The sequence below is a fragment of the Xiphophorus maculatus genome, chromosome 23, assembly GCF_002775205.1.
Source record: "Xiphophorus maculatus strain JP 163 A chromosome 23, X_maculatus-5.0-male, whole genome shotgun sequence".
NCBI lineage: Eukaryota > Metazoa > Chordata > Actinopteri > Cyprinodontiformes > Poeciliidae > Xiphophorus > Xiphophorus maculatus.
The window spans coordinates 25,301,914-25,362,861 of NC_036465.1; the positions used below are offsets into that span (position 1 = coordinate 25,301,914).

At 40.6% G+C, this 60,948-nt stretch overlaps 7 protein-coding genes and 1 non-coding gene across 11 annotated transcripts; 3 read left to right on the forward strand and 5 right to left on the reverse strand.

The window, feature by feature from the left end:
* Nucleotides 1–450: 450 nt before the first annotated feature.
* On the forward strand, nucleotides 451–3,602 carry LOC102220756 (transcription factor HES-7.1-like). Of its 2 annotated transcripts, XM_005817114.2 has the most exons (3): nucleotides 456–518; nucleotides 612–707; nucleotides 1,658–3,602. In XM_005817114.2, exons 1-3 carry the CDS (start codon nucleotides 468–470, stop codon nucleotides 2,045–2,047), a joined length of 537 nt encoding a protein of 178 aa, XP_005817171.1. In that variant the 5' UTR covers nucleotides 456–467; the 3' UTR covers nucleotides 2,048–3,602. The 2 variants fall into 2 exon arrangements, with proteins under 2 accessions (XP_023184166.1, XP_005817171.1); XM_023328398.1 differs by having other exon boundaries at nucleotides 451–707.
* Nucleotides 3,603–6,872: 3,270 nt separating this feature from the next.
* pfdn6 (prefoldin subunit 6) lies at nucleotides 6,873–8,762 on the reverse strand. Its single transcript, XM_005810928.3, has 4 exons — nucleotides 8,566–8,762; nucleotides 8,338–8,408; nucleotides 8,131–8,255; nucleotides 6,873–7,164 (listed from the first exon to the last, which is right to left on the reverse strand). The coding sequence occupies exons 1-4, from the start codon at nucleotides 8,627–8,629 to the stop codon at nucleotides 7,044–7,046; spliced, it is 381 nt and encodes a 126-aa protein (XP_005810985.1). The 5' UTR covers nucleotides 8,630–8,762; the 3' UTR covers nucleotides 6,873–7,043.
* Nucleotides 8,763–9,084: 322 nt separating this feature from the next.
* On the forward strand, nucleotides 9,085–13,751 carry mmgt1 (membrane magnesium transporter 1). The gene is made up of 4 exons (XM_005810927.3): nucleotides 9,085–9,358; nucleotides 9,651–9,703; nucleotides 9,964–10,067; nucleotides 12,877–13,751. Exons 1-4 carry the CDS (start codon nucleotides 9,280–9,282, stop codon nucleotides 13,019–13,021), a joined length of 381 nt encoding a protein of 126 aa, XP_005810984.1. The 5' UTR covers nucleotides 9,085–9,279; the 3' UTR covers nucleotides 13,022–13,751.
* Nucleotides 13,752–15,981: 2,230 nt separating this feature from the next.
* Nucleotides 15,982–30,637, reverse strand: LOC102226685 (integrator complex subunit 6). Its single transcript, XM_005810926.3, has 18 exons — nucleotides 30,361–30,637; nucleotides 30,166–30,243; nucleotides 26,421–26,570; nucleotides 24,414–24,503; nucleotides 24,097–24,280; nucleotides 23,875–24,003; nucleotides 22,198–22,361; nucleotides 21,875–22,027; nucleotides 21,660–21,792; nucleotides 21,144–21,238; nucleotides 20,950–21,060; nucleotides 19,603–19,818; nucleotides 19,398–19,524; nucleotides 19,160–19,302; nucleotides 18,571–18,790; nucleotides 18,118–18,483; nucleotides 17,945–18,038; nucleotides 15,982–17,097 (listed from the first exon to the last, which is right to left on the reverse strand). Exons 1-18 carry the CDS (start codon nucleotides 30,469–30,471, stop codon nucleotides 16,995–16,997), a joined length of 2,667 nt encoding a protein of 888 aa, XP_005810983.1. The 5' UTR covers nucleotides 30,472–30,637; the 3' UTR covers nucleotides 15,982–16,994.
* Nucleotides 30,638–31,894: 1,257 nt separating this feature from the next.
* Nucleotides 31,895–37,727, forward strand: mospd1 (motile sperm domain containing 1). Of its 2 annotated transcripts, none has more exons than XM_005810925.3 (6): nucleotides 31,895–32,012; nucleotides 34,908–35,197; nucleotides 35,297–35,372; nucleotides 35,460–35,692; nucleotides 36,365–36,526; nucleotides 37,235–37,727. In XM_005810925.3, exons 2-6 carry the CDS (start codon nucleotides 35,056–35,058, stop codon nucleotides 37,264–37,266), a joined length of 645 nt encoding a protein of 214 aa, XP_005810982.1. In that variant the 5' UTR covers nucleotides 31,895–32,012; nucleotides 34,908–35,055; the 3' UTR covers nucleotides 37,267–37,727. The 2 variants fall into 2 exon arrangements, with proteins under 2 accessions (XP_005810982.1, XP_023184424.1); XM_023328656.1 differs by having other exon boundaries at nucleotides 31,901–31,996.
* Nucleotides 37,728–39,031: 1,304 nt separating this feature from the next.
* LOC102226174 (protein FAM122A-like) lies at nucleotides 39,032–45,763 on the reverse strand. 2 transcript variants are annotated; one of them, XM_005810924.2, is made up of 10 exons: nucleotides 44,745–45,763; nucleotides 44,516–44,594; nucleotides 44,382–44,435; nucleotides 44,045–44,088; nucleotides 43,905–43,959; nucleotides 43,335–43,430; nucleotides 43,081–43,166; nucleotides 41,996–42,060; nucleotides 41,614–41,710; nucleotides 39,032–40,533 (listed from the first exon to the last, which is right to left on the reverse strand). In XM_005810924.2, the coding sequence occupies exons 1-10, from the start codon at nucleotides 44,867–44,869 to the stop codon at nucleotides 40,395–40,397; spliced, it is 840 nt and encodes a 279-aa protein (XP_005810981.1). In that variant the 5' UTR covers nucleotides 44,870–45,763; the 3' UTR covers nucleotides 39,032–40,394. The 2 variants fall into 2 exon arrangements, with proteins under 2 accessions (XP_005810981.1, XP_023184423.1); XM_023328655.1 differs by having other exon boundaries at nucleotides 41,614–41,734.
* On the reverse strand, nucleotides 43,532–43,685 carry LOC111607188. The gene has a single exon (XR_002752331.1). It is a non-coding gene; the product is annotated as a small nucleolar RNA U109 (small nucleolar RNA).
* A 2,334-nt stretch (nucleotides 45,764–48,097) lies between the features above and the next one.
* hprt1 (hypoxanthine phosphoribosyltransferase 1) lies at nucleotides 48,098–57,872 on the reverse strand. Its single transcript, XM_005810923.3, has 9 exons — nucleotides 57,654–57,872; nucleotides 54,274–54,380; nucleotides 52,725–52,908; nucleotides 51,771–51,836; nucleotides 51,009–51,026; nucleotides 50,836–50,918; nucleotides 50,704–50,750; nucleotides 49,127–49,203; nucleotides 48,098–49,013 (listed from the first exon to the last, which is right to left on the reverse strand). Exons 1-9 carry the CDS (start codon nucleotides 57,678–57,680, stop codon nucleotides 48,966–48,968), a joined length of 657 nt encoding a protein of 218 aa, XP_005810980.1. The 5' UTR covers nucleotides 57,681–57,872; the 3' UTR covers nucleotides 48,098–48,965.
* Between the last annotated feature and the right edge of the window lie 3,076 nt (nucleotides 57,873–60,948).

Here is a 60,948-nt window from a genome sequence, read left to right on the forward strand (position 1 = left end):
ATGAAAGTAGCCGGTTTGGAAAAGGAAATGTTGTAGCTCATAAATGCAGCGTGGCGTTTTGTTTCTATTTTTAGTCAAAGTTAGCTCCTAAGTCTTAAGAGAGCAATAGATGAGCACTGAACAAAATTCTCCTGTATGGTTATAGCCTAATGCATAAAGAAGACGCGACCAAAACAAACAAAAAAAAAAAGGCGACCCACAGCTAAAATAAATGTAATTATATTTTCACGAAAAGTCTCATTTGTATTCCGTTTCTGATTACCACGTGGATTCAAAAGCAAACGAAAGTCGTCCGTGCGTAAAATGGGCCTAACACGAACCCTGTGCAGTCGCTGAGTGACGTAGAACGGGAGGAGGCGTGGCTAACGGCGGGGATATCAACAGAGAATCGATGAAAGGAACGTGTCGCGTTCGGTTCATTCAGTTTCCACGTTGGCTCGGAAAGGGAAGCGGGGCAAACACGGAGCATGAAGACTGTGCCGTCACCCGAGACTCCGGGACACAAATCCAGGAGGAAGGTGAGGAGAACCGACTGTGTGTTCAACTGCTTTCATTTAAGGACAACAGCCAACACAAATAAAATAAAGTACTTTTCCTTCTCGGTCCTGAAGGCGTCCAAACCCATGATGGAGAAACGCAGACGGGAGCGAATCAACAGCAGCCTGGAAGCCTTACGGCTACTGATGCTGGAAAACACGCGGAACGAGGTACGTGACGCTTTACTGTCGGTAAACCGAGGGGTGTTTTGTACGGGGTTCAGTCATTTGGTAGTTTTGGTCGTTTGGTACCAGCCACGAAACAGAAGTCGTTTTCTACGACAAGTTTCGCGTCGTCTAGGCAACTGATTTGATCTATATATATATATTTGTCCCCTAATTCACCATTAGCGTCACGTCCCATTCAGCCTTCATTTCATTACTTCCCACCTTCAAGAAAACAACTTGCACCCTTAATTAATATGTTGTCGGTCAGTTTATGTATTTTTGGATTTATCCTAAATACGGACATAAAAAGATCAAATTGCACGAGTCAATTTGACTGTAAACGATTTTTTCAAAACCACAAATAGTTGATTTACAGTTAAACATGTATTCTTTTCACACCGGATTATTAAAATAGCGCAAACGTGTAACAGATTCATCAATAAATGAATCCGTTGATGGTAAACTACATAAAAATGACTAAATGTCAGCGGTAATTTTTTTCCAGTAGTGTGGAAAGTGAAAAAAAAAAAATAATAATAATTTTTTAATCTAATTTAAATGCACAGTTCACAATCTGTGCGAAAATGCATGTTTTACATTAATGCCTCAGAGAAATCAAAATGTGTTCACTTGTAAAATATAGTCAGAAAACCATGTCATCAATTTGTAGACTTTGGCTATTTGTGATCTGAGTTTTATACTTTTGGTATATGTTTTAGATATAAGTAAATAGAGCAAATAAATAAATAAATTAAAGCATTCACTTATAAACCAGTTATGGTTTCATAAAGGACTGAAACGTCCTGCTGCTCTCAGGTGTTTGACCTCTATTACACTTTTGCTGTTTTTAAAATAAATTAGCAAAACCAGCTGAATGCCATTTTTAAACACTTTTTTTTTTTTTTTTTAAGTGATTTTTTTTTCTCTTCTCTCTCACGTTTCTCCTGCTGCAGAAGCTGAGGAACCCGAAGGTGGAGAAGGCAGAGATCCTGGAGAGCGTCGTCGACTTCCTGAAGACGGAGAAGGACCACCGGGCCGCGAGGACGGCGTCTCCCGAGGAGCAGGGGCCCGCCGGCGGCCCCCACCGCAGCTACCACGACGGCATGAGGTCCTGCCTGCTGCGGGTCAGCCAGTTCATCGCCTCCAAGAGCCTGGAGCTGGAGGAGGCCAACGCGCTGCAGGCCTCGCTGAAGCTCTCGGGGCCTCTGACGGCGGTGGTCGCCCCCGGTGACGTCCCCGCCGCACTCTCCCCTCAGCGTCTCGTCTTGCAGGGGTCCGAAACCAGGCAGACGCTCTCCTCCGCATCAGTGCCCGACCCGGTCTGGAGACCCTGGCCTAAATGACGGACACGTTGACAGATTTGTACAGCATGGACACTTTTTTTTTTTTTTGCACAGATCTTCTTTAGTTTTCACATATTTCCCCTTTTTTTCCCCTTTTTTTTTTTACATACCTATATAAACCCAGGACGCACCGATCCACTTTTTGTCACTTCCGACACCGAAAACCTGAGGCTTAGTGTCGGCCGATACCGATCCAACGCACAGAAAGCAGAGCTGAATTGACTTTAAACGTTTAAAGTCATAAACTTACCGGATTCCAAAATGCATCTGATGAGTCGGCGCCAGCACACGGCACGCTTCCGTAGCTTCACGGGTTTGGCCAGACGTGTGAAAGCGACAAAACTTTCATTTGTTCAGTACTTTCAATTCGGAGCAGAACAGCCCATTTAAAATGAGTAACAAAGAAACTGACAAAAAAAAAACAAAAGGTCAGCTATTTTGGTCAAACGTGTGGAAAAAATAAAATGGAATCAGGAATTCTAAACATGTTGTGCACGGCATAGAATTAGACTGCGTAGATCTGCCTTGATGGATCGCATTGTCACCAATACCTGATCTACTGTAGATTGTTTTTCCAATATCATGACCAATGCAGATATTAATATCAGTGAATTTCTAATGTGAATTTTTCAAGCTGTTGTTTTATTCTGCATGCGTTATCTTCTTGCTCCTTCCACGTCTCTCCACTCTGCGTAGCTCACCGGGTGGTGGTGTGTTGTCGCTTTGCTCTCGCACACAGACACACACACACACATCGGCAGACACACACACACATCGGCAGGATCGTCCTCCGTTCAGCAGCGCAGTTTCCTGGCCCTTCCTCCAGAGTGGCCTCTTGAAGGTTCCTGCAGCTGCACTTTGGAGAAGCCTCCAGAGGAGCATTAACACATACTCCATCCAGATTGGACAGCAGTTATGACGCCCATTGACATGTAGATGGGAGAGCCGCCGTCTCTACATGGTGTTCGGACGACTTTTTTTCACATGTAGAGTGGGAGAGGATTGCTGTGATTGGCGCGTGTTCAGAGAGCAGACCGCTGCGGCAGCGTCTAATCCACAGCAGGTCGTCTCGCAGTGAAACTCACACTCTCTCTTTCTTTTTTAGTTGTCAAATAAAAATACAACAAATACAAAGTTTGTCCTGTTAATGTCTGTCTAGGAGCACATGACCTGGAATCAGTGCTGGCAAGTAAACTAATACATCATCACATTCCTAAGCTAGCGACTTATGTCACTTTTTGCCAAATTTTTTTTTTTTTCCTAAATAATTTTTTGGCAAAGAAAAGTGACACAGGCCATGATTTGATTTGATTTTTGCCATATCTCACTGAGCTTTTGCTCGACTACAATGTTTAAACTTCTTAAACATTTCAGTCGTGCAACAAAGATTAATATTATGCTTAATTGGAATCTTTCATTATTATTTTGTAACTGGTTTATAGCAATTTTATGTGATTCAAAGCAGCAATGCACAGTTGTGAACTGGAAGGAAAATGATTAAAATATGAAAAGTGTGTGTTTTTTTATAAGGAGGTAGCCAGCCCAGACCAATAAGCAAAAAAAAAAAAAAAAAAAAAAAAAAAAAAGCGATTTTATTTACTTACTTTGCCTATTGTTAATTTGTATTTCTGTATTGAGTTTTACGTACATGTTTTATTTGAATAAATTACTCTGTGTGCCTTTCTGTCACATGATTATCTATTATTGGAATTTTTCCAGAGGGCCCCATGCCCCCCCAGCTCCCCCTTGGCATCGCCTCTGTCAACAGGACAACTATCAGTAATAGTCTCCACAGATCTGTCTTTTCGTAGAAGAGTGACCAGAAGAACCCTATTGGCTCAGTTCGTATTGAACACAGTAAACATGTGGAGGAATGTGCTCTTGTGAAATAACACTAAATGTGAGTTGTTTCAGTCTAAATGCAAATCATGAAGTCTGATGGAAAACTACCAGCAGTTCATGCTGTGAGGATTCCTTTCTTCAGCAAAGAGAGGAGCTAAAGACCGGGCAATCCTTGAGGAAAACAGAAGCTGTGAAAGACCTGAGACTGGGTGGGGGTTCAGCTACCAGCAATCCTAAACACACAGCCAGAGCTGCAGCACAACGGTTCAGATCAAAGCATATTTATGTGTTAGAACGGCCCAGTCAAAGTCCAGACCTGAGATCTACTCAAATGAACGACGGGGAGAGACACCCCTCCGGAAACCCTCCAGCTGTGATGGAAATGAACGTTTGCAAAGCATCCGTGGCTCTGAATGCCAGACGTGGCACACGTTAGAAGTCCATTCACCTAAAAGAAAAATAAAGAAATAAAACTGAATGTTAGAAAATATGTACTTTTATCAGTATCTTCTCTAGGCTGGCCTTTTTACTTTCACTTGAGTCATTTTACTATGAAGTATCACTACTTTGCCTTGAGTAAAATTTCTAGATTCTCTAGAAAAACAAATTTAACCAAAAATTCACCGGAAAAACACCTCCACACACACACCTGCAGTTTTTGTTAAGAGTTTCCAACGTTTTTTTTGTTTTTGTTGTTTTTTTTAACTAAACGGATTTGGAAACATAATCTGTTGCCTGATTTTGTTATGTTTTGCTCGTTATGTGAAATGTTGTCATTTTTGTCCATAAAATACCAACATTTCTACTTAACTGTATTCCGTCTGTTGATGTACGTTTTAAAAATCAGATGATTGATCCTCTGATGAAATACTTGACTGGACCTTCTACCAAATGCTTTTTTACACTCGAGTAATTTCTTCAACGGCTACTTCTCACTTTTACTCCAATAAAAACAAAAATAAAGTAAAAACTAAAAGTTGTGCTAATCTTACTCGAGTCTAGTTTTTGTCCGCTCTGCCCTCCTCTGGTTAAATATAAAGTCTTGGTTTTCAGAATCGTTTGTCTGGATGCAAATCTGTCCTGATGCTGAGCATTTTAAAGAGGAAAACCAGCCGGTGCTTTAGCTGCGACCCCGAGTGTTGGCAATAAAGGGCAAAGTGGGAAACGTCTTACTAAAGTACAAATTTATTTTTGACCGTGCAGGACATGTTTCTGTGTGTTTTGATTTTATTTATTTTATTTTGGCTGTGCTGATGTCAACTGTATGCAATGTGGCCTCGCTGTACTTTGGACAAAATTCCATTTTTATTAAAGTCAATTATCCTCCAAGTCTTTTAAACTAAACAGAGTGTGCATTGTTTTTTTTTTTTTTTTTTTTGTAAAACTGACTCGCATTTGATTTTTATTTCAATTTGTTCCCATTTTCTGGCGTAAACGTTCCTCGGAATTTCAGGTTTTATTGTTTTCCACTAGGTGGAGATATTTTTCCCATACTGCAAATTACTACCGACTCGTGCATGAGGGACAGAATTGACTTTTTAAAGTGTAAAAAAAAAAAAAAAGAAAAAAAAAAGGAAATTCAAAAGTATTTCTTTGTTGTAAGAGATGAATTTACTAATAGAATTTCAATGCTGATATTTAAAATGTATTTCTAAAGAAAAAAAAAAAGTCCAAGAGTGTTGAAAAACAAAAGGTTATTAATCCAAACTGGATTAATAACCAAACTGATCAACATGCTGAAACCATAAAAGCAAGCAAATGTTGGGTAAATGAAATAACACATTTAAGGTAAACATTCCTCAGAAATCCCCAATCATCCTCCAGAGGCTTTATTTTAGCTGGGGGCTTCTTTTTTTTTTTGTTTTTTGTGTGTGTGTGTGTGTGTGTGTGTGTGGGGGGGGGGGGGGGGGGGGGGGGGGGGGGGTAGATGGATGCGTCTAAATCCTGAAAACAATCCGCATCCAAAGAGGCGTTAGTCCCGCTGGGATGACCGCCGGACAGGATGCTCTTTGGTGCGCCTGGCAGCTTTAAGCCGAAAAAGGAAAAGACCACACAGGACTAAAGTGAATCAATTAAAGCTGAAATCAGATTAGGGCTTTCATTAGGTCAGGAATTATCTTAAACGCGGATTAAACCGGCCCAATAGAACCATTTAAACAAAACCAAAAGGTGTTAATACAGCTGAATCTTTAGGAACAGATGTCCAAAGTGTTACACTTGTTCCCAGTTGGTTCCGACAAGTGTTTGGTGGTTCCCACAGCAGACAGAAGGCAATAAAGGAAAAGTAACCGAACGCCTTTTGGCTGCGGCAAAAACCGCCTGAGGCTTTAGGTTCCCACGCTCCATGTCTCCATTTCAACACAGCAACACAAAGTCCTGTCCGCGGAGCAGCTTCACCTGGACGCGATTAAAAATAGCTTTAATTACTCGATATGCTTTCGGGGACTAGTCCGTCACGTATGTAGTGCCATACTGAGATGGCTACCGCCGCTAAATCCAGTGAAAACGGACAAGAACCAACCAGAAGTGACTTCCTGGATTTCTTTTGTTGGAGACGCGCGAGCCAATTTGAGGAAAAAACAACAACAACAACAACAGTGGACACGTGTCGCTCGTCTTTACAGGCCCTCGCTGAACTCGCGCGCGCTACAAATACGCCGCACCTGAAGGTGAGAACTGCTCCGCTGTTCCACGTGCGCCACTGTTAACGGCTCGTGCAGAAAACACGGCAGTGTCGCAGTATTATTTTTAGTCGGGCGTCTGAAAAACTAACATATAAAAGCGGTAGACAAGCTAACAAGACCTTTAGGGGTATTTATTTGAAGAAAGTCTTTTTTTTCCCCCGTCTTTATTACCGTAAACACTCGTTTTAACTGATCTTGTGACCACTAGTTCTGAGGGCTAACATTTTCTCCCTCATTATAATTATAACAGTCGTTTATAATGTTACATCATTTAAACATTTCCAATAAAACACACAGGGAAATGTGAAAAGAAATGTTTATTAGTAACATCAAAACAGTCGCAGTAAGAACGCTGCAAATTAACGACAAAGTACAAGCAGAATTGACTCAGCTCATGAAACAGGTTTACATTGTGTCATCGTCTCTCGGCTGGGTGTTCAGCATGCTCGAAATACACCAGGGTCTCCGCGTCATACTTTTCCAGGAGGGAGGCCTTGGGCTTTCTGCAGGTCCTGCTGTAAACTGGTCAGGACCTCTCGCTGCTGTTCAGATTTCTTCTGATAGTCCTTCAGGAGCGTCTCGTATCTCTGACTGCAATGGGACAGGAAGGAAAGCGGCGCAAGGTAAGAATACACCAAACATGTCTGACCTGGGTTGATGCAGAGAAAAATCTGCCAAAGTCTTGAGACGTAAAGAGACATTTAGAACAAGCTGGTTGTCAATATGCTTTGTTGACTTGCTGTATATAAATATTATTATTGTGGGAAAGTAGGAAGGACCATGAAAAGAGAAAAGATGTTTCGCACAACAAACAACTGAAACCAAGCTGATCTCCTTGTTTAACAGTCAACCATTTCCTGCTATTTTACTTATTTACCAAATGTTTAGTCATTCTCCTCAGTATCGTGGCTAATCTCAAACTTAATCCTGAATAAAGTGCGAGTTGCACTGGCTTTGCGGGATTAAGAATAACAACAGGAGGCCCATTGATTTAAATAGCAAAGAGTAACTTGTTTATAGACACACTGTTGGGAATCATCCCAATGAAAATCTTGTGTATGTAACCTGGTTGTATAATTACACAAAATGTCTTCTTTTTTTTTTGGGGGGGGGGTTATGTGTATTGTTTCTTCCCCTACTGAAACACCTCTAAAAAACCCTGTCACTGTTTTAACCGTGTTACTTTAAGATGGGAAGCCCTTCCTTTTTATTTCTTCTTCTGTGGTATTGCCTTTAAAATGTTTGCGCCCCTTAAGCCCTCGCCTTTTGGCATGTTGTCCTGCGGGAAAGGATGCGGTCACACATATACATCCCCCCCCAATAAAACACAGAAATTCACCCTGGAGGTTTCCACATTTCGTCACATAATACACAGCTGGGAAATACTGGATGACTTTTTCCTTCTAAAGCTGCTGTTGCACTAAATGTTATCTTGAGAGATCTGTGTAAAACATTGCACAGTTATAACATTCAAAAGCCACTGCATGTCATCTCTATATGAAGTGTGTGGACTGTAAAGTAAAGGCACAGATGAACAGACAAGAGTTTTCCCCTTACATTTCTCCATTAATGTACTCCAGTCGTTTTGCTACCGTGGCTTTAGCCTCATCCAAATCTTGTTTCACCAACACAGGGCCGATGAGCTTGAAGACGGTGTTTGAGCTCTCCAGCAGATCCAGCTCCTGGAGAGAGACGCGTTATGGTAATAATCCAAAGAACCCCCCGTGGCGGTGCTTGATTTGTGGTCAACAGAGAAAGACGTACCTCTTTAACAATGTTGTTCTCTGCCATCTGTGTCTCCAGCTTCTGTCGGGCTGAAACGCTCTTACTGACATCTGAAAACAGACAGCGGCACGTCAGCACACCTGGACCGCTACCACGACTAAATAAATGCGTTCATATGATATATTTATACACCGCTAACTGGCCCAATAAGGAATGCTAGCTCGGTGCAGCATGGCAGCCGCCACAACAAGGCTCGTAAGCCCTCACCTTTCTGAGTCTGTGCATACTTTTCAACTTCCGCTTTTAACTTCTTCTGAATGGCTTCTGCCATGTTTGTAAATTTATTTATTTTTTTTGCTTTTAACGGCGTTATAAGTGAGACAAATGTGCCAAAAAAGCTTAACTGTAGAACATGAGAGCTCAGCGCGAGCGGACAGGAAGAAGCGGTGGGCAGACAGGATGTTGTGCGGCGTTCAATGCATATTGAAAACTCGGGATTTCTGCTTTCCTAGCAGGCAAACGCCTCTTGGAAGTTTTTTATTTTTATTTTTTATTATTATTCCAGAAACGTAAACAAGATACATGTTAAGAAATATGTATATTGACAGTTTTGTGTGCAACTAATCAGTAGACTGACAATTGAAGATAAAGGCATGTGGCACAGATAAGAAGAAACACTAAATTACAGTAAAAAAAAATAACAGGGAAATTGGAAATGATTATTTCCGAGGTAACAAGAAAAGCACCATTCCTTAAGGCTGTCTCACTGATCCCCACCTCCCCCAAAACCCTTATGATTTTTTTTCTTTTCACAGAAAACTGGAATCATTAGTTTTATGTGTGTCGGAATGGATTTCTGTCCCATATTTCCATCTGGTATAACGTTTTCAACATTATGACGCAGTGACTATTTACGACTCTTTACGGCGCTGTCTGACGTTTTACGGCAGTGCCCACAGTTCCCCTGCGCCCAGCTTCGAGATGGCTTCGTCGTTCTGGAAAGGTGTTGTCGGTGTGGGGCTTTTTGCCTTAGCCCACGCGGCTTTCTCGGCGGCACAGCGTGAGTTTCTCCGCATAACGGTGGCAGTCCCGCCGGTGTCGGTCGGTTCCGGTCGCTCTGACCGACAGATCGGCACCACGGGCCTGCCTCTCTGGCAGCTTAGCTCCGCTCAGTCAGCTCTGAGGCGGAAAGGCATTAATACTCACCTTTGACACTGACGCATTCATTCCCCGCGGTGACATTTCTGTTCTGTCAAGGCTCCGATCGACGATATTTAAATGTCGTTACGTTTGGCACTGATTGATGCCGTTTGGTGCTTCCTGGTCTCATTAAATCCCGTCTCTCCGTGCAGATCGATCATACATGCGGCTCACAGAGAAGGAGCACGAGACGTTACCAATTGACGTGAGTAACTCCAGGGGTTTTTCTTTCAAAGAAGATATCCTGCAACACAATTACACTGCATGCAGTTTGATCTCATTTCCATGGTTCAGAAGTCATTGAAGTGCCCGTACTTGCAGCTAAAACTTGCCAATAATGCAAAACCCACGTGAAAACTAAGGAATGAAAGAATACACAGAAGGAAAACACACAAATAAATGTCATATTTATAAGTATCACCTACTCGTCTCTTTCATCTTCGCTGCCCCTCCCCCCTGTTTCAGATTGTCCTGCAGACCTTGTTGTCATTTGTGATGACCTGTTACGGGATTGTCCACATTGCTGGAGAGTTCAAGGACATGGACGCTTCCTCGGAGCTGAAAAACAAGTAAGAGCGGCGCACCAATCCCCTCCATGTGGGAACTGTTGGTTCCCATTGTCACAGGCAAGCCTCCGCACTTTCAGATGCATTTATAGGCGCAGCTCTGTTGGGCTTTAACCCAAGACATTAACCGGAGTCCCATAACACGGTTGTTACGTCAAGGCCAGCTGTTATTGTGCAGCCAGATGCATATTGTACCTTCTGCGCCACTCCATCCACTACTAGCAATGAAGCAAGCATTTCAGGAAAATGCAGGGAACCTACAGTCTTGGTCAGCATTTTCATTTAGTCTAGGTTTGCGTGAAAACTCTGGAAAATCAAGAAAGTGTCTCTTAAAAAGGTCTCAACTACGTTATTAGACTACCACTTGTGCAAAGTTTGTCCAGGAAAGGCTTTAGACGGGTATGAGTGTTTCTGCATGCGCTCTGTGGCTGAGGCTGGACAGCTAAGAAGCTACTTATCTCCAAGAAAAACACAAAACTGGCATTCTGGAAGGCGTACCAAAGTCTTAAATACGTGTATATAAAATTAAGACCTTATATTCTGTCTTAAATTTATAAAAATGTAAGGTGGCCTTAAATATGTTAATCACACGTCTTATTTTTTGGTTTTGGTGAGACCATTCAGTCTCACATCCGATGGGAGTTTTTCTTGCAGGAGTTTTCTGTCAGGCAAACATTTGAGTCACACACAGTCATTGTGTTCTGTGATTATAGGTGGGTTGCGGCTACTGCTAACTACCTGCTAATATACCCTTGCTATCAAGCTAGCTTTTTGGATCTGCCATGGGTCAGTTTAAATGTATCAGCAGGTGGCTGAATGACCTTCATGTTCACCACTGATTCACTTCTGTTGTTAACCCATAGGATGTTGCGTTTATTTTCTGGAACCCCTTAGGGCTGAAATGAATAATCGTGATTAACTGATTATTGTAGTAATAGTCAACTAATTTAGTAGTAGATTAATCATTAATTGGAGTACGCAGACTCAAAAAAAGGCAAATTTCTCCACATTCGAAGCAGTAATTAAACCAAAACTGTACTAAATAAGTGTACATTTTGCATTTAACCTAAAATCATGTTTGTCTGTAAATAGGTTTTAGCCAAAACTCAAGTGGCGCAGTTTTAGCTTCATCCAGCTCAAATTCGTGAAATGAATGCTATGTTGTTGCATTTTAGCCAATAAAATGTTTTTCTTATTTCAAAAAGGAATTGAATTGTTTATTTGCATATTTTAACATATTTCTAATATTGTATAATAATACAAAAGGCTCAAGTGGTTCAATTAAAACTCTGTATGTGCCATTTCTTCTATCCAATTAATTGTCAGAATAATTGATGGATTAATCAATTACTAAGATAACTGTTCATTGCAGCCCTAGAACCACTTCTATATAAAATGCAATTTTTCTTGTTACATTCCAGGTCTTAGATTTAAGGCTTGCTAGGACCTTTAAGAGTGTCATATGAATGAAGTTTGACTTGGTGAAACTCTGAGGAGCAGATTATGGTGGACCGTAGGAGAGTTGATCACTAAAGAAGCCACCTTTATTTACCCTGGAACAACGACTCTCCGGAGAAGAAAGTGTGAATCAGACAATTAAGTTACGATGACATGGAAGCATCCTGTTTGCATGTTTGGTGCCTGGTTTCCAAACAACTGATCTCAGTCTTTTTAATGACAAAACATCTTCGTCTAACAGTGCTCAAGTAAAGTAAGGATAGCACTGGCTTACCCAGTGGTTTGTGTCCAGCTGTATTATTTGTAACTAGATCATAGTGGGCAATCCTGGTCCTGGAGGGCCGGTGTCCTGCAACTCTTAGATGTCTTCTTCTTCTTCTTCTTGTTTTATGGCGGTTGGCAAACAACTTACAGGTGCATTACCGCCACCTTCCAGGTTGGAGTATGGATCACACGCTTATACCCTCCCCATAATACCCGTTCTTCTTAGAAATCTAAAAACACTCTCAAATATTATATCTCCTGACGATTTCTGAAATATTTCTTCTAAATCTAATTTACAATTATTCAACTCAGTAACCAACATCTCTCTCTCCCTTACATACTTATTGCATTCTAAAAATACATGCTGTATTGTTTCCATCTCTCCACAATATTCACAACAACCTGTACTGTGTTTATTAATTAACTTAAGAGTACTATTTAACCTTGTATGCCCAAATCTGATTCTAGAAATAATATCTTCTTCCCTTCTATTCCTATTACCTTTTCTATACCCCCCAACTCTTTTTTGAATTTTATAATAAAATCTCCCTTTTTCTCCTCTATCCCACTGCTCTTGCCATTTTTCCTTCATATACTCCTTAACAACACTCTTTATCTCATTTCTACTTATTTTAATATTTAATTCAACAATTTCTTTATTAGAGGCTCTCTTAGCAAAACTATCTGCCAATTCATTTCCTACAACACCGATGTGAGCAGGAATCCAAATTAATTTAATCTGAGATCCTTTCTTCTTAATCCTGAAAATTACCTGAACTATATCCTCTATAATATCTTGCCTAACTTCCGATTTCATTCCTTGTATACTAATTAATGCACTACTAGAATCTGAACAAATTACAAACTTAACTCTTAGACGTCTCCCTGGTCCAACACACTTAAATCCAACAGCTGAATCACCTCCTAAGTGCAGTCAGGTTCTCCAGAGTCCTGCTAATGACCTCATTATTTGACTCAGGTGTGTTGAAGCAGAGGCAGGAGACCGGCCCTCGAGGCCTGGAGTTGCCCACCCCTGGACTAGAACCATGTTTTAATTGATCTTTTTTATTTATTTTTTTTCTCTCCTCAGAACTTTTGACACACTGAGGAATCACCCGTCGTTTTACCTCTTCAACCATCGAGGTCGGGTCCTGTTCCGCACGCCGAAGGAGGAGCCGTCCTCCAACCAGCAGGCTCTGCCCAACCCCATCAGGCTACGCAAGCTGGAGCATTAGCACTGAGCCGGCGCCCCGCCCGCCTCAGACCCTCTCACCGCCCTGATAGGATTTGTTTTTGTTAGCCAGGGTGAGGGGGAGGGCTCTGAGAACTTAACTTCTTCCACTTAAAAAAAGTTTTATTTATTAATAAACTAATATGCTGTCCAAAATTAGCATCTCTGTCCATAAAGTGGTTACCCCCATAAGCGACACTGACTGTGCCAATCCTTCTGTTTTCCATGTAGATTTGTGTGTTTGTATATATATATATATATGTATATATATATATATATGCTATGATGGCTTTAGAGTCTTAAGACACTCAGATGTTTTTTGTTTTTCTTTCCTCTTTTGAGCTAAATCAGAATAGCACTGCTCTTTTTGAACTGATTTTCCACGGTGGTTTAATTTCACCCTCTCGCTTCTCTACCACCGCTGCTCAGGCCAAGGTTTCAGTTTGTAGATGTGAGCTTTATAAACAAAAGATCCCCCGCGTTTCCCCGAACGACGTCCTGCTGCCTCAGCGTGTCCCGTTTGCGAGGGAAGTTGTTTGTTTTCAAGCCAGGGAATCAGGCTGGAGGTGAGAAGTGAAAGCAGGAAACATTACAGTCTTTCTAATGACACTTTGGACCTTAAAATTCAAACAACTCCGTTCATTTCCGCGAGCTTTGTTTTCCATTATTTTTACGTTTTGTTAACATCCTACAGACTGTTTTTAATTTAATAAAATTCATACTGGTTTTACAAAGTGGATGTTTTTTTATTTATATATTTGAATCACTGCTGATGTTTTAACTTTTTGACAAAACTGAAAAATGCTATTTTATGACTACATGGCTGAATAACTGTAGTTTATGTGCTGTGACCACTTCATGTAATGAAAGACAAGTTGTTGATGCTGGGCACTAGGTGGCAGTAGAGTAGCCTCAAACGTTCAAATGTGGGTAGATGAAGAGTACGTTTTCAGACTGATTGAGCAAAATGTAAAAGTTCATAACATAATGAAATACAAATTCTTTACACTGAGAAGACAAAACTGCATTTTTAAGTTTTGAAAAGATGAGGAATGCAAATTATGCCAGTTATACCTGCAGTATTTCTTTAATGTCTTTTTTTTTTATTTTTACGTTTGTTAAAACTGTCCATATGTTGTGACAGTTAACATGAGACAGATAATCTTAAAAAAAAAGCTCCTCTGCTTTTCCCCCCAGTTCTAGCTGCATAAAAAGACAGCTAGGTCAGAAACAACCAATCAGAGTCAGGATGAGGGTCTTAGTGCTGTCAATCATGCTTGTGTACACACGCTACAGTTTTTTCCCCATCAGCAGAGCCTGTCATGAATGCTAAAGCTAGTTTTCGTCACTATTAGCACATTTAGCAGCACGTACATGACAGTTATTGACAGCACTAAGACCCTCCTCCTGGCTCTGACTGGATCTTTCTGACAAGGAGCTTTTATTTCTGCAGATGGAAAGAGTGGCTCAGTGGCTTGACTTTTTTCCTGCCAGTTTAAACAAATATGCAAAAAAAATCAAGTTTTCTTTTTGTTTTTTTACAAAAGTTACATACTGCAGCTTCAAGTGGATTTTAAAATGGCTTAAAGAAAAAAAAAAGCATGTTTTTATGGTTACTGGCTGGTAGGTTCTCTGTATAAAATTATTATTGCTAAATGTGTGGAGGACTAAAATCCTCCTGTAAGATGAAAACACATTAAAACCAAACATTAAACGCCAATCTAGACGGTTCGTTTGAACTTTTATTTAAAAAAAAAAAGATTATCTTAAAACTTTGCGCTTCATATATGTATTTAACAGTTTACAAAAAAATGGCTTTCAAAATATTTCTTTAACTCTGACATAAAGTCACAAAAATAATCTTTATTGCTTATGAACATTAAAAAGTAGTGTACATTTTGTAGAAACAACCAGAAGAACAAAGAAAAGCTGCAGAGAGGAGGAGGGTAAGCGAGTAGAGGCTGTTTAACAGAGGGTCAGCTGAGCCTGGACTCCAGGAGGAAAACTGCTGGGAACGGTGGACTGATGGGATCATCGGAGCGACTCTGACGCTGTGACAGTTGACTGTAGTATGTGGCGGTGCTGGGCGGTGAGAGTTAGCCGCAACTTGTACTGGCTGATGACCAGAAAGCTCATTTTCAGAACCAGTCACCGTCGCCTGCTTTGTGTCAGATACAGCAGCCTCCACAATTCTAGTAAAGATAACGCCTCTAACTGCTGCAGTCTCATCTCACAAAGGAAATCTGAGAAAAATTCAAACTTTTGATCGAATTTTGAATGTCAGTTCTGTAGAAACTGACGTTTTGGGATCACGGATCCTATTTAGAGGCTTTGGAGCGATGCCAGAAAATAAAAAATAAAGCTTTTCTGACTTAGCGTACCTGACGCGGTTTAGCTAGTGTGCTTGATGAGAGGTTTATTGTGAAGTTGAGCTTTTTCACAATATGCGTGAAACAAAGAATGAAAATATGGAAAAGCACATCACACCCACTGCTAAGTAGGGTAGAGGACTTGTAATGCTGTGGGCCAGTTTCTGGTGGAACAAGTCAGTAAAATAAAAACATGTCACCATTGAAGTCCTTCAACAGGACAGTGATGTGAATATACTCCAATTTAAAGATCTGTTTTTCTTCTTCTACATGTTTCCGTGTGAGATAATGCCACAGCAATGAAAGAGGAAATGATTTTACAGTTTTTTAAGGGTGTTGCAGCGTCAAGAACGGTCTTAACTTCTGTATCCCAAAATACTGACGCAAACAGATGCTGGTGCATTTTAAAAGACTTTTTTTTTTTTAAAACCTATAAAATTTACACCATTTTTAAATCTTGACAATATGTCCAAATAGTAAGAAAGGTGATCCAATTTGGATGCTTAAAACCATATATATATATATATATATATATATATATATATATATATATATATATATATATATATATATATATATATATATATATATATATATATATATATGAGAAATTTTTGGACTGGAAAACAAATAGTGACTGAGGTTGAGCAATGTGTCAATACGAGCTAAGAAATATCACAATACAGGCTAACATTTTAAAGTAACGTAAATATTTTTGTTCGTTACAATTATTAGACATTTGAGGGATTTGCTGCCATTGATGAGCAAAGCTTTCCTCTTTCTGTGTGCGAGTCATTTTTTTCAGCACTGCGTACTGTCTCTTTAAATAATAATCACACTTATTTTGTTGCCAAACGATCCAAATTATGAATCTTTTATTTAATTGGAATGTTTATATTAGTTGAATTTCCAGATTTCTTCCTATTTTTATTCTTGTTAAGCTCTGTTCCATATTGCACAACCCCTCATGCCAACACATGTCAGCATCAACTAAAAATAGTCAGATATTAGGTAACGGGATCAACGGAGATAAAAAAAAAAAAAAGAGTAATAAATAAATAAATAAAATAAAATCAGTGCGCTGTTTTTGTTGCAGACGTAATCTGGCTTAACCCGATTCGTCCTGTCAGCCACAACTTTACATGAATGTTTAAGCTTTTCTCTATTTCTTTTTTCTTTTTTTTAGTCGCGTAAAAGAATATTTATAAATGAGAACGACTTTCAGACCAGCTGAAAACGGGTCTGTTTGTAACAGCTGGGGTGATTGGGGGAGGAAACCAGTACATGACCAGTATCTGACACACGTGAGGATCAGGCCAGCTGTGTGGCTTTTCGTCTAAAGGAGTGTGTGAGTCTGCTGGACTTGTCCTCACTGACGAAAGCCGTCCGGGAGTTTACGGTCTCTGTCGACATCAGCGTGTTCGTCGCAAGCGGCTCAGTTCTGAAGGACCCCTCGCCCCCATCCGGTTAAACGACAACAACGCGACGGCGGCGCTTTCCTTCTCTGCATCTCCGAATCCTCCACTTGCGGCGGAGGTGTTTTGGCGGCGGCGAAACCCGGCGGTGATGAAAAACGGGACAGGACGCTGGTGGGTTTCTGCGGGTTTACTACCTGCCGTGATCGTTGGGAAGCGGAGAGCACGGCGCCGTGTCGTCCTCCACTTCGGCCAGGGCGGTCTCCAGCTGCTGGATCAACACGCGCTTCTTGAACCTGGCGAAACGAAACGAAGCTTCATGAGGCGGAGGCAGGAAGTCAGACAGGAAACGGAGCAGCTTGAAGGTTCAGAGGAGAGGAAGAAACCCCGGGGGAAACCCAGCAGCACTTGTTTAGATGAGACCTTTTTTTTTTTTGGTTCAGGCACAATAAGACTGGATGTAGAACATTCATTTCTATTATTTATTTAGACCCAGACTTTGACTAGGCCACTCTTAACACATGAATCTGCTTTAAAGGGGCAGCAATATGTGTTTTCCAGGCACACGTTGCCATTTTATAGCATAATCAAGTAACTATGCCACCTTGAGTTGTTATAAAAATGCTACATGTAACAAATATAACTTAAATGTTACTTTGTATCTTAACACCTTTAAATTGGGCCTCTGTCTCTTTAAGAAACTCCTTCTCTTTCTGAAATGCTGCTTTCAGGAAGTCATCACAGCATGGCTCCTCTGTTAACCCTTTAACAATGTTTCTACCAGCAGTGCACTAAGAAGCTCCTATAACGATCTTTAAGCTGCACAGTTGCACCAGGTGTTTGCTAATTGCTGCTGGCTAGTCTGAAGGAGCTGGGGAAGGGCTGCTTTGTGAAGCGGAAGCTCTGAAGTTCGGAAACTGCAGCTCTGAGGAGGAGATGTGCCAACAGTATGGAGCTTGTCCAAGCAGGCGTTTTGCAAAGCTGAATGGTTGCCATGGATATTAAAGGATTTCAAGGAATCAAAGCGACACTCCAGATGTGTTTTTGATGAGGGAATGACTTTATAACGTGATGTGAAGCTCAAAAAAATCAATTTCACATGATACTGCCCCTTTAAAAAAAGTACAGCTTCTTGTTTCTTACCTCAAAGCTTCTTTGATTGCATGTTGGATGAAGTACTTTCGAATGTTCACCGGTCCTTTCACCTGCTGCAGCAGATTGAGTATGGATTTATAGTCTGGGGACGAACACACACAGATTAAGGTAAGAACTGACGGATTCCCACACTGAGATCCGGCTGCCTGGTTTGTACTCACTCCGTCCAGGTTTGCGGACCTCCTTGATGACTCTGCTCCTCAGCTCGGCTTGGCAGCCGTCCAGCGGGGTTATGTAAATGGTGTCGAGCGCGGCGAAGTCGTCTTCGCTGCCGTCCAGCTCGCTCTGCGGACTCAGGCGGTCGCAGTTGTGCCTCTCCTCCGTCGTCTGCTCCTCCAGGTGATCTTCGTCCTCCACCGCGCTCGCCTCCTCCGCCTGAAACGGCTCCGCCAATCCCGTCTTATCCTCCAGCATCAACGGGGATGGACAGAGCGCCTCTGCGTCCACCTCGCCGGGCCAGATCTCGCCAGAGTCCAGGCCGAGGAATCCGTCGCCGTTGCTCTCGGTGAGCACCATGTTGTTCCCATCTGTTCACAATAAAAATTAAAAAAATTAGTGGGCTTTTTTTATCCCTCTGAACTACATCAGAATCGGGCTTTACTTCTTCATCCTACCTTTGTGTTGTGACGGGGGTTTGAGGAGATTCTGCTGGCCTGGACTCTTCCCCACCGCCACATGGTTGGTGCTGCCCGGCGGGGTCTGCGGTCGCCGCAGTAACGGGGACATGCTCCGTCTTCGCTTCACGGTGCCGCTGGAGTTGGGGTCGCCGGAGTGGCCCCGCTTCTTGTTCTGAGGTCCGGCCACGAACTCGTCCGCCTCGTCGATCATCATGCCCTGGGGAACACGGTGGAGAAGACAACAGAACTGCAGAACCAAGACAACGTGTCCGTATCCGGCCGGGTAGACCTGACACGCTGCACAGGTGTTCATAAGACAGGAGGAAGTAGAAGCAAAACGAGGCGTGGTTTTCAAAATGTTTTAGAAACAAAAAACTAAAAATGTGGCTTAGATGTTTTGGAACAAAATTTGTCAAATGAAACATTTGACGACCGTGTATCATTTTCTGCTCCCTTCCCGTTTACTCAGCGCTCAGAGTTTGTCTGTCACACAATAAAAGCAATTTAGAGTTGCGGTTGTGATTTGACAAGATGTGAAAAAGCTCGAGGGATTACCTGCACGCTGCAGGGGTTGGCAAATGTTTACCTTTTTATCCTGCTTGAAAGGATTCCCAAACGTGTGAAGCCGTTTGGGTTGATCGGGATCAATCTCTCTTAACGGAGACGGCATCATCTTCAAGTACTCCTGGTAGTTGCCCATCTGGGCCACTGGAATGCTGTGCAGGAAGTCTAACAACAACAGACACACTCATATCAACACATTCAGATTCAAAATGGACATCTGCGTCTCCTACAGAAGGAATTTCCAAAGACTTCGGTCGTACCTTCGTCTTGGCCTCGGATCAGCTTCAACGAGGTCCGCAGCAGGTTGGTGCGCATTCTGGTGAGCTGATCCAAGAGGTTTCGCCTCGGGATGTCGTAGGCGTTCCGGTAAGCTTGCGGTTTCACATCCTGGGGAGACATTTTGATGGCGAAACGCTGCGTGAACACCAGACCTCTCTGCAGAGAAAGCGCGCTGTCGTCTCTCACCTTGTTGAGAAGAGCGATCTGGAAGCCGGCGAACTCTTTGAAGTTGATGTCGACCAGGCGGAGAGGCCCCTCTCCGGTGATTCCCTGCAGCAGCTGCTTGAAGTCCCGCCGGTGGGCCAGAGAGAGAGCGCTGGAGTGGTTCTTCACCTTTATGCCCGTTTCTTGAGGAGCTTTTTTCCCCACGGACACAATTAGGCGGTCTGATTCAATTTTTGCCTTCGGTAAAAAAACAAACAGAAAAATAGGAAACAAAAATGTAGCGGGATGAAATTAAGACAGAGTAAACCTTTGAACCAGGTGCGCTTGTTTACGTTTGCCGACAGCAGAACAAAAGCGAAGTAAAATGATTCTTGATTGTAATAGTGGGGATCAGTATGAGTGTCAGAAGAGCTGGGATGTTGGTTGTTTCTGGATTAAAAAACAAAAGATTCAAGAAACTGCATCTATAACTATTGCAGATACCCTTAGTGTATGAGATTTTCTGAAAACAATTCTGCGACCTGGGTTACCAGTGTTGTGGTGTTTTTTATGTGACTGGAACATTTCCATTTGAAGCACTTCTAATTGGCTCTAACTGAATGTCATGTTTTCTAGTCTTTCCCAGTGTGAAGAGTGGCTCTGTGTCGAGTCTTGTTTCTCGAAAACAGGAAGTCATGGAGCTGTAATCAAAAGTTCAAAAGACACTTTAATACTTATGGAATCTACCATGAAAAACTGAAAGTGTGAGAATGAGTTAAAACATTTTGTGCTGGGCATTATAATTTTTCAGCTAAATAGTAATAATATGAGGCTGTTAATAATAATAATAATAAATGTGGAAGCTGCTATAGTTTCAGATGGACAAAAAGAGGAAGTAAGTAATTAGCCAATTAGCCTCGTCTGCATCCGCAGAGCCAGAATCAAACATGGAGCAGCAGCATTTCAGCTTCTATGCTCCACTAATCTGGAACAAACTTCCGGAAAACTGAAAATATGCTGAAACACGGAGTTCCTTTAAATTAGGGCCAAAAATCCACCTATTCATAGTTTTCTTCGATAAGTAGTAAGTGGAACATTGATCAATATATTTGATCTATATTTGCTTGATGACATGGATGATGACATATGACAAAATGTGCCGTTTTGTGCTTGTTTTATGTTCTGGTGTAAAGCACTTCAACTGCCTGGTAGCTGAAATGTTCTATACAAATCGCCTGGAGGCAACAAGTAAATAATAGATATAGAGACAATGAACTAAATATTCATAACTGATGTGTTCAGGATGTGGTGGAATGGATAAACATTTACAGTAACAGTATGTTTGGATTACATTAGGATGTTTCTCCATCCCTCACTGCTGCTGCTTACCTGCTGGCTGAGCTTCTTCAGGTATGAAATGATGCTATAACTCAAGCCGCAGTCCATTGTGTCGGCGATGAGGTTTGGTGCTCCCATCATCCTCATTGCCTTTTTTAAGGGCTGTCAGCAGATAGCAGAACAGTGTTTGGGTGAAATAAATCAACCAATAAAAGCAACACCAGAGAACGCCGAGTGGTGTTTACCAGCAGGTAGTACGGAGGCATCGTCTTCAGGTACATCTCGAAGGCCTGTCGCCACTTCAGGTTTGGTTTGAATTTGTGAACTTTAAGTAAATCGTCTGAAAGGAGAAAAATGGTTGCCGGAGACATTTTTAGCAACTCAGGGTAAGTGAGCAAACAGATTAATCAATTGATGAAGCCATTGAATTAAGCACCAGCTCTAAAAGCAATGAATAAACCAATCAATGGCTCAATAAAGTAGATTAATCGATTGATTAAGATCAAATAATTGTTAGATAAAATTGGTTAATTGAGCAATAACATTGATGTGATGATCAGGAAGCCATTTTGAATTGAGCACCAGCTCTAAAAAATAATTAATACAACCAATTAATCGCGCTATAAAATAGATTAATCATTCGATAAAATCGGTTAAATGATAAATAACGTCGATGCTGTGACCAGGAGGCCATTTTGAATTTGGCACCAGCTGTGATCTACTGATCCAGGCATTCTGTGGATTAGTGCTGGGAGTCTTACCGAGGAGCGGAAGAAGGACCGGATAGTTGTACGGCATGACAAACAGATTAACACAGGTCAGGGCGGTGCTGGCCTTGAGGTAGCCAAACGGTTTTCCCAGGTCGTTTTGCTTCCCGCTGCTGCTAACAAAAACCTGAGGATGAGGCGTCAAACGATCCAGTTAAACATCACAGCCACGGGAAAAACAGGTGAAACCCGACCGGCGTTCAGCCTACCTGCCAGCACATGTGCGGGGATTTCCTTTCCAGGATGTACTGGGTGAGTGGGGACGGCTCCATCTCGTATTTGTCAAAGGGAAGTTTGTCAATCACCATGGGCTCACAGTCCACACAGGAGAAACGCACCACGGGGTGAGCAGTGCGAGGCGGCTGGGGGGAACGTGAAGAAATTAATTCAGCACAGGAATTTAGCTCAAAGAGTTGAATTGCTGGATACTCTGACGGTACCTCAAATACACCAAGAAAAACCCATAAATCGCAACAAAATAGTAGATGAGAAAGCCGAAATAAAAGCAGCAGACTAACACAGAACTGCTCACCAGGCTTGGAGAGTTCTGGTCTGGCCAGAAAGACTCTGGTATGGGCCAGTGGCCGACCGGGACCCCTGTCTTTGGGTTTGGTCGAACATAGATTAGTTTGTGGCAGCTGTGCCAGGGCTGTGCGTTGAAGGTTGAAACGGGACGACTGGACTCCACAGAGTTGTCTAAAACGGTCAAGAAACAACAGAACAAACCCAATAAATATGCAGATATTGCTACCATTTAGGATCTTTAACACAGCTTATACACAGTGCCTTGCAAATGTTCCACATTTTGTCACATTTTAACTAAAAACCTATATGTATTTTATTGGTACTTTCTATAAAAAACTAAAATCTAAAAAGCAAGCCCCATACTCAGGGATGTACAAGGTTGGTTTTCTGCGCATCTATATCACATCGTCCATGTAGGCCACAATGTTTAACTTCTGACTCATCTGACCAACCTTCTTCCACATGTTTGCTCTGGTTGTTGTTTCTGGAAAACTGCAAACCAGACAAACCAGCTGCGGTATTATGGCCCTCGTCTTGCCTACTATCTTTACAAGTTCTGATGACGAGGCCTGACGATTGAGGTGGACGACCATATCTTGGTTTAGCTTTCTAATATTTAGATGATGGCTTGGATGGGAAGATGATTAAGGTTTGGAATATTTTTTTAAAAAAGCAATCCTGCTTAAGAATTCTCCACAACTTCCTTCATGATCTCTCTCCTGTGCTCCTTGGCCTTCATGATGGATGATGTTCACTAATGTTCTTTACTAATTAGATGACCTCTGATGGCAGTTGGTTTAAGGATTTCTGCAGGTCCCACCAACTCAGATTTCAGACTTTTTAAGGCCACTATGAATATAAATTACGACCCATCTCTCCACGTACAAACTTCGCCCAGCGGCCGAGAGGATAAAATTGAACTTATCCATGATAGAAAGCTCGCTAGCTAGCAATGACATATTAGTAGCTAGTTAGCGGTAGCCTCAACTGTCTTGAGTCACAGAATGCAATGAAGACGCCTGAGTGCGACTCAAACGTTTGTCAAACAGAAAAATCTTGAGAGAAAAAAACCTCATAAAATATAAAAGATTAATCAGTCCTGTCAAGATCAAATTTAAGATCTGTGATTAACATATTAAAAGCCAAATGATGTTTTAATCTAAATTCAAGACATTTTAAGGCCTTAACACATGCATGAGAATTCAAGACTTTGCCAGACTTTTTAAGAATGCACTCTGTGGTTTCATTGGACTGTATTTTAAGTGAAATACTTGAATAGTTGTATTTCCAGTTCACAGTTGTGCGCCACTATCAGGGTACATTGTTGTAATGAGATACAATGTACTGTGAATACTTTTGCAAAGCTTTCTTTCCCCTAGAAACTCTCATGTCACCAATCAATGAAACAAACCAGGAGGTGGATCAGTTGTTTTGTTCAAACGTTAAAAATACTGTTTCCTGTCAACATTATGTTTGCTTCAGTTACCTGTAGGAAATGTTCACGACAAAAGAGTGAATAAAAAGTAAGAAAAACACAAAAAAAATCTTTACTTGTATTAAAAGGATCAAAACGTGTGCTATTTGACTGTATGCACCTGACTGGACTCGGTCTTAACCTTTTCAAGGTGGATGCAAGCATTGTTCCACCTGCAGCTTTTAAGTTGTGTGTGCATCAAAAATTCACCTTCTCCTCCGAGAGGCGGATCCGGCCCGGTCTTCTCAAAGTTGATGACGACGCCGCTTTGAACCTTTTGCACCAGAGACTCCAGACACTGGTTTAGCATCCGTTGTGTTCGAACGCAGTACGACCGTCCTGAGAGGATCAAACTTCACAATGAGTTCTCGTTCCAGCGGGAAAAACTCAACCAACGAACCGAAGAAGGAGGCGAAGAAGAAAAGGCCAAACCTCCCGTGACTTCACACATCTGCGTGATCGCCGACTCATCTGTGGGGACGCTGCCGAGCTGCTCGTTGTCCGGCGCGGCTGCTCCCGGCAGCCTCAGCACCAGAGCGAACAGCCGCTGGTCCCAGCGAAAAGGCTCTTTGGTGAGCTCGCTGCCAGCCAGAGGGGAGTTCAGCGGCAGGTGCAGCTGCACGGCGGTTCGAGACAGTCAACGTTACTACAACACAAAGAGCTAAGAAGCTTCCGAAGCGGCAGCTGTACAGCTGGTGCTGCTATGAAACGGAGGATGTTGGTGTTACTTGTGTCTGCGTGTGTCTCACCTCATCTGGCACCCCGGAGCTGTTTGTGAGCTTATTCCCATCAGTGATGGTAATGATCACGGATGGCTCCAGGAAGAATGGGTTGCGGCCCTGAAGGGAAAACAGCCGCATTCAGCAAGCAGGCTGAAGAGCAGCGAGTCCATTTTAGGGCCGCAGCTAACGATTATTTCAGTAATCGATTATTCGGACAATTAATCGATTAGTCGTATAAAAAACTATCTTACACATTATACAAATTTTTCATTTAACCTCTTGAATATTCATATACAATTCTAGAAACATATTAAAATATGCAAATAAAAAAGGAATACAAAATCCATTTTAAATAAGAAAACAAACATTTTGTTCAGATGAAGAGAAATTGATTAATTTTTTTGTTAACTGATTAATAATCGGAGAGCAAAAGAAGCTTAATGGGAGATTTAGGTTTTTACAGAATTTGAATCGGGTGAAACGAAAACTATGACACTTTAGGATTTCTGGGTAGAACATATTTACAAAGCGTTTTTTTATATACGTATATATATATATTTTTTAATGTTTGTTGCTTAATTACCACTCTGGGTGTGTTGTTCCATCAGTAAATAGTCTTTTTTGGAGTCCACATACTCCAGTTGACGATTAATCGATTACTAAATCAGTTGACAATTGTTTAAATAATCAATTGATCGTGATTAATACGATTAATCGTTCCAGCCCAAGTGAATTTCACTACTCTGCTTTCCTGCCTTTTCTACTCCACAACCTGAATCTTGGCTCTGAGCAAAAGAAATTCCACTTGCTGGCTTAAGCTAATGACATAATCTTTACAGAAATGTTTAAACAGAAGTCAGCATGTAATATCCAACATGAGCCCGCTGTAGCTGCGGCTAATCTTTGCTTTGTGTCATAATGTCCTTGTGCTACTAGTTGAGGGCAGCGCAGCAGAGGTCAGTCTCCTCTAATTCACACACATGGGGAATGCCTAAGCAGATTCACACACTCCTGATGTACAAAAGTTGTCTTACTGTAGTAATCCATTTCTGCCTTCTAGCGGAGAGAGCGAGATAAAAAAAAAAAGGGGGGAATGTTGATTGGATTAGGCAACATCTAAAAGACAATTTTCCCCTTGCTATTTTTAGACAAAAGAGTGAGTAAAAAGTAAGAAAAACACAAAAAAATCTTATTAACTTGTATTAAAAGGATCAAAAGGTTCGTTTTCTTGTCCATAAAGCTACAAATCTTGCTTAAATTAGTCGAAAACATCTTCCATATCATATTTCTCGCATTTTGTACCTGAGCTTTGCCATTTTGTCCCAGTCTACTTCCATAGTTCATACTTGTAAAGAAACTGTTTCATACTCATGTACTTAACCATTGTTCTACTTCATGTCAGTTAATTTATTTTTTTAATTTTTAAGTATATTTTGTTAGTTAACAAGAGAAGAAGAATTTGTAGTTACAGTGACGTAAAATATTGCAATCAAAATGTTCCATTTTGCACTTTTTTTTTGTCTCACTGAAATGTTTTAAATAAATCCGAATATCAGATGATAAGAATCTAAGAAAATTCAACAAACAGTTGTCAAATGACCAATTCTTTATTAAGGTTAAAAAACTGGTCAAATCAAACTGAATATATAATCATCTGTTAAATGCAATATGAACTCTGATAAACTATAATGTTTTGGTTCAGCTTAACTAGCAGTCCAGTCACAGGTCAAGTGATTTCTTGACCTGTAAATTCAAGAAATCACTTAGTAAGAACCTGTGTGACACAGGAAGTTGGCTAACAGATCTCAAAAAGCAACACAGCATGCCCTAGCCCCAAGAACATTTAAAAAACAGATTAGAAACAAAGTCAACTTGTGTCTGTTTTCCATAAATGGAGAAAAAAAATGGAACAGTGGTGGCCAAAGTTACTCCAAAAGCATATCAACGAACCAACCAGGAGGCAACAAAACAATAAAAACTAAAACACTGAAAAATACTGTCTCAAAACTCAGTGATCGTGGCTTGTCACATTACCTGTCCATAGTTGTCAATGCCAGAGACGAGGCGGTTGAGGTTGAGCAGGTCGAACGCTGTGCGGAGTGCGTGCCCAAGCCTGGTGAGCCCAGACGCCTGCAGGTTCTTCAGCTCGCACATGAAGGTAGCATGGTTCTCCTTCCAGCCTGCCTGAAACGCAAACAGACTGAGTTCAGGTTGAGAGAAACAGGCGCCGGAGAAAGGGCCCGAAGTCGGCAAACATCTACCGACTTAAAATAGAACACACACCCACACGTATGCAGGCTATGTTATTACAAAAGAGAAGAAGAAGAAGAAAAAAAACAACAAGTTTTGTTCTCATGCAAATCAAACCGATTAAATGATTCAGATCCTTTTTTGGTGGCCGGGGGAGAAAGTAAAGTCGGTTCTGAGTGACCGACCGCAGGCCGATGAACGCTGAAGTTCAGAGACGGCTGTTTAGTTCGTGCGTAAGAGGAATCCAGGAATACACTTCCCACTGCTGTACGTCCTCTGCGGGAGACTTTTACTCCCACAGGAGGGAGCGCGAGTGTGCAACTGCTTTTCCACTTTTACCTACGGGGTCAACTGCTTTAGTGCTGCAGCTTTATGCTTAATCTAAGGATGACCTGCAAGCTTTACATCTTCCTCTGCTGAGAGAAGGAGGGTAAGAGGCTGCACACACACAAAGGTGAACAGCAACAGATTCTTGTAGGACGAGCATGCAGCTACATGAGTATTAGGAGATCGTACAATAACTGTCATGCATTCAGAGTGATAACGTTAAAGTTACCAAACACAAGGGCTGTAAGTGCAAGTAACAATTATTTTACTAATCGACTATTTTATTGACTATTCTGACAATTAATCGGATTTTTTTTTTTAAAATTGGCACATTATACAGATTTGTCATTTAACCACAATATTAGAAATATGTTAAAATGTACAAACAAATAATTCAATGATTTTTTTTACTGAGAAAATAAACATTTCTTTAGTGATTCTGAACTGAGTGAAGCTAAAACTAAGGCATTTTGGGTAAAACATCCTTACGGACAAAGGTGTTTTCATCCTAAGTGCAAAATGTATATATATTTTGGACAGTTTTGGCTTAAATACTGCTCAGAACATGTTGGGTTTTTTGTCAGTAATTTGCCTTTTTTGAATCCACTTAACGATTAATCGATTAGTAAGTTAGCTGATGATTATTTGAATAATGGGTTCATCACGATTAATCACTTCAGCCCCATCAGACCCAGACTGTCCTGCATAGATCAGAAGAAACGCTGCGCTCAATAATTCAAATTACAGAATATTTCTGCAGATAAGCCTATCTCAACGGCTCGCGCTCTCTCTCTCTTTCTCTCCCCCTCTTCCCCTTCCTCGACATCAACAATTTATTGCATCTGTGAATGTGCAATCACACACCGGCCCCAATCAGTACCACCTCATCTTTTCACTGTGAAGCTCAGCGCGGCTCACGGAGCGGGCCACAAGCAGCCAGAGGGAGGGGAAGAGAGAGCAGTTCAAGACTCGCTGCACAGACGAGGGAAAGCCCTGTCAGGCGGCAGCGGCTTTATGAGGCGGAAGGAGAATCACATCCTGGTTTGTTTGATCGAGGTGTGTGATGCACAAGAGGTTTGTCTGTTGGCCGCATTTACAAATTGTTGCGAAAGCTACAGCACCGACCTGCGACGGTTTTGCACCCGTTTCACACTTGCGAGCAGTGAAACTCCCACTGTGGGGACATGAGCTAAAAACAGTTATTCTGCTGTGGGTTACGTGGAAAAAAAAAAAGAAGGTTGATGCAGATAGTGTCATTTCAGTCATTTTCTTTAGTTACCGACAGGTCCATTTAGGCCTGGACTTTGACTAGGCCGCTCTAACGCATGCATATTTGATCCGAGCTAGTGCTGGACAATGATAAACAATTAAACACGTTCAATTTTCTATTAAAAACCAAAACTATAAACCACATTGATAAAGTTAGACTTTTAAGATTCAATTAGACCAGTGATACATGCAGCCTAAAAGGAAGTAGGGGGCATGCCGTGGTGGCGTGGGGGATAGCGCGACCCATGTTTGGAGGTCTTGGGTCCTCGACGCGGTCGTCGCAGGTTCGACTCACGGACCTGGCGGCGTTTGCCGCGTGCCTTCCCCCTCCCTCCTTCCCCCTTTCCTGTCAACCTACTTTCAAAAAATGGGGGACACTGGAGCCCACAAAAGAATGCCCTGGCAGGGTACTAAAAAATATATATATATAGCATTGTTTCCGGTTATACTGAAACATATTTGCCTTTTCAAACAGTCTGCAGTTGGGCTTTGTACATCAATATATTGCTAGTGGAGAAAGTGTCATCATAAATCCATAAGGTCCTGTAAGTCTTTTAGCTTTTTAAAAACAAATCTTATTAGCTATTGTTTTCTTCTTTAGATTTCCATAGAAGCTACAGTTTTTATTCAAAAAGATATCCAGCTAAGCTTGTTTGGTTGTGCTGGATTTTATTTAGGGGCGTTAAATATGTATATGCATTTTGTAAACTTCAGATTTTTATTTGTAATAACTGTGGGAAACCATGTATTGTTCTCCTTTCACTTCAACAAATAAAGAGGTTTGTGGTTCAGATACTTTTGCATTGCACTGTAAGGCTTTGGAGACGCTCTGTGTGGACATTAATTATAGCGATTTGATTTGTGACATAAGTGCACAAAGCAAAAATCTGATTTTAAACTTCTTAAAACGTGATGCAAAGTTAAAGATAAATATCCTTAACATTCAGATTAGCTCAGTATTGTTTGTATTTTGTAAAACAGGAAAAAAAAAATATATATATATTACTAATCCCCACCAGACTTTTCACATTTTTAACTGGAAATCAAAGTTTAAACACATGCAACCTTTGTATTACACTTCACAATTGTTCACCACTTATTTTGGTCTTTCATAAAATCACCTTGAGAATGCATTGTAATGTGATGAAATGTGTAAAAGTTAAAGGGAAGTGAATACTTTTGCAAGGCGCTGTAGCCTGTAGACACAAGTTGGGCCAGCCTGATGAATTCCACAATATGGAACAGCCACTGAAGGAAATTACGTAATTTGGGGGTTTGTGTGCATACTTGGGATTGTGCTTTAAGGGGTAGGGAAAAACTCTGAGATGTGTGCCAAGCCATAAACAAGTCAATAGAATAGGGATGAGTACATCTGTTTTTATGGCAGGAAGCGGGGGAACTGCTGCAGAGATTGAGAGGTTGCATGTCCTGTTTTTTTCTGTGTGAGGCAATTACCGGGAGTTTCTATGCAGGAAGCCTCTCACAGCATCAGTATGACAAATAATTATCATGTGAATGATGATAATTCTGTTCCAGCGAAGTCGTACAAACATAAAGAGATTCTCATGATGAACGGGGCTTATCAACTTTCATCCAGGGACGGCCAATGGGAGTGCAACTTTGATGAAGGGGGCGGGGTGAAACGTGACTGGCGGGGGCCTCGGCCAATCTGCGTGCGGTTCTGTGAAAAACGAGTGACGTCACGAGGGATAATAAATTTCCCCGCCTCCATCTCAACGCCCGAGAGTTTTCTCGACACAAAAGCAAAATGTCCGCTGGATGTTCGGATGCAGTGCGGCTCCGGGTCTGCGGCTGTTTGGAGCAGTAATTTGCCGTTTTTTCGCCACCGGCGAACTTGAAGGAAAATAAAGTCTCACTGACAGACAAACACGTTCGACTTGGAAGTGTGAAAATGGTATCATTTGCTAATTACCTTCACTCCGAATGGTGGCTCATCGAATGTAACTAGCATGTACCTGTCGCCTCTACTAGCCGGGTCTCGGGCACGCAGCTGTCAAAAAGAAAACCAAAACAGCATATATTAATGTTTACCGACTTTCGCCAAGGAACCCTGAGCTCGCCAAAGGTGCGAGCTTGCTGAAGAAATCCGGGTAGAATCCATCTTTACCTTCATAAAGATCTCAACCGCGCCTTTAGCAACGTCCAGAAACGTCGTACCCAAATAAGTGCGCTGATTCATAGAGGCGGACGTGTCTAACAGAAAAACTAAAATAGGCATTTTAAATGTAAAGCCGCGGTGGTATGCTTTCCTAAAATAACCGTTACCCACATATGAGCTATCGTGCAGCCAAACAGTTCACTCATGTGTGCATATATATTTGTTATAATAAGCCCCCCCTCCAGCAGAGGGCCGATGCATCTGCCCTCTCTGTGTCTGCCTTTCTGAGGCTGTTTCACAGCTCGCGCTGTTCAACTTCTGCTCCTAACCGAATGGAACGCCCCGCTCCCCAAACTGCGAGCCCATTGGCCAAGCCCCGGTCTGTTGACCACGCCCCCTGTAAATATAATTATATAAAGAGGTAGTAACGGTTTGCACTCTGCGATCAATAGTAGGTTCAATATGTGGAACTAATAGATTATTGGTAAAATGTGTTTGCTCCAGTAATATGTTTTCCTGAGCTGAAATACCTACAAAGAAAAAAAACAACAACCAAAAAAAAAAAAAATAAAAATTATTGGTTCTATTTATATATAAATCATAATAAGAAGTGACATTTCTTGTCAGTTCCCACTTTATCCCGCCTCCTCGTACAATAACGCAGCTGCTCTCTCACTATGCTTCCCTTCTTGTGCTGCGTTCAAGGAGCTTCAGGAGGACCTTAAACACACCACAACACAGCGAGACAGCGTTCACATTTCGCAACGTGAACGCGATGTCAAACTCGTGTTTATGTCGCTCCTGAGAGATATTTGCAACGGAGGATAAAAACGTACTCTAACGCTGTGAAGACCAGCGGGAAAAAAATATAGATATAATGTCACATTCAGCAGGGCAGGAAATACATCACTCAAATAAGCAAAACATATTTATCAGATGTGAAATAAATGCAGCAAGAACACCGGTGCAACAGGTTCAGCTTTAATAAATGTCTGTCAGGGGCAATAACAAACATTACATTACAAGGAAAAATTTTAATTCACATTTTTTTATATATATATATAGTAGAGTTGAAAACTCCAGATTTGTTTGGCTTGCTAAATTTAATTATTACTTTTATCACTATTATTATTATTGAAATATACTTATAGATTCAAGGTTCCATTTTATTTTACAAAAGCTAGAAATAGTTGGAATATATGTGGTTGTGTTTAGAATATTTGTTCATTTATACCTCCACAAATAGTCAATTTAAGGCTTAGTAGGCATGCACTGTTGCAGAAAGTCTATGTTAAATTGGACTGACAAATATTTTTGTCGTTCATCTCAAGAAGAAAAATGACAAAATCTGTTCACTGGAGTTCAACGCATAATCGGTTCTGTAGGCTAATTGCCGATGCTAAAACAAATTATTTCTGAATCTCAGGTGACATTTGTCTATTAAAGGTCAAATTTCTTGTACCGCGGTTGTTAGAGGGGATTTCCACAGTTTTCAGACGTTATGAAATTATAATAAACACGTTACCGCTGCCCTCCTCCGTCCCAGCATGCACCGCGCCGTCTGCAGCATAAAGAAAAAAGGCTAAAGAGAGACAACAGGGTGGGATTACAGACTCCTGTTGTGCCTGGCGTATTCCTCATAAACGTATGTTGACAACAAGGTAACGTGTCGTTCTTACCCTTTGTATCCTTTAAACAACTATATGCTTCCTCCTCTGTTATGACACAGCAGCGGTACAACGTGAAGTTGCTATTAGCTGGAGATATCCTAGCTGGCTAATGCTAGGCTAGTAAACAGAGGCACAATAATGCTGTATAAAGATGTGTTGCAACGGCGGCAGGGTCAAAACATGGTGACGTTGCTTTTAGCTTACAGTCGCCACGAGTAAAATATCGATATCACAATTATGAGTAAGCCCTTATGGAATAATTTAATGGAAACTTGTGCATATCATGATTATTTACCCTGCATAAAAACCAACACAAATACGACTATATATATATATATATATATATATATATATATATATATATATATATATATATATATATATATATTTTTTTTTTTTTTTTTTGCCAATAACGTCGTGATTCCATAGTAATAATTATGGCCAACATAAAAAGTGTTGCGACACTAGGCTCGGTCCGCGAGATCCAACCGCGTATCCATGTAAACAGACCGAGGGCCACGTGACCAGCCGCGCGGACTCCACCTGTCTCGAGGGTTAAACTCCGACATCATGTCCTTTTATTGGGAGTTACCCCACATACTGACGCTGTTTTGGTTGTTGTTGTTTACCCAACAACCTTGCGTTTGTGTGAAATGTATTTGTCAAACTGCCGTGAAGCGTAGCGTGTCCGGCATTTTTTTTTTCAATCATACTGCCTTACAGTTACCGTAGAAATTAAAATATCAGGAAATCATTCTTGTTCTTTAAATTTGAGGTGTTGTTGTCAAGTTTTTAGTAGAAAAACAGAATAACATAACTACCTACCAAGTATTTTCAGGTAATTTTTTCCCCAAACCTACTTTATTTAAAGTTAAGACTTTTGTTCCAGATGTGTATTAACGTATAAAAGATGCACTGATCAGCCTCTACCTGTTTAAACTGTTTCACAGTTTTCTCTCTGGTCTGACCCACTTAATCAGATTTTGACCTATTTCAATTTTTTCAGAGAACCGAAAGACATAAAGAGCGAAAACAATTATAGGTTAAATTTCGGAGGTTCTTTTCCATGTTTTATAGCTTTGAATCAAGCAGAAAATTTATACTCTGTTTTGAAACCTCGCTTCCTCCTCCCACTCCCACTCCTCAAGATGACCTCCACATACCACCAGCTTTCTGGTTACACCACTTAGTTCATGCCTAGCAGACACTTTGATTTATTTGACCCAGTGATCAACTAAAAGTGCATGTAAGTAAAAGAAAAAGTCAAAAGTTTACATTTCCATTATACGGAGCCCCATGGGGGACATGGGGGATTTTTTTTCTTTTGCGTTCCCTCGCAATACTGTACTGGTCAGTTATGCAGCATAATTGAATACTGTAAGCCTTTTTTACGTGGGCGCCGTACTTTCTGCTTTAATATAAGGTTATGTGAGGTTTTTCCATGAATGTTAGAATCTTTTTGTGAAATATCTGAAGTTTTATATCTTTCTTTAGGATAGAAAGGCACCACAAACCTACGATATAAACAGAAACCTTCTGTAAGTAGGAAAGAAATAAAAATACATCCTAATTTGGACTATTTCTGAGTTATTATCGCAGGTAATAAATCATCTGACAGTTTTGATTGTGTCTCTCTTGTGTTCTAGTCTGAATGGTTTAAAGAGCTGCTTTCAGTGCCGCTCCATCTCAGCCTTAACAGACATAAACATGCAGGAAAAAATAAATTAATTTTCAATCAGTGTTTTGCACCAAACAGTTAATAATAATAAACAAGTTTTCACTGAGGCTCTGTAAGAGCCATATGAATGAAATAAGTAATTATTGATATGACAGGAGCAGGAGGCTTTGACACTTAGGTGTGTGGACGTGGGAGTGACGTCACCAGGTATGAATGTGAAGGATACTGGCTTTGTGTGTTTTAGGAAGCGGTGAGCGGGGCGGTCAGTCCTTGCAAAGTTTGGAGCCTGATCATCAAAATGGAATAAATCGATAATTGTGACAGAACAAAGAAAAGGTTTGGAGTTGATTGATACGCGGACAGATGAGATTCCCAGAGTTAACCCAGAGTTAATCCCTTTACCATCATTAGTTTGTCGTGTTTTTAATAATAAAAACTTGTTAATAATAAAAACTGTTTGGTGCAAAACACTGATTGAAAATCGATTTATTTTTTACTGCATGTTTATGTCTGTTAAGGCTGAGATGGAGCGGCACTGAAAGCAGCTCTTTAAACCATTCAGACTAGAACACAACAGAGACACAATCAAAACTGTCAGATGATTTATTACCTGCGATAATAACTCAGAAATAGTCCAAATTAGGATGTATTTTTATTTCTTTCCTACTTACAGAAGGTTTCTGTTTATATCGTAGGTTTGTGGCGCCTTTCTATCCTAAAGAAAGATATAAAACTTCAGATATTTCACAAAAAGATTCTAACATTCATGGAAAAACCTCACATAACCTTATATTAAAGCATAAAGTACGGCGCCCACGTAAGAAAGGCTTACAGTATTCAATTATGCTGCATAACTGACTACGTAGTACAGTTTTGTGAGGGAACGCAAAAGAAAAAAGATTCCCCATGTCCCCTAGGGGGCTCCGTACCATTACATTCCAAAAAAAAAAAAAACAAGATGATTATTTGTTTTTCAATGTTTTGGCCCATGAAGGAAAAACTAGCTGATGTCAGGCTCTGCCCATTTAAATGGTACATCTCTACTTAAACGAATACATTTTTCTGGATAAGATACAGTTAGCACAATAGTAAAGAACACTTAATATCTGTTTAATTTCTTATTTAATTTAATATCTTGCACAGATAGCACCGTTATCCAGAAAAGTTCAGATCTTGGTCACCTCTTTTGTTCATGTGGCTCTTCACAGGAGCACGCCATGGCCCTGAGGAGCTGAGAGCGGTGCTAGCTCTTTCTGCGTTTGTCGGGGTGTTCCCACCGTTGGGTAGTTGCTTGAGAAGACTGGGGGGGCCCGGTCAGAGAGTGGACAGGGAGGGGGCAGAGCTCAGCCGGAGCCAATGCAGCAGCACCAGCTAGCGGAGGGAAACCTTCCTGTGTTCGTGTTCCCGACCGAGCTCGTCTTCTACGCGGATGAGCAGTCGTCTCATAAGCAGGTGCTCACCCTCTACAATCCCTATGAGTTCGCGCTCAAATTCAAAGGTAGGGGGCAAATAGTCGATATATTTCTTTCTTTTGGCATATGAAATTATCGAAAATGTTCATGTTAATGATTTATTTATTTTTTTCTCCCACTTTCAGTGCTGTGCACAGCGCCAAACAAGTACACTGTGGTTGATTCCACGGGAGCCGTCAAGCCGCAGTGTTGCGTTGACATGTAAGTGCAAACTCCTCGCGCTCGCATCTTCTCGTCTCGGGCGAAATAAATAAGGCAACCAAGTCAAATTCTTGCACATCTACGCAGAGTAATCCGACACAGAGACGTCCGGCCGTGCCACTATGGCGCGTACGACAAGTTCCGACTGCAGGTGTCGGAGCAGAGTCAGCGGAAAGCGCTGGGTCGCAAAGAGGTGACCGCCACGCTCCGTCCCTCGGCCTCGCAGGAGCCGTCCGGCGCCAGGAGCCAAGACGAGGAGCGCCGGATTAAGGAGCAGTTTGCGGACAGCGAGTTTTTTGAGCAGACTGCGTTTCAGACAGGTAAGCGGCCGTTGCGACGCACCACCACTAGATGGAGCCAAAGAACAACGAAACCACTTAGTGTTTTCAGTCGTCTGAGGCCATGAAAACATTTTTGTAGTAAGTTTTTAAAACATGTACTGATCGAAGAATTTTTCACACATCCACTCAGACTTTGAAATATGTATGGGACAAGTTAATGCCACATATTGAGTAAATGCTCTGCTATAATATCAAGGGTGCAATGGATTTTATTTAGAAAGAAATGAAACTTTTTCCCCAAGCCTCATCTGTCTGTAGATGTCCCTGTCTCTGTCTTTGAACTGTGTATTTCAACAATGAACTTTTGCTCAAAGACAAAAAATGTTGTCTATGGTTCCAAGCACAAAGGCAACGTTGAACTGATACACAAACCTAGATAGAAATCTGTCTTTGAAAATAAGGAATAGCAGCACAAAAATAAAGCTACCACACTTAAAACATCTTTTTCACCTTTCAGATATCTGCTTTTGCTTTCTTCAATGTTCTAAAACCTCGAATTGTACAAATGCGCAAAAATTATTTTGTCCACTTCTGGAATAATATTTCCGAGCTGCAGATCATTTCTAAAGTCATCATAATCTTCAATATTGCAGGTAAATCGTGGCAAGCGATGCATGGTATTCATTCCGACGCTGCTTCCTGTATTCACAGAGAGCCGTCCCGTTGCTGGAGGACCCAGTCTGCTCACAGTGCTGCTGGGACTCGTGTGCATGATCGCCCTGATGCTTCCAACGCTGGGGGAGCAAGAATCCACTGTGCCTGTCTACCTCCACTTAAGTGTCAACAAGAAACTGGTAGCTGCTTATGTTCTTGGTAAGGCTGTAAAAACGCTCACTAAATCAGAGAAATTTAGACAGATATTTTTTTTTTCTGAAAAATGAGTTGAAGTACAGCGTACGCACAGAGACTGAGATTTCTGTAATGCTAACCGCGCTAACTACGGCGAGCTACACAAATTGCAAACGCCAGTCAACTTTGCCATCATTTTGTCTTTGTTTTAAGAATTGCTCACAACAATAAGGGGAGAAATGCCTGTTTTTCATTTTTATATATTGGTCTGTCATGATAAATTTTCCAAGGCCATAAATTGTCCCAGTAATTATTGCGATAAACAATAATGTTATTGGTTCGAGACCATTTTCAAGTAATATGTTGATAATGACATAACAGTGCAAGTTCGTTCTCTCACAGACTGTTAAACTTTCATTTAGCAAAAAAAAAAGAAAAAGACAAAACACACTTAACACTGGTCGTGGAAGACATTTTAATTAAAACACAACCAAAAAAATAGACAGAAATAACACACACAACCAAATGGATTATCTTTGGAAACAAAAGTGCCCTTAAAATTTTTTAAATCATCCAATTAATCTATTCATTGCATACTACAACATGCCTATGCATATATTACAGTGCTTGAAGAGAAACTTGAGAGACTAGTTAGTGCATCTCTATGTTTGCCTCGTGTAAAGAAAAAATTATCTTTTTTTTCTAACATTTTCCTGTTTGTGTATTTTCCAGGTCTTCTGACTATGGTCATCCTACGTACATGAAGTGCACTGCGCTGAAAGGACGAGGATAAACCGTTTTAAGCGATGAAGAGACGTGAAGAGAAACGTGACAATGACTGTAACTGTGATTATCAACATCGTGGAACCAGAGGCACGACTTCAACGAGCAGAGCTCTCAGCGCTCTGGTGGAGCTCCATAACTCCATCCGCTGACAAATACATTTTAGTACATTGGTTGCAAATATATAAATGTTTTCTGGGCTGTTACAAAAAACAAAAAAAACAAAACGGGAAGCTCTATGGGAACTCTTGCTGAGCAGACGCCGCCTCCGAGCCTCGGCCAGGGAAGAGACGCGGGGCGCTTGGGACGTCGCCTGGACCGTCATGCATTCTTCGTAATTTTATTGCCATTGTGTGACTCAATATGGTTAACTTGAGTGTGAAGAAATCTACATGAAAACGTGTACATAAAGCCATTAAAACGTCATGATATGCACCTGTAACTGTGGTCATATTGATATTTTGAGGCTTTCATAGCACAAGACTGAAGACGATGCATTCAAGTGCATGTGGCTGCTTCTGTCTCTCACGTAAACCCTTGAGACACTTTTTACATTTCACCGAAGAGTTTGACGTAACATTGAAACTCATGTTTAATCAAGCCTTAATGCAGCTGCGTTGTAGTGCTAGTAGCACCAATCAAAAAGCATGATTATTCTCAAAAGTCTGTTCATAAACCCGCACTGACTATTCAGGCCAGCAAAATAAGGCTAGAAAACAATCCACTTAATAGAAATGTTTACATTTACTCGCATCTTGCAACTTTTAATATTTCTTCTAAATCTACTGTAGCTTTAGGTAAATAAGCTGCTTTTCTAATAAGATGGAAATAAATAGATCTTACATTTCAGTATTAAATATAATTCAATATTGAAAAACTGGAACAAGAAAATCCAATCTTTAATTCAAGTACATTTATTTACTTAGACGTTTGCTTTTTTTAATCCAACCATCACAAATGTTTAGTTTGCTTACCTCTGCTGGAACTTTGGTCAAATGAGATGAAAGATTGGACTTCAACACTCCAGCTGGCTTGATGTCAAGCAAATTCTGAATAAGTGGGAAAATATCCCCCAATATTAAGTAAGGTGGAGGATCTGTGACGCTGCGGGCCCGTTTCTCCTCCACAGGCTCTGAATCTTGTGTGTGAGCTCAAACTCTGAAATACCAGGTTTTGAATAAAAACACAGTCTCTTCCGGTAATCAGAAAATGAGTCGTTGTTTGGTCTTTTAGCAGATTAACGACCCAAAAATATTAACACAGAGAAAGGTTGCCATAGAAACAAAAAACTAATCTTCTTTGGATCTATACTGTGTTTTTTTTAAAAAAATGAAGAAAACAAAACCCTCAGCTGCAGATGTTACAGGAGGACAATCCAAGAAAAAAAAAAAATCCATTTCTCCTTTGCAAAAGCAAAGGAGGTGGATTAGCAGCATCAACTGTTCATCCTGGACAGGTTACTGTGAAATATCTCTGCTGTCTGGATATGAAGGTGTTAGCATGTTGTCACAGGTCACATACCAACAGTCTTCAGTCAGAGGTTTCCTCCAAGCCAATGGAAGACTGACTGCTACTGGAAATCCTTCCTCCCCACAGTGACTCTTGACTTGCATTTGAATTCCTTTTGCTATATAATTCAATCAATGTGGCCAGCGATCAAAGGCAGCGTTACATAATAAACACCACCACCCAAAAAACAGAGAATTAATTCCCAGAAAAGAATAAAGTTAAAACAGAGTCATTCAGTAAAAGATCTGAAACCAAACCTCTTTAAATTAAAAGGGATCACTCGCATGAAATGATTTACAATCAATTCATTTTGTACATGAACATTTAAGGCGACCGAGCAACGGGGGTTGAGGAAGCGTAAACACAGGAGAGTACGGACACGGACCCAGCAGAACCCAACGATTACATTTTGGTGCAAAATATCACAGTGCAGGCTTGAATCTCTGCATTTTGTTTTTCCTCAAAACAAAAAGAAAAAAGAAAAACAAAAAAAAACTTTTACATCTTTCCTGCTTAAGACTAGGACACAGGGCTGGATGAGCATCCTGTGCAACGCACCTAAAACATGGCAGCAACAGCAGTCTCTTCAATCCCAACGGGATGGTTCTGTTTTCCTTTTAGCAGTCAGTTTTGTCCGATTTAAGAAAAAACCTATCAACGTTCAATCATATATATGTATATATACATATATTTTGTCCATAAATCTTCATAAACACTTTGCCTGAAGAATGAGGGGTAATCTTTAACACTTTCCATACCTACAAAAAAAACACACGATACACAGGAACCTCTTAGTGTTGAAAGACTACCAGAAATGAACAGGTTTCGTTCACAAGTTCCTGCTCGTTGCATCGCTCGCTCCGTCTGGGTTGTTATGGTCACAGCAAATAACTAAAAATCTGCCCCCCCCCAAAAAAAGGTCACCACAGTTCACAGTCTATAATCAAAAATATTCTGAAAAATCTTCTCCAAAAAGAAACAAAAGAGGAACTCTCCGTAGCTGTACCCCAGAAAACGTGTGCCTACATTCACCTCACAGCCAAATGTAAAACTATACATATACTAGATTCATATGTACATACTTACACAACAAAGCAGGAAAACAATAAGTTAAATCTTTTCTTACACAAAAAAAATAATAAAATCTGCAGACTGTGTACATACAAAGGCATATGGGACGAAGCTTTCCAGCACTAAAACAGGATCAGTCTTTTTGTCCAATACTCGGCGTCTCTCTGAGGTGATTGGGGACATGTGGGACAAAATGGCGGTAAAGCCAGTAATGCACCACACCATTCAGCAACCAGGCATCACCTCAGACGGTCAAGTAGCAGCTGCCGCTCACAGTGTCTTCAGTCAGTGTCGCTCAGACGTAACCTCCGATACCCAAACAGATGCGAGGCTTTAGATTCCTCAACCTGAACCCGTCTACAGCCTCTTAGAGAGTAGCCATGGCAACAGTGGTACAGAGGCAAATATGGAAACGAAAAAACAAAATGGTCCATGTAAACTAGATGCGGGCCTAAATGGGATCAATTGGGTTGAGGAAGACGCCGTTTCCCCCCCCCGAAACGCACAAGATGGTGGCCATCGCTGCCGGTCACTTCGGAGACAAATCCTGCAGGGAGGTGAAGGGCGAGTTGCTGGATGACGAAGGGGACACACCCTCCATCTTTCCCGGGGAGTCCGTGGAGGAGCCGATGCTGCTGAGACTCCCGTCCAGCAAATCGGGAGAGTGGCTAAAAGAGAGGAAGGCGACCATGTTAACCAAAACCGAAGAAACGTCTACAGACTTGCTATGCTTTTCTACTCACTCACAGTTCGGTAGTAAAAAGCACGAGTTATTCCATCTCTAGGTTTTTTGAGGATTATAATATATAGCTAGGGGTGTCGAACTCATTTTTGTTGTGGGTCATATCAAAAATTTGAATGTTCTTAAAGGGCCGGTTGTGGCATTAAACTGTTAAAATACTAATCAATAGCTATTTGTTTCAGCATTCAGTAAGAGTTTCTCAAAATTAAACATTGATCATCTTTTCACACTAATCAGTCCCTCTGGGATTTTGGGATTTAAAAAAAAAAATTTGCTTGGTTTTTTGCAATCAAAATCACAGATGTTATGGTGCCAATTTAGAAATATTTGTAAGGAATTTTTGTGTTTTGCGCTAATATGAGGCTAAATGTGACATTGTACTAATCGCCGTGTTGGTCATGGACTATAACTTGACATCAAGCAAGGCTGAGGCAGCAGTCATTTCAAACCAATGTTTTTCTTGGTTTTTTTGTTTTGTTTTTAAATTTTGAGGAAAGAAAATGCAGTAAAATCAGAAGAAATGTGGGGCGTTGTTGATTTTGTGTGAATTTTGCAGAATTGGGAACAAGTGGAGCGACTTGCTGACGTAATCTGGAGTCTAACGGGCCACACAAAAAGCTACGGCGGGCCACATTTGGCCCCCGGGCCTCGAGTTTGACACATGTGACATAAGTAGTTATAGAGATAGACATAAAATATGTAGAGATAAAATAAATGTTAATTGAATTCACTTGCCACCAGAAAAAAAAATATTTAAAATGCATAACATGACACTATTAATTGGTCTGATTTGTTACCAGAATTTAAGGCAAAAATACATTAAAAAAAAAAAAAAAAAAAAGAGAATCTCAAACTTTTTGTGCAGTTTATTTCTGTTTTCCTCCATTCCCAAATCTCAAGTCAACCTGCTGATTTTATCTCAAACTACATCGAAGTTTTAATCTAATCTCCTTTGATTTCATTTTTACTTTTTTACCCATCAAACCGCGTGGTGTCTGTCCCTTACCAGGAGCTGAGGTCTGACAGGTTGGACATGTCAGACGACAGCATGGTGGTGGTTCCCTGGAAGAGTCTCTTAGGCTGGCTTTCCGTCTCCATCTCCCCTGTATTTTCACAAAGATCTTTAGCTATAAAGATAAAGTAGCCAACAGACATAAACTACATTTAACCTCTTACAAATCAAATCTTTTTCTAAGCAATATCCAATTTTAAACTCAACACAAAACATGGATTTTTCTCCGCATGCGTCGATTACATTTGTCTTTAACAGAAACGGCTTTGAAAAGATCAACATACTCTGATCCAAGTAGAAAATCATTGGGACTGCAAAGTCAAACTTGGATGAAATGTTTTGGTTCCTAAGAAAAAGTACAGGAAGCGCGTCTCACCTTTGCGCTTCATCGGGCCGAGGATGCTGGCTCTGATGCAGTTGATCGGACTTTGACTCCGTCGGCTGAAGAGAGCAGAAGCGTCGAGCGTTAAGCAGATTTCTGTCTGGCGCGTCGTAGCGGGCGTTTAGGAAATCGGCAGCTTCGTTTTAAGTTACAGCTTCCGTCAGAAGATTCAAGTTACAATATTTTGAGAAATTCAATTGTCAGACAAGAGCTTTCGGAAAATGCGTTTTAAAGATTTTCAGAAACAAGGTCTGGATGCAAAACTTGAATTTTACGGTGGATCGATTCCAATCCATACGGTCGAGCACAAACATTCACCGTAAACGTTTAATAAAAGCGACGTGAAAGATCGATAAATCTGCCAAATCGAGATTTATTCATTCTTGTTGGTCACCATCATTCAAAGAATATAAGACATATTTACACATAAAGACTCTTCAGAAGACATCTCTTGCTCTGTAATAATCAGTGGAAGGAGCCAAAGATTAGGGTGACGGTAAGGAGACTTTCCAACATCAAAAACTTGGGAGTACATTAACAAAACAAAAGGTTAAAACAACAGTGAACATCCGGAAACGCTGCAGCACAAACACAACACTGGTTTAACTGATCCTTAACAATATAAACATCAATCTTTTATTGTCATCTTGTGTATGCGAGGTTCTAGGGCAGGTTTTGATGTTTTACTGAAAGGTCGACTTTGCTGCATCCAAATCAGCTTTTGCATATTTTATCAAGCTTGGCTAAACGTAGCAAGTATTTCAAAAGGAAGTGACCAGAATCCTGTTCTTAGAACCATGAATCGATTTGTTGAAAACTAGATGGCTTGCTCTTAAACACAGCAAACTTTCAAAATCCCTTTTGCGTTTTGGATGTACAATGACTAATGTTCCTTTTACTTAAATAAAAAGACTAATTTATTTGCTTGATTTTAGTAGTTTTTTGGTTGTTTTTTTTTTTATTTGGCCTACATGACAAAAAGTTTGGACACCTCTGGATTGGAGGAAAAAAAGAAAAAAAAAACTAAACAAAAACAGAACAGATTAACAATAGTTGCAACTCCAAAAACACTTACTGACCTAAACCGGCGTGTTGGGCTGGGGATCGGGCTGGGCGTTAGACCGTTGCTGCTGACAAGTATTTGTAGCGAAGGAGAGAAACACTGCTGCTTGAGGGGACGGGGAAAGAAACACACACACAAAAAAAAAAAAAAACATGGTGATGAGGTCACCAGAGGTCTGCTAACCGTTTACTTTCAAAACATTAAGAAATTCTGCTTTTTAAAAGGTGAAGACAAAGAGCCGTCGCAGTTGAAGCTGGTAAGAGCGCGCACCTTTTTTCCTATTCCTCTGGTCGGGGAGGGAGCAGGCGACACGGGCACAAAGTCGATCCGCTTCGGAGACGAAGACTTCTCCATGTCGTTGTCGCTCTGCAGACACAGCAGCACCAGATGCTGAAAGCAAGTAAATCCCCTGACGCAGAACGCCCTCCCACATGGGGGGCCCAGGGAGTTGTAAGTAAAAAGTCAAAGACTGTGGGAGTATTATACTACCGACTCAGCCTGGACTTGAAAGGCTGGTGGCCCTGTTAACTCCCAAAAGTTAATCTAGCATGCTTTATACTCGTCCTCGCCACATTCATACAGTGAGGACGAAAAAAATGGCCTTTTGGCCAAAGCATGCTTACACCACACAAATACAGCTGCTGCTGACTCTGAGGAAAGCCCCCCAAAAACAAGAGCAGATCAACCACATGGAGGTTGACCACAAGAGATCAACCTCCATCTCTTTTAGTGAGCAGCTAAAAGAGATGGAGGAAAACACAATCACTTATTCCTAACATAATCAAAACATAATCGTTTAACCCCATAAGGGTTATAATAGTTTTTTTATTTGTTTTTTACCAGACTGAGGCTTTCCTCCCAAGAGTGGCTCATCTGCATGGCAACTTGAACTCCCCTGTGTGGACAAAAATACGTAAATCAGGTTTGTAAGCGTGTCACGCGAGAATAACGTCTCCGTCCGGCCGCCGACGGGGTCGTACCGCTCGTGAGCAGTTTCTCTGTTCATCAAGTCGACTCCCTCTTCCTGTAAAGGTGAACAAGAAAAGCAATGACTACAAAAGTCGGTGTTCTACAACTGAAACGCAGTAGATTTTGTAAATTAAAATGCAGTCTAAAATGCAGCTGCCAGACTCAAAGCTTACGACCTCAACTGGCAAACTAAGTCCAGCTAGGAAAAGAATCTAGTTTTAGAAAGCCGCATGGCATCAACAAACAACAGAAAGAGACTTTTCTACCACTAAAAAGCAAAGTCTTTTCATTAAAGAAGTCAACAGTGGTGACATACATGTATATATATATATATATACACACACTTACTTGTTTTATCTGGTGAAGCCTGGTGCTGGGCACGCGGATGGGGGATGACGGGACCTGTGGCACAGCAAGAACATATAGTGCTGTGGGATTCAGGCTTACATTGCAGCAACATGACCGAGTTGCAGAAACGGTACCATGCTGGGTCTGTTGACAACCGTAGTGCTGTTCCTGCGACAACGTAGGATCTCCCTCTGGAAGACCTGAGCGTTATCGCTGCAATGACAAAACAAAATGTGTCCGTCAGCCATCATGCCAAAGTCGTACTGTCAACTCGTGTTGCGTTAGAAAGAGAAAAACTCATTCACTGAAAGATGTGTGATTTAGGTGGAGGAAGAAAAAAAAAAAAAGAAACTATTGCAGAACCTCAATCCATTAATCATGGGTGCACTGTTTGATCTCCTCAGGTGTCCATCGCTTTGGACTAAGGCAGCTGGGATTTCCAGGTCCAGCTCCATCTTTTCTTGTGGCATGACTCCGGAGTTGTTCATTCTGCTCAACAATGCTGCCCGTCACGGCTTCATGAACCTGAAATGGCGGCCCAGCTCAGTAAAGCTACATTACTGACCGTCGAACGTTACCCGGCTTTACATGATTGAAATTAATTTTGGCCAAATCAATCAAGCTGAGGCGACATAAGCCGAGCCAACTAGCACAATGTTAAGACGACCCAGAGCGATATGCAGGGCCCCTTCCTCAACGTGACAAGTTAACAACGGTTTCTAACCATGACAGTGTTTTATGCGCCTTATATGCAGCTCCAACTACGCTGTTCAAATGCTGCTGTGACGTTATGAGCAGTCAAAAACTTCCCAGATGGATGGTTAGTATGCCGTGGCTACATACTACACAAAGCCCAGTAGCTGCTAGCTGCTGACCCGTTAAGTCTGCTGGTGCAAGGCGGCGGGGTGTCAGCGAAGAACCGAGTTATAACTACACTTTGCCTCCTAACACGAGCCAGGTTTAGCCAAACTAACCTAATAGTTGATTTATGTACAGCTTTAATGCTCCTGTAAGTCTAATTTGGATAGCGTTAAAGGAACGACGCTGCTATGAAAAGATTATCATACCTCCTAGCTAACGCAGCTCAGCTAGTGTTCCACTCATTTTCGCTACCCAGATGGTTGAGCTAGGTAGCCGGAGAAGCTAACTAGCAACGTTAGCATTGAAGTGCCATCACTTATTCCTCTAAACGTTGTTTTTTTTTTCTTCCGCCAACCTGCTAACCACTTCGGCTCACAGAACTAACTAGTCTCGGTCTACTAAGAATATTGCCCTTAGAATCAGCAGCATAATTTATATAGTTTCTGCTAGGTATGCACCGCCAAGAATGAACCAGAGTCCCAACAGATTATTACATTGAAGCTAGGTGTTAGCACGAAACTTCACGCCCCTTTCAACGTTAGCGCAGCTGTCCAATGAGACCGCTTCATTTGCCGGCGTGACAGCAAACACTGTAGGCTGAAAAAAAAAATGGTTGGTGTCCCTATTTATGTAGCTAATAATTTTACAAAAATACGATAAAACTCAATACTTTTGTCCATAGCTGGAGAATTGAAAAATTACACTAATTTTATTGTTTCAAAGTTTATTTTTTTAAGCAGGCACATAATCTTTCCACGTTTAGTTACATTTTAACTAATACCGCAAGTGTATTTTTGCTGTGATAGACCAACATAAAGTAGCGCATCACTGTGAATTGGACGTCAGACGACACTTTAAAAACCCAAACTATAAATCGGAAAAGTTGTATTTCGACTCCAATGCACGCTTCATGCCGCTACCTACCATCAACACCAGGATGGTGTGCTGAGGGTGAAATGCAGAGACCTTCTAAAATAATAATGAATATTATTACTTCAACATATTTTTACTCAAGAAAAAGTAGAAAGTAGCCGTCCAAGAAATTACCCAATTAAGAGTAAACGACTATTTGTTAAAAAGGCTACTCGAGCACTGAGTAACTGATTTGTTGCCTCGGACCTTTTTTCTGAAAGCAGAGTTAATATCATCAGTCCAATTTATTAAGGCCAAATAAGTGATAACTTTGTCTTGGAACAACAGAGAAATGGTTTACCGTTATAGCGCAGGTCCATCGTCACGCTTCCATATGGGAAACACAGAAAACAGCCCAGGACAACAGTTTCCGGTTCCTTTTCTAAGCCTCTACCTGAGCCACGAGCTCAAGACGGCGTACCCCTTTTGAAGTCATTTCCTTAACCGCGCGTGTGTATGTACGAGCACGTGCGCGTGCATGCGAGCAGCTAAAAGAGATGGAGGAGAACACAATCATTTATTCCCAACATGATCAAAACATAATCGTTTAATATTTTAAAATTACATCATCAGATGGACCAAAAGTAAATAAATCTAAAGCTATGTGGAAAATTAAAATAATATAACAGAAGTGCAAAAAAAGCTAAATTAGGTAAAATAATTTTTTTTTTTCAAAGAAACGTCTTTCAATATGAAACATGAAACTTTAACAAAAACTGCAGGTGTGTGTTTGGTCACTTTCTGGTTGAAACAAGCTTGCTCTTCGTTCAGTGACGTTACCAACAGTGGGCCTAGGATGCAGAAATTATACTCCAGTGATGAAACTTCCTAAGAAAATTACTCAAGCACAAGTAAAACGTACAGCACAGGAAAAATACTTCTAAAAGTAATTTCCCCCCCCAAAAAAGTTACTCCAGTAAATGCAACGAGTTACTACCCAACTCTGTCCACCATACATTAGGTTTTCAAAGCAGGCCAAAAAGTGTAAAAACAACCAAACAACCCAAACCTGATAAGAGCATCTTCTTACGCAAATTTGCGGTTTTATTGGCTCCTGCCAAACTTAAATGGGACCTGTCATATGTTCATCAATGATCATGTTGTTTTATAACCCCAACATCGTAACTCTAATGAATTATATGAAGTCTCCTGATGAATGAGTCACAGTTCATCATCTCCAAATGCATTGGCGACAGATGGCGGCAAAACTGGCTTGGACCCGTGAGGCATCAGCAACGCTGGAGATGCAACGGTTGCCGATTGAGAAGTGATGGAGACGGCGGCAGTAGGAGAAACACAAGTAGATTTAGAGGCTGTAGGAGGAAGTACAGACTTGGTTTGATCAACTAAAAACTCAGATGAAGACGAGGCAGGAGGGCCCGAAGAAACTGTGCCAACAGACATGCTCTCACTCGACATGTTTGAATGAATCAGAGAGGAAGAGTGCCCCTGTGGCAGAAGCTTGAATCCTAGGGCAGATGTTTCCGACACTCGAGAAGTAGAAGACCTCAGGCCTTGGACTACAATAGGAGGTGAGGAAATTCTTGAAAAAGCAGCAGAAGATGGGGTATGGGGTGAAGCGATGCTTCTTCACACAATTACCTTACCCAGCTTTATTTACTCTTACTGATTTTTCTGAAATCTAACAGTCACATAGATATATTGGTGTCAAGATTACACCACAACAGTAATGCTTTTTTGTTTTGCAAAAAAAAAAACAATGCTTGGGACCTTTGAAAAACTTCAATAACTTATCAAAAGGGCAATAAATGTTGAAGTTCTCAATAAATATTTTTTTTAAGTCATTCATGAAGGGTATCCTGTAGCAGCCTTTGTTTCAGTTGTTCAACGGATGCCTCTGACTGAAGACATGCAGTTGTACCATTAAGGTGCATTTTGACTATGTAATTAGAAACTACAACCCTTGTACAGAAGTGCACGAGTCACAGGAGGGGTGAAAACATTTAATTGTCTGTGCGGAAATGTTCAGGACTACAGAAAGTGAACAAGAACGTTTATTGTGATGTGAACCAAACAAACACAATCTCAAACCCTGTTTAACCCCTCAACACTCACCCCTGGAAGCAACTCATCATTTTTTCACCTGTAAACTTAGGATGCTTCGTAGTATTTAAAGGCTCCCCATCTATTAAAAAATTAAAAGAATTACTGGGAGTATATGGAGACGTATTTTACAGTCCAACAGAGGGATTTTTAATCTTTAGCATGCCCACTGGGGACAACAGCAAACATTTAGGAGTCATTACAACAACAAACATTTCAAAGAAAGTCTTCGCACGTATGCCAGTAACCAAAGAAGAGTTCAGGTTTTTGTCCAAGATGGACAAAAATAATAAAAAAAAGTTCCAGAAATATTTTTGTTCTCTGTAAGAGCGCAAAGCAAATGGCTGCAGAAGGTTTCTTTTTTTGTGTGTGTGTTTCTTTTAAAATAGGAGGCTGAAAATCTTTTGGTAGCTCAATTGTTAACATTTACGCTAGCAGCATTTCCCTGAATAAATTACTCAATTAAAAAAAAAAAAAATAGCACTAAAAAATGTCAGTGTGGGAACATAAAAGTGTCGTGCTAATTTGTGGTGGGCTCGTTTCTATCTTAAGGCAATCGTGCAGGTGCGCGGCGAAGGACACAGAGCGGCAGGACCACCGCCTCGGTGCATCCTCTGGGACCCTGAGCAGGCTCAGCATTCATTATGACACAACATGAAATAATCAAATACAAAATGAATTGCAATGGGGAAATTTTTTTTTACCAAACATTAAAAAAAAACAAAAAAAAGTGTACTGAAGTGCTTCTCATGCCTTGTACTTCTCCTTCCCCGTTTCACTAATCACACAGATGTGCTGAAATGAAAAAACAGGACCTTAAATGTTGAAGCACATCAAACACACTTTTCTTATTTTTAACACAAATGAAGCCACTTGGCTCCTTTTGTTTACATTCATGTAATACTCACGTTCAGATCTCTGAAGTACTCGTTGTAGTCTAAAGCGTATCCCACCACAAATTTATCAGGGACCTCAAATCCTACAACTACAGCAAAAAAAAAAAGAAAAGAGGAGAAAAACAATCTTCTCAACTGTGGATAGTATAACAATTGACACATTATTGAAAGTTTATGATGTACAATTTAACAGAAAAAAACAAATTAAACATTATTTAGATGAACTGATTTTAGAAAGAACATTGAACCAAACTATTGTATGTGTTCACACTGTGGAATATAAACCCATAAGCCATCTGAACGTCTGTTTACATAAGTGAATCTCAGATAGCCAGTTGAAGTGAATTCAGGGTGTAAATATGTGAGCTGCGCTCCCCCTCACTCGTACGTTTGTAGTTTCACAAAAGGTCTGCAAGGTTTAAAACATTTAAATAAACTGCAATAAAATGAAACTGACAATAAATGATGTCAGTGCAACATAAAACTGAAAATATATTTGAAAAAATCTACAATCTTAAAGAAATCTACAATCCTCTCTTGTTTTCCAGGTTTTCCAAGGACATCCTGGCATTCCCAAGCCAGCTGTGAGATTCATTTCCCGAGTCTCCCCCTGATATAGACCAATATTTCACTCATCAGGATTGATAAGTTCCCCAAACCAAAAGATGTTTTCACAGGTTGCTCACACTCATCATCCTGACCTCAAATATTGATGCGGATGTCAATCAGTACAAAGTAGTGTTGCCACGGAGACCAGGGACCTACAGGATTATGGGGTAGAATATTATCTCCCATCACATATAATCACACTGTACTGTTAAGAACGCAGAATAATGTAAGATTTCTCTGAACTTCTAATTCAAACACAATCCTTGAGTGTTTGTTTGGATTATTCTTTATTCTGTATGACTTGGGTCAAAGGTTTTGGTATAAACCGCCCTGTACTTCCTGGCTCTTTTACCTCCAAATGTAATGATGCTTCTTATGGCCAAAACCTTCAGTTTTATTGTCAGCAGACTGCAGGATGTGACCGCAAAACTTCAAGACGTTATGTGCAACATTTCTAAACTGTAATCTAGTGTTTGTTTTTTTTTTATCTTGCTTTTGAAATAAACGGCTTCTTCTCCTCTGAGCGGCCTTTCAGTCCATGTTCGTACAGAACAGAACATCATATCAGAACATAACAGTCACCGTCTTCAAAAGGCATTTTGCTTTTATCCCTAATCATTAATATTATATTAATAAGTAGTGACCTTACTTCATGTACATTTCTAAATTTGAAGAAAGGAATTGATGAACCCTTTTTAGCCTGTAATCTTGTTCACATTACAGATCCAAGAAACAGATCTGGCTGCTACGCTGATCTTCTTCCCTCAACTGCATTTCAAAAACTCAATTACGATGAACCGACTAACAATGGTTTACATAAGGATTGGGGCGAACTTTCATTTTTAATCACTCTGCTGTTTGGGATCTTCACTGCCAGACAGTCCTTAATGTTGGGAAAATTGACTAATCGGTGTCATGGCACTATACAACAAATCCTCAAATTTCCAAACGTTAGCTGCTGCGCAAAGAAAGTCACTTACAGTCCGGTCGGTAGCCGACACTCCTCGGTGTTCTCTTCACCAGCAAACTAAGAGCAAAGCACCAATCAATAGAAAGAAGAAACTGCTGCACAATTTACACGTGTCGGTATTAAAAGGACGTTGTTCAGGTACCTTGCTACTTTAACCATTTTGGGATTGTACTGTTTGAGTAGCTGCAATAACGTCTTCATAGTCTTGCCTGTGTCAATTATATCCTAAAGACAAAGCATGAGAGGAGCTTATAAAAGTGGGATCGGAGAGACGCTTTGCTTTATTACCGGATGAGAGGAGATGAAAGACGATACCTCCACAATTAGGACGTTCTGTGCAAAAGAGAAGAAGAGAATGTTAATATTTAATCACATAATTTGTGTCTGTATCAATCTGTTGTGGCAATGTGGTGCTACTTGCTACAAGTGGAATCAGTGAACATGTGGAAGCATACAAAAATTACACGGACATATTAAACTAAAACATATGGCCACGTTACATACATGACAAGGAGTTTATTTTGGTAAGAGAGATTTTAAAGTGGTGAACGTTTCAAGCAAATTTGTAATTTCAAATATAGATTTTTGAAATGCATCCTCCTCTTTCACCAGATTTACTAATTTGTGGACACTTGTGTCAGAATTACTCTATAAGCAGCACAAAGATATACTGAATACTGATGTTAGACAAAAAACAAAGTTCATAATTCCAGTCCTTTCATGTAAAAGGAACGTATATGAAAGTATAAGAGATGATGGAGCAAATTATACAGATGTGCATCTGTACAACAAAACTAAAGAAGACCCTGTAGATTTTTCCCTTCACCACAGAATTACTTGATCCTTTTCATGCGCTTCACGCAAAATCCAAATAAAATAGATAAAGGTTTACTCTGTTGATATTCTCACTTGAGAAATGTGATCAGCTATCAGGATGAAATCTGTGGTTTGATCCCGAGACAGTAGGAAAATGTTTAAAGGCTATAAACACATGCATTGCATTGTAAATTTAAAAATGGTGACAATAATCCTGGAGAGTGCCATAAGTGCTAATAATGCTCTCTTCTCCATACTGACCTTTCCTGTCAGAGTTGACAGATCGTCTCCTCCGATCACTTTGATTTCACCGGTCGACTGGTCGTTCTGTAAGGATGAGAAGACTGGTGAGCTAGCAGAGTCACCATGCTGTCACAGAAGCTGGCAGTACAAGCAAAAATTAGTGCTTGTCCAGGTTGAAATTCTTTAAAATTGTATCCACTATGTTGATAAAACATGAATATGTAACTCATTTAATTAAAGAGTATTGTTAAAATACATTAAGTGAATTGAAGTTCTTGGGGCTGGCAAAGAGAAACCCAATCTTTTGCCTCAAAACAATGCGGTAGGGTAGGATAAGGAAATACTCATTTATAACTAAGTAGAACTTAATTTGAACCTGCTTTACTTTGCAACCCTTTGAATGCAGGGCATCATTTAAAGTTAACTCATGATAAAAAAAAAGAGGAACACAGAATAATAATAACGATACTTAAATGGTAAAAAATGGGAAAGCTATCAACATCATCCCACAAAGTGACCCTTTAATAAATCACTAAAACCACATAAAATTCTGCAGATTCATATGAATTTCTAGAAGAGTGAGGTCTACAATGTCGGTGTTGATGTTTTACGCTTGCTATCATCTGAATTACTCTACTTGACACAGAGACTGTGTAAATCCTAAATGACAATGGTAAATTTGAATTAGTCGGTACAAGGGATCTTTGTGTTTATGTTGTAGTTGTTCTATTTTTTGGGGGGGGCAAATGACTGAACATCAAATTAAAACGTGTGATTTTGATTGTGAGGGTTTTTTTCATGCTGCAATTAATTTTAATCACACAGTTTCCATGCAGCCTCCTGGGAAACCCTGGGCGACCTTGACCAGGCCACAGATAAGCTGGAGAAACACCTCATGTACTGTACTGCAATCACGATTCGAGCTGCTACAGATGTAAATAACAGCTAACAAAGGGTGAAGCGATACATTACACAGTAACTCTTGAGGCGAATGAAGTCCACTGTCATGGGGATGGAGCGGTCACTGTTCCTGTTCAGGGCTTTGATGTAGTCCAGCAGGTCTGCAAAAAACTTGTAACCCCCCTTAAGAACGCAAAGGGCCACAATGTGGTGACCCCCCATTTCCTTCATGATCTCCCTCGCCAGCCTCTCTGTCCTGAGACAACGTAGGGGGGAGACGGAAACACAGTTAGGATTATCAGCTCCGTTTTGTGCAACAGTCAGCCAAAATTCCTCTTTATTTTCTAGTTGCTCCAACAGGCACAGCTGTCTTATCTAAAGGGAAACTTGCAATCGTAGTCTCTCCTCTTAAGCAATGAAATGTTTTATGTTTCAACCACAAACTTCCCTGACAGAAAAGTCCAGCAAGAAAAAAAGAGATCCGTAGAATATACGAGATTAAATAAGAAAATTTAAGACCATCTTACTTTTTTAAGTGAGACATTCTGACATTTTCAGGCCTCAATTTTAGATACACAAATGTAAGACTTTTTAAGGATGCTAATTAAGAATAACACAAGACAAAGTACAAATACATGGCAACATTTTTAAATTTCCAAAACTATTGAAAAAGAGGTACCATTTGCCTTCTGCTTCTAAATTACCCACCACCTTCTATTGGTTCATCTTAACATCCCAACAAAATACATGAAAGTTTACGAAAGCTGCATAACAAAATGTATGAAAACTTGTGGTATGTATACAATTACAAGGCATTTTGTATTTAAGCTAGCGTTTGTAGATTTGGCTCTGAACGTCCAACCATTTCTCCATTTCTAACACCCTTGTCCTTAGTGGGTCAGGAGGGGTGCTGGTGTCTATCTCCAGCTAACGTTGCAGGCGAGAGGGAGGGGTCACCCTGGACAGGTCGCCAGTCTGTCGCAGGGCAACACAGAGACAGACAGGACAAACACACTCACACCTAGGGAGAATTTAGAGAGATCAATTAACCTGACAGTCATGTTTTTTTACTGTGGGAGGAAGCTGGAGAACCCAGGGAGAACCCACCATGCACAGGGAGAACATGCAGAAAGACCCCGGGCTGGGAATCAAACCCAGGACCTTCTTGCTGCAAGGCAACAGCGCTACCAACTGCACCACTGTGCAACCTCTAAATGTAGCTTATGAATATAGATTAAGTTGCATTAAAAAACACTGTAACTTGATGTTGCAAAAAGAGAAACTAGGTAATAGACTAATCTCTGTGACAGACAGGCTCTTCAGAGAAAACCAGATAAACAGTCTGATCTGAATTCTTTTGATAAGTTACGCATTCATAGAAATTCAGGATAAACTTGAGGAAGCGAAAAAAGTGAAAGTAAGTCAAATGGATGGCTCAAGTAATGGGGAGGTTGTCACACTGCTGGAAACAACAAACTTTTTAAAGATGCTCTGTGTTCTTGTTCTAGGCAAGAGGTTATGATCTAATCCACTATATAAACAGAGCACCTACCTTTTGTTGACCTTGTAACTTACCGCTTTCACTAACTTGTTTTGAGTCATTACGAACAAGGCGACCCACCTGTCCAAGATGAGTCCGTGAGGAATATAAACCTTCTCTAAGTCGGCAGCGTAGTGCTTGGGTATACAGAAAAGATCCAAGTCGTAACCCTGCTCCTCATCACTAATCTGGAAACAAACAAACAAAATAAAACATAAGAAATCTTCAAATCTTGGAAGTTGTTAACCTGTAAAGATCATCCACCAGACAGAGGGCAGTAAAACCTTCTGTTTTACAACTCAGACAGTTTATCCATCACTAAATAGAGGACATGGCCCGTTTGTTAAAAATTAGCAAGTAACCGCGAACCCCCACCCAGGGCGCTCAGAAAGACGCCTTACATTTCCAGACACCCTTCTACCTGCTCAGGGTTCACCTTTGAGAAAACACTTTGTTCCAGAGAAAAACACGTCAACAGTTTTGCCGTATTCTCTGAAAATTCCTATGACGCTTCAATCCTTTTCCAGTTACATTTTAGAAAATTGAATTTCCTGTCGGGGTCAACCGGTCGTCAGAATAACTGGAATCGTGTGACATTGGGAAGGGAGTGTGGGAATGATGGGATGCGGTACTGCAAAGATGCAGCGTGGAAGTGGAAATCTTTAGAGCATATCAGGTGATCCAGCTCCTAGTAGACCAGATGGTGCATGCTAAACTCCAACCACTGCAGAGCGTATTTGGATTAAACCCATTCAGCTACAAAAAATAACGGCCGATAAACCCAGATGTTCTGATGGTCACATGATCTGAGATTATTTCTACAATCATTGATCTGAGGCCACAGGAACAAAAAACAACGTTAAGATTGTGATTATACTGAGAAACATGGTGCTATTTTAAATCTGGTGTGGCAGAGAAAAACTCCTGTGTCTAAAGGGTCAAAGCAAACTTGCCGTTCAACCAGTGGTTCTGTTTTCCTTTCCAGCACTAATCACAATCTGAACTGCGTCGACCATTTCTTGGAAAACAGGGAACTGGATATTTGTTTGACTTTTTTTTCCAGCGTGGGGCTCGTCACAGCGCCGTAAATCAAATATTACCGAACGGTCTCATCCCACACAGCAGGACCTTGTGCTCTGAAAATAAAACTACACGGCGCATTGCATGATGAACGCATTTCTGGTCTGTAGCATCCTTAATGGAGTTTAGCCTGAAGCAAACGTTCAAAGACAAAAACAAGCCCCGATTCAACCAAAGGGGCGTACGAGTTCAAATATCTCAAGCTCAGAGCACTACCACAGTATTAGCTGAATTTTTATGTTTATGTAAGTATACCAAGGCAGGATTTCCCCCAGAAAACTTGCTCAGCTCGGTGCGCTAGGGCAGTCATTCATGCCATGTTTCTGAGTCAAAGAATGTTTAAAGTTGACATGAAATTTGAAAATAATATAGTTATACGTTATTGGAAGACTGGACGATTAATACCCAAACACCAACTATAAAGTCTTATAAAAGGCAACGATTGAAAAAGTAAACTAAAATAAATAAACGATGCTAAGCCTGGTGGGGGCACAAGTAAGGCCTGGTGGCCCGCCAGGCTTATAATACACTGTGGGAAACCCTGCAAAGACTTAATATATTCTGGCTTCAACACTGACAGCGCTGTCAGTTATGCCCTAACTGTCAGGTAAAATCGTGGTAACAAGAGGCCAGAGAGAACTGCCCCTCCCCTACTTGTTGCTGGTCAGTTTGGAAAACGACAGCCTCTGAACCTTTTTACCGTTTCCATACAAACTGTGGTAATTTGGGGAAATTTCCAGTCACGACAATATGGAGAGATACGATGCAAAATCTAAAAAGAAAAAACTTAATTAATGGTACAGGACAGATTTAATGAGACACGCATCATTCCATGAATAATTAAAAATATTTTTAAACTGTTAACATTATGACAAATATTCAAAATACTGACTCCTTGATTTTAAAAAAATCATATTTCATGTTAGACAGTTTATGTAAATACAATGAAATTGTGATAGTTTTACTTATCTGCCCGGGGCAGACATTAAGCTGTTTATGCAAAGACTTCACATAAAACATGTTTTTTTTCTTTTTAACCCATTTAATAGGATTCACTTAAAGTACCTAAAAATCCATTTTGTTTCAGCTCAGAGTTCAAAATGTTTCTCTTTAGTTGTGTCGGATGAAGTGATTTACAAAACAGCAGTAAAAACAATAAAGATGAACTAAAAAAAAAAAAAAAAACAGAAAAAAAGATGTTCTGATTAATAAGGATTAAAAGACGATGAAAATAAATGGATGTTAAGTAAAATGCACCAGTCATGCTTTTCCGGTACTTTTTTAGTACAAAGCACCAGTTTTCTGTGAAATCTGACATGCCTGTCCCGAATGTGAAAGATCTGTATAATTTTCCTCACACAAAGAAAACAACTGTGTTGCAATAATGTGTTTTTTTTATGTGCAGCAATAAAAAAAAAGAATAACAAAATCATCCCATTATCCATCGTCCCTTCCATGTATCCGATTTTCACTCAGAAAACGGCATCACAGTTCATGCATTTAGGTCTTAATTTTGATACATTTAATGAGCAGGGGCAAAATAAAAATGTCATATTTTCTGTATTTTACCAGCCGATCAACAGACTGAGATGATCAAAGAAGTCGATTACGATCTCTGGAGGACTTCTTTGGTGCATCTCTGGCTTTAAGTTATGCAAACATGCGTGTGAAGTTGTTTTTCTTTTGGTTACCCTGTGACGTGTGTCTAAAGGTTTCCAGGGTGTACATGCCTCCTGTCCAATGCCCCAGAAGTCAGTGTGTTCACAGTTTTCCTCCAATCAGAAGTCAGTATGCTGCATTTTGATCAACTCGCTGTAACGACTGTTTAGAAACTAGAGAGAGAATTGAAATAATCCGTGTTAGACGTGTTGAAGTCAGAAACCATTGTCTGGATTGTCTTTATTTGGGGTGAAAGCACGAGAATGACACTGCACATCAATAATTACAAAACCTCGGTAAATAATCCTAATTATGAACCAACTGCACCTACGTGACTATTAAATAAAGTCTGTCTTAAGCACGTCCCCCCTGCTAGTAAATGTAACCATATCAGCAGGCTGATTAACTCTAAATAATTGTGTAATTGCACAATTACGGCTGCCGACAAGCGCAGCAGCCCACACGTCTTGTTTTGTGAGTTTACGACGAACCATGTCCTGTCTACGTCACTGAGCTGAACGTGGAGAGCGCGTGCCTGTCTCCAGCCGCAGGCCACGCTTATAATAAGGGCTGAACATGAAAGAACAGAGCGTTAAATTGTACAATGCAGAGCACCTTCAGTGAACTCAGCGTCTCAGTACAGCGTGTTACTCCCCTGGGCTCAAACAGCGGTAACACCCGAACAACTACCGTCTCTTGTTTCACTAGAGGGAAGAACTCACCACAACACAGGAGCTCGACGTCGCCATGTCCGTGTCGGTCCCCCAGCGTCAAAATGCTAAATGTTCTACCTCGCTCTTCTGCCAGAGGAGACAACAATTTTATGTTCGGGTTAATTTCGCAGTCTCGTCAGAGACACACATGGAGGCGAGTGAACCGTAACAGAGCTCGTGTGTTTCCGGAGCTTCTCCGTAGCTTTGCTACCGGGTCCTGCGCAGGAGCCCCGCTAAGCCAATCACGTGTGAGGAGAAAGACTCGGCTCCGCCCCTCTGCGGCGAGGTTCGGGAGGGCTTCACGAGCTAAAGAGCGCGAGGCAGCTTTGACTTTCCAGCTGCGCGAGGTCAACAGATTTCCGAGTTGTTTTCGTGTGTAAACTCGTAGATGTGGTTTTAAATCAACTGCTATTTTGATTCGTCTGACCGGATTACATAAACGGTTATAACTTTTTCTCTAAAATCCCACTGCAAACATAATGAACACATTTAAAAGCTGGGAAATCAACATATTTTATAAGTAATTACTTAGTTCTTACTAGGTAATAGTTAGTATTAATCCATTTAGAAGCAGATAAGATTCAGACCCAGTATAAACAAGAAACACTTACACGTAGGGATTCAGTTAAGTTAAAACACAAAGTTTGTTATAAATCAGCATAATTACACAAACAAATTAACTGAGTCATAAAACTGTATTTACCCATGTAATAAACTGTACATTAAATTTAAATAAAATAAAATTACACACAAGATATAATTAAAAATAAATACATTTAAAAACAATCACTAAAACTAGAAACAACCACTGTATGTGTGATGCATCATAAAGTGGGAGATTTGAACCATTGCTTGTTTCTATAATGAATAAAATCTGCTTAAAAGAGTATAAGCCGCCACATAAATTTTATTAGTACTACTAGCGAGAGGCAAACACAATTCCAATGTGTTATATATTTGTATAACATTTATAGCTAATATATATATATATATATATATATATATATATATATATATAATATTATCTTATTTTTTTAGACTGAAACTAACCAAAATACCATGTTAAATCAAAAGAAAGAAAAAGACAAAACCAAAATGCTGACGGTGTCTCACCAGGACACCTAAAGTAGGAGCGCCGCACCCAGATAGAGTTTGGGGAAGAAGACGGCAGCCGCTCCTTCGTTCACTGAGGCAATTTATTCACGTTTCCAGGTTAGTAATGTGTGAAGCTGGTGAAAACTGTCCCCCCTAAAGTGTAAAGTGATAAATTATCTCAGTAATGATTTCGCGATCCCATACTTATACGTTAAAAAAGAGCGATTTCTTTCATAATCGCGGTTAGCGAGCTGTTAGCTGCAGCGGCCATTTTAGAGATGGCTACGAGTATCTACAGTACAAGCCGTGTTACTCTCCCCGATCCAACTTTATTACGGTCTGTGGTGTCCGGACATGTGTTTTGTGGTGGTCTGTTAAAAGAGTGTTTAATGTGTAGAAGTTTTTAGGTTACTCTCAGCTACATCTCTACATATTTAGCTACACTCTTCCTCACTGTGTAAGAGATTTCACTGCTTAATTCTACAGTCAGTCAGACAGTTATTCAAATCCTATGAGAGCTTAAAGTGTATATGGTCATCCATATTTAGTTATATAAGCAGTAACATGATTATCTCTTTCAGTTTCATTACAATTCAAGGGAAAATATTGTTGCACTTGAGAAATGGGTGGTATTTTATTTTTTTGCATGTAAATCTGTAAGATTTAAATTTGTTGTTGAAGTGTTTTGGTTTAACCTTTTGATGCTGCCACGCCTGATGGCAGCTGATGCTGTTCATTGAAGTGGATGCTTTAGGGTTGTTTTAGAATAACAAAAAGACACTGGGACATGATTACACTGTGGAACGTTTATTGTGTCATTTCATGATTTCGAGAATTTGTAATAAGAAGGCAGTTTGGGGAAGAAGACGGCCGCCGCTCCTTCATTCACTGAGGCAATATAGTCATGTTTCCAGGTTTTCCATCCAGAGGAAAGGGGAAGCGGAGACATAACAGTCAAACATCATTTGTTGCAATTGTTTCCGTTCATTTGAAATGCGTAACATATGCAAACGCCGAGGGATTAGAATTCAGCCACGCCTTCACGCTCCCGTCAGCAGCCAGTGTTGTTGAAAGAAGGATATACCATCATGTTGTTCTATTTCATTAAAGACAGGTTAAAATCTGCATGAAACATAGAGTAAAAGGAAGAAAAGCAGTGAGAAAACAGGTGACTTCCTGTTGAAAGGGTGCAGGGCGAAACTGATGTCACCAATTGACGATGTGAATGTGAAGAGCTCTGGTCTGTGATGATACAAATGAAGTTCGATGCAGCCGGGAGCTTATGTGTGGAAGTTAATCCACCTTGATGTTTCATGGCGAATGGTCAGATTTGAGGCTTGACCACGCCCACATGCTTTGACGTACAAAAAATCCTTTGATAACTTTTGACCTTCAATGCCTCAAGACTGCTGGCTGAGTTTGAAGCCTGGATCTTGAAAGCTGTAGGACAAGTTTGCTCGGAGACATTATGTATAAAAAAAAACTTGATGGCGGCCTTGATCCAAAATGGTCGACTTCCAGTTGGGTTTGGGCTATGGCTCCCAAAGACTTTTTTTAACCTCCTGTGAAGATCTACATGTGTGACAAATTTTATGATTGTTGGTCTAAGCATGGCTTGGAGCTGACTTTTTTTTAAAAGGATTTCTAGGGGGCGCTGTGGAGTAATTAGGCTACGCCCACCAAATGTTGGACTACCTTCCTGCTAGGTGGTGGACAAAGATCGATCACAGGGAGTTTGGTGCAGCTCGGCTGAAATGTTGTTAAAATTGTTAAATTTTGTCACTTGGAATTAGACAGTTGCAATGTTTACCAACTTGATTGTGTCTTTTTCTTCCACAGAAACTTTTCCTGAGTATCCATAATTTATGATTTCAAAGGTTTTTTTTGTACTAGTTTATTCACCAAGTTCATTGTTTAATACAATTTTCACTGCTGGTTCTGAGAAGGAATTCAGTAAACCACTAACTTAAATACAATTAAAGCCAGAGGTGGAAAATATAGAAACACATTTTAGCTGTGTGTCCCTGCTCCATCAGAGCTTTCTGAAATGGTTGAATTACCTCCTCGGTCTGTTATATAGCTCCAGATATCTGAAAGTTACCTTTTGAGACGTCTAAAACATACAGCGAAACAGCCTCTGACATCTGGCATTAAAAACCACAACATGTAGCTACCTGTTATTAAGAAATCATTTCATGTGAGTTGTGTA

What these genes read in the sequence shown, in the direction of transcription:
- LOC102226685 (XM_005810926.3), bottom strand. Translation starts at nt 30,471, where the DNA reads ATGCCTATTTTAGTTTTTCTGTTAGACACGTCCGCCTCTATGAATCAG. An exon ending in TGCCTCCGTACTACCTGCTG is followed by an intron (nt 21,061 to 21,143) that starts GTAAACACCACT and finishes ATCTGCTGACAG; the next exon opens with CCCTTAAAAAAGGCAATGAG. An exon ending in GATCCGAGGCCAAGACGAAG is followed by an intron (nt 19,303 to 19,397) that starts GTACGACCGAAG and finishes TGTTGTTGTTAG; the next exon opens with ACTTCCTGCACAGCATTCCA.
- mospd1 (XM_005810925.3), top strand. Translation starts at nt 35,056, where the DNA reads ATGCAGCAGCACCAGCTAGCGGAGGGAAACCTTCCTGTGTTCGTGTTC. An exon ending in GTTCGCGCTCAAATTCAAAG is followed by an intron (nt 35,198 to 35,296) that starts GTAGGGGGCAAA and finishes TCCCACTTTCAG; the next exon opens with TGCTGTGCACAGCGCCAAAC. An exon ending in GGTAGCTGCTTATGTTCTTG is followed by an intron (nt 36,527 to 37,234) that starts GTAAGGCTGTAA and finishes TGTATTTTCCAG; the next exon opens with GTCTTCTGACTATGGTCATC.
- hprt1 (XM_005810923.3), bottom strand. Translation starts at nt 57,680, where the DNA reads ATGGCGACGTCGAGCTCCTGTGTTGTG. An exon ending in TTCGCCTCAAGAGTTACTGT is followed by an intron (nt 51,837 to 52,724) that starts GTAATGTATCGC and finishes TCATCCTTACAG; the next exon opens with AACGACCAGTCGACCGGTGA. An exon ending in AAAATGGTTAAAGTAGCAAG is followed by an intron (nt 50,751 to 50,835) that starts GTACCTGAACAA and finishes CTTTGCTCTTAG; the next exon opens with TTTGCTGGTGAAGAGAACAC.
- pfdn6 (XM_005810928.3), bottom strand. Translation starts at nt 8,629, where the DNA reads ATGGCAGAAGCCATTCAGAAGAAGTTAAAAGCGGAAGTTGAAAAGTAT. An exon ending in GTATGCACAGACTCAGAAAG is followed by an intron (nt 8,409 to 8,565) that starts GTGAGGGCTTAC and finishes GTCTGTTTTCAG; the next exon opens with ATGTCAGTAAGAGCGTTTCA. An exon ending in AGAACAACATTGTTAAAGAG is followed by an intron (nt 8,256 to 8,337) that starts GTACGTCTTTCT and finishes GTCTCTCTCCAG; the next exon opens with GAGCTGGATCTGCTGGAGAG.
- LOC102220756 (XM_023328398.1), top strand. Translation starts at nt 468, where the DNA reads ATGAAGACTGTGCCGTCACCCGAGACTCCGGGACACAAATCCAGGAGG. An exon ending in TGGAAAACACGCGGAACGAG is followed by an intron (nt 708 to 1,657) that starts GTACGTGACGCT and finishes CTCCTGCTGCAG; the next exon opens with AAGCTGAGGAACCCGAAGGT.
- mmgt1 (XM_005810927.3), top strand. Translation starts at nt 9,280, where the DNA reads ATGGCTTCGTCGTTCTGGAAAGGTGTTGTCGGTGTGGGGCTTTTTGCC. An exon ending in GGCTTTCTCGGCGGCACAGC is followed by an intron (nt 9,359 to 9,650) that starts GTGAGTTTCTCC and finishes CTCTCCGTGCAG; the next exon opens with ATCGATCATACATGCGGCTC. An exon ending in ACGAGACGTTACCAATTGAC is followed by an intron (nt 9,704 to 9,963) that starts GTGAGTAACTCC and finishes CCCCTGTTTCAG; the next exon opens with ATTGTCCTGCAGACCTTGTT.
- LOC102226174 (XM_023328655.1), bottom strand. Translation starts at nt 44,869, where the DNA reads ATGAACAACTCCGGAGTCATGCCACAAGAAAAGATGGAGCTGGACCTG. An exon ending in CCCATGATTAATGGATTGAG is followed by an intron (nt 44,595 to 44,744) that starts GTTCTGCAATAG and finishes TTGTCATTGCAG; the next exon opens with CGATAACGCTCAGGTCTTCC. An exon ending in AGCCCAACACGCCGGTTTAG is followed by an intron (nt 42,061 to 43,080) that starts GTCAGTAAGTGT and finishes TGCTCTCTTCAG; the next exon opens with CCGACGGAGTCAAAGTCCGA.